Raw genomic sequence first — 72,089 nt, 5'->3', positions numbered from 1 at the left:
ATGTCCAAGCAATTCAATGGCACCAGTGTGTTAAGTAAACAATGCCCTACTAGTTAAACTTCCCCACTGTTTTTTCCTGTCCAATTGTGTATTTTTTCATGGACTCATAGAATCTCATTGATGTGCTTCATCCATGAATTCAGCTTTTTTCTTCAGAGTTGTCACTTTTTTTCAGACATAAAAAAATCTTTTCTCCTAAATAATTTGATCAAGTTGCCTTTTTTCCTAAAATGTTTTATGGTTTCACATACGTCTTGCGTTGGTGGCCTGGCCCCTTGAATTGTTTATGCCTGCAAGGTGGAAGCAAAGTTGAACGTTGGGATTTTGAAAAACGCAGCAAAAAGCGCAACAAAACCTGTGTTTTTGCTGCAGCTCTTTTTTTAATTGCCAATAGATAAGGTTTTGGCTGTAGAAAAAAGCAAACGCAAGAAAAAGCAACATGCAAACATAGCTACGCCATACATCTGCGTTTCGCTCTTGGTATACACCGTGAGTCACAAGCAGCCGGTCTCCTGACTTGAATTCAACAGCCTTCCCAGAATAAGAACTCCAGCCCCAAGCTATCTGCTTTCCCTACAGCTGGTTTACGAAAATTGAGATTGACCCCGTGTTGTTTTTTTTAAAAAAAATTAATATGTTTCATTTACAGTTGGCGGTGCTGACTACAACTGTCATTAGCGTCATCTGGTCTCTCTGATCGCAGGGAGACCAGACGAAGATGATGAAAGTTGGATTCAGCACCGGGAACCTGGGAACAGCGCTAACTATACTGCCTTTTACCTGATGCCGTTACATGTCACACTGATGGTACACACGGAAGGCACATGGATAGCACTGGTTGTGTTTTTTCCAGTACTGGTAATAACCGTACGTGTGAAGGGAGCCTAATAGCGATCAGTGTGCTGAAAGTGAACATCCCATAGGGGACTTAAAGCAATTTGTACATTTTTTTTTAATTAAATCGCAAAATACAAAAAACGAAAATATATTGTACCCAGAAATAAGAATTTTTATGTGAAAAAAATAAAATAAGTGCACATTTAGTATCGCCTCGTCTGGCATGAGCCTACATATAAAACTGTCGCACTAGCTAAAGGTGTTGTTCAGTCCAAATCAATAAATTTGCAGTCACTCTGTGTGACTGCAGACTTATGAATCCCCCAGCGCACACGCTGCGCTGTGGGCATTTGTTGGTTTCCTACCGGGGATCAGAGAGTATGTATAAGTTATACATCTACCAGCCAGTGAGCGCGGTCTCGCTCTCCGTACATTTGTGTGAAGCAAGGCCGCCCCCTCTAGTCAGACAGTACCAGTCAGTCAATGCAAGTGAATGGAGCGAGTTAGTGTCCACTGGTCAGGAGTATGTATAACTCATACATGGGAAAGCGTGAATCCCCAGTCACAGATCAGATGCCGGCAAATCTCCGCAGAGCACAGTGTATGCGCTGGGGGGATTCATAAGTCTGCCGACTTATTGATTTGAACAGGACAGCCCTGTTAATCACTTCAGTGAACACTGTAAAAACAAAGAAAAAAAGCGAGGCAAAAAACAATGCCTTCTCACCATAGTGCTGGATAACTGAAAAAGTCATCTTATCCTGCAAAAACAAGCCACCCTACAACTCCGTCAGTGGAAAAATAAAAAGCTATTGCTGTCAGAATACAGGGATGCAAAGACAATTCTTTTTCATGTAAAATAGTTTTTATTGTGTGAAAACACCAAAACATAAAAAAGATATAAATGTGATATTGCTGTGATCGTGCTGATATGAAGAATAAAGCTGTCTTATCACTTATATAAAAAAAGTAATGGCATAAAAATAAGAAATAAAACCAATTCTTTACCTACTATTGATTTTTTTTTGATCAGCCTCCAAAAGATCGCAGTAAGGCTTGGCTCATACTTATCCTGCATTCTATGATGAGCACTTACATCAAGTTTTCCAAGTCAATCTCTGAAGTACGTGATTCAGATGGAATTCTCAACAGAAGATTGTCTGTAATCAGGCAGAAAGAGACACTTTGGACACCATCGAGCCTGTGATCTGGTGGTGTTCGTCTTTTTAGGGGTGCGTAAAAGTGCAGTCCGCCACAGTTTTGTGCACTTGTAAAAAAGAGGACACCGCTGAACAGATGCCGGATGAAGTCTAACTCTTCTGCCTCATTATAGTGACTGGACCTGTCAGGTGTATGATCTGAATTACAAAATTTGGAGTTTTAGATGGAACCCCCATGTAAGTGCTTAGTGTAGAGCACAGGATATGTTATCCAAAATGTTCCAAATAAAACATTTAACTCAATCCGCTTAACAAGTAAGTCAACAAGCAAAGTCCCCACTCAGGTCCTTCATCTATTAATGGAAATATAGGGGGCTTATACGTTACTGGTAGCACAGAGGCTCTGGGAAAGCGCTATGGCTCCTCGCCCCCTAAAAGAAATTTAGCAAATTCTGCACTCCCAAATCCAAATGCCACTCTCAGTGTGCCTAAACCACATTTATCGTCCACATGTTTAGCATTTCTGTAGCGATGAGAGTTCGCCTTACGGGTGAATGTCTCCAGAAAAACTATTTGGGCCCTACAACGTACTGGGCAGTGCAGTGTATGGGCACTATAATAGCAGATTTGCAATTTTCACTCAGCAACATCCATTGCTGCTTGTTTCTGGAGAAAAGCAATGGAGTTAAACCATCACTACATCTGCAGATAAATTCCCAAAGGGGTAGAATTTCCAAATTGGCTTTTCTGCTTTTCTAGCACTTAGGGGCTCTGTATATGGAGTCCTCAAACTATTCTATTAAAATCTGTGCACCAGGATGCAAATAGCGCATAGTCCCTACCGAGTCTCACCAGGTGACTAAGCAGTACTGCACAGCCACATATTTCTATGTTCAGAAATTGTGTGACACATTTTAGTGCTATTTTTTACCTATTTACCTATGTGAAAATGTAAAATCTGGAGTTAAAACAATATTTTTGTGGTGAAAATGTAATTATCCTTCACCGCCCAATGGTATAAAATTCTGTAAAGCGCATGTGGATTCAACATACTCACTGCACCCTATATGAATTAATTGGGGGTGTAGTTTGTAAAATGAGGACAGTTATGTGGAGGTTCTGTTTTTCTGCCATCTCACGGGCTCTGGCAGTGTGATATGGCACTTTCAAACCATTCCAGTAAAAGCTGAAATCCTCTCAGAACTTTGCACTGTGCCTCAAAAGAAGTATCTTTGTACTCAGGAGATATTGCACAACACATTTTGGGGTCTATTTTCTCCGATTGTCTTTGTGAAAATAAAAATATTTTTAGCTAAAGCAAAATTTTTGAGAAAACAAAGCGTTCATTTTTTCCTTCCATGTTGCCTATTTCTTGGGAAGCACTTGAAGGGTTAATAAACTTTTGGAATGTGGATTTAAGGACTTTGAGGGGTGCAGTTTTTAGAATGTTTGGCTATTTTCTGTCATATAAGGACCCCAAAGTCACCAAATGTGGTCCCTAAAAAATATGGTTCTTTTTCTCAAAAGTATTTTGAGAAATTGCTGATCAACTTTTAGGCTATGTGTGCACCTTTTAGTATTTGCTTGCAGAAATTTCTGCTAGGTTTCTGCATCTCTCGGAAGCAAAAACGTGCGTTTTGCCACTTTTTTTGGTGTTTTTGGATGTGTTTTTGTTATTTTGTACAGCAATGAAGGCTTTTTTTTTTTGCTAAATAAAGATATTAAAAAAATTTTTGTGATGTAATTTCTTGGTTCAACACCTTTTTCATTCTGATGCAGTGTGGGCATCAGGGTAATGGAATGGTAATGTCAGCAGCTGTCAGTGACACCATGCCCTAGATTTAGTAATGAAAAGGTGTGAGCCCGACACCCTCATTACTAAGCCTATAAGTAAACACACAAACAGTCACCAACCTATGTAGGAGCGTTAACAGAACGAAAGTACATAGGCTGTAACCAGACAGCAACTGTTAATTAAAAAAAAAGGAAAAAACACTAGGGGCTCCCTCATAATTTTAATAACCAGTAGAGGGAAAGCTGAGGGCTGATGTTAATATTTTGGGAAAGAGCCAATTGCCATGAAGGTTCACATGCTGTTAATATCAGCCCACAGTTGTTTGCTAAGCCTTTAATGGCTAGTTTACAGGAGGACTTCAGAAAAAAATTGACATAGGATCTCCCTATAAAATCCTACCAGCAAAGGCTAGGCAGACAGCTGCGGGATGATATTAATAGCCCAGGAAGGGGCCATGGATATAGGCTCCCTCCCAGACTAAAAACATCAGCTCTCAGCTGCCCGAGAAAAGGCGCATCAATAAGGCCTCTTTCACACTTCAGTCTTTTGACGTTAGTTCCAATCCGTCAAAGTGTGAAAAAACAGATCCATTGCAGATTGGCAAAAAATTGATCCACCGTATCCGTTTTTTGGACGGATACGTCGCAGCATCCAGTGTATGAAATTTAAAGGAACAGAACTCTGGAAAAGGAGAGAGAGTGAGTGACGGATCTGCCGCCCATAGGCATCCATTATAGCAGGTGACTGACAGCGACTTATCCATCACCAGCCGTCTTTTCAACGCAGACAAAAAACGTTACTATGTCCGTTGTATCCAGACGACGGACGCTGAAATTTCGACGGATCCATCTAATAACGGATGCAACGGAAGGCCATCCGTTGCAATCTGTCCCTAATGCAAGTCAATGAGAAAAAAACGGATTCCGCTAAAAAAAGGATCCGTTTTTGCAAGCAGAGGGCGGATTTCGACTGACGTCAAAAGACTGAAGTGTGAAAGAGGCCTGAGATGCGTCAAACCTGGCTTTTAGCCTCGCTCTTCCTACTTGCCCTGTAGCAGTGTCAAGTGGGGTAATGGTTTGGGGGGGGGGGTGGTTGATGTCACATTTGTATTGTCCGACGATAAGCATTTACCACTGGTCACAGTATCTCTGCAAGGTCATGCTGACATCTGACAGCATGACCCTCAAGCCCTCTGATTGCCGATGAGAACCACCACAAGGGTGTTTCCACCTCTGTCACGCAAATGGCAGCGTGGGGCACACCATAAGAAGCCTGTAAAAATGCATACTAGGTAAATATGCAAACATTTTTATACCTGCGCAGAAAGAATTGACATGCTACATAAAAAAAAGCACTGGAAATATACAAAAGGAAATTTACTGATCATGTGCACAGCACTTCAAGATTGTCATTGAATTAGCTTGCAGAAGGATTCTTTACTGGTTTGGCCCATTTCCTAGCGGAAAATGCTGCAGAAACGCACCAAAAGCGAACCGTGTGCACATAACCTTAACCTTTCTAACGTCTTAACAAAAACATTGTTTAACCCCTTTCCTACAATGGACGTAATATTCCGTCCATGTGACCTGGGACCTAATTCCCATGGACGGAATATTATGTCTAGCGCAATCTTCTGCGCTCACGTGGGGGAGCGCAGCTGATCGCGGCCGGGTGTCAGCTGATTATCACAGCTGACACCCGGCACAAAGTGTCAGGGGTGGTCACGGACCTACCCCAACACGTTAACCCCTTGCACACCGCGATCAAACATGATCACGGTGTACCGGGGGTTAAAGGGAAGCATCAGCAGGGAGGGGGCTCCCTCCGTGCTTCCCTGAGCCCCCAACAGCAGCGCAATGTGCAGTGCTGCTGTGGGGGTCTCCTTCCCTGCAGGTCCCCGGATCCAGTATGGCGACGGGGACCTTCGGGGGCCTGCAGGGAGCTGGCTTCCTCGGTGTCTGCAAAGCACAGGCACGAGGAAGCCTTGTGCAGTGCCTGTGACAGATTGCTGATCTGTCACAGCAATCTGTGATGTGTCAGATCAGCGATCTGTCACAGGACAGTGATGTCCTCCCTGGGACAATGTAATAAAGTTAAAAAAAAAAAATGTGTAAAAATAATTAAAAAAAATAATCGCTAAATAAATTAAAAAAAAATAAAAAATCCTAATAAATTCATTTTTTGGAAATAAAAAAAAAACAATAAAAGTACACATATTTGGTATCACCGCGTCCGTAACGACCTGCCCTATAAAACTGTCCCATTAGTTAACCCCTTTAGCAAACCCCTTAAAAAATAAAAAACGAAGCAAAAAATGATTTATTATCATACCGCCGAACAAAAAGTGCAATAACGAGCGATCAAAAAGACGCATATAAATATCAATGGTACAGCTGAAAACGTCATCTTGTCCTGCAATAAACGAGCCGCCAAACCGCATCATCAGCAAAAAAATAAAAAAGTTATAGCTCGCAGAATAAAGCGATGCAAAAATAATTATTTTTTATATAAAATTGTTTTCATCGCATAAAAGCGCCAAAACATAAAAAAACGACATAAATGAGGTATCGCTGTAACCGTACTGACCCGAAGAATAAAACCGCTTTATCAATTTTACCGCACACGGAACGGTGTAAACGCACCCCCCAAAAGAAATTCATGAAACGCTGGTTTTTGTTCATTCTGCGTCCCAAAAATCGGAATAAAAAGCTATCAAAAAATGTCACGTGCCCGAAAATGATACCAATAAAAACGTCAACTCATCCCGCAAAAAATAAGACCTCACATGACTCGGTGGGTAAAAATATGGAAAAATTATAGCTCTCAAAATGTGGTGATGCAAAAACTATTTTTACAATAAAAAGCGTCTTTTAGCGTGTGACAGCTGCCAAATATAAAAACCGCCATAAATAGTAAATCAAACCCCCCGTTATCACCCCCTTAGTCAGGGAAAAGTAATAAAATTAAAAAAATGTATTTATTTCCATTTTCCCATTAGGGTTAGGGTTAGGGCTAGAGTTAGGGCTGACATTAGGGTTAAGGGTGTGTTGGAGTTAGGGTTGGAGTTTGAATTGGGGGGTTTCCACTGTTTGGGCACATCAGGTGCTCTCCAAACGCAACATGGCATCTGATCTCAATTCCAGCCAATTCTGCGTTGAAAAAGTCAAATGGTGCTCCTTCCCTTCCAAGCTCTGCCATGCACCCAAAAAGTGTTTTACCCCCACATATGGGGTATCAGCCTACTCAGGACAAATTACAAAACAACTTTTGGGGTCCAATTTCTCCTGTTACCCTTAGGAAAATAAAAAATTGGGGGCAAAAATGTCATTTTTGTAGAAAAAATGATTTTTTTATTTTCACGCCCGGGCGTTATAAACTTGGGGGGTTCAAAGTGCTCACCACACATCTAGATAAGTTCCGTGGGGGGTCTAGTTTCCAAAATGGGGTCACTTGTAGGGAGTTTCAATAGTTTAGGTACATCAGGGGCTCTCCAAACGCACATGATACCCGCAGACCATTCCATCAAAGTCTGCATTCCAAAACGTCACTACTTCCCTTCCGAGCCCTGACGTGTGCCCATACAGTAGTTTTCTCCCACATATGGGTATCAGTGTACTCAGGACAAATTGGACAACAACTTTTGGGGTCCAATTTCTCCTGGTACCCTTGGGAAAATAAAAAAATTGGGGACTAAAAGATGTTTGTGGAAAAAATATGATTTTTTTATTTTCACGTCTGGGCGTTATAAACTTCTGTGAAGCACTGGGGAGGTTCCAAGTTCTCACCACACATGTAGATAAGTTCCTTGGGGGGGGGGGGGTCTAGTTTCCAAAATGGTGTCATTTGTGGGGGGTTTCCACTGTTTTGGTACATCAGGGGCTCTCCAAACGTGACATGGTGTTCGATCTCAATTCCAGCCAAAAACGTCAAATGGCGCTGCTTCCCTTCCGAGCTCTGCCATGCGCCCAAATAGTCGTCTACACCTACATATGGGGTATCAGCGTACTGAGGACAAATTGCACAATAACTTTTAGGGTCTTGTTACCCTTGGAAAAATAAGAATTGAGGGTGAAAAGATCATTTTTGTGGAACAAATATGATTTTTTAATTGTACGGCTGTACGTTATAAACTTCTGTGAAGCCTTTGGGGGTTCAAAGTTCTCACCACACATCTAGATAAGTTCCTTGGGGGGTCTAGTTTCCAAAATGGTGTCATTTGTGGGGGGTTTCCAATGTTTTGGTACATCAGGGGCGTTCCAAACGCGACATGATGTCTGATCTCAATTCCAGCCAAAAAATTCAAATGGCGCTCCTTCCCTTCTGAGCTCTGCCATGCGCCACAATAGTCGTCTACACCCACATATGGGGTATCATCGTACTCAGGACAAATTGCACAATAACTTTTGCAGTCCAATTTCTCCTTTTACCCTTGGTAAAATAAAAAAAATTGAACCTGAAGTATTTTTTTGGTGAAAAAAAAGTTAAATGTTTATTTTTTTTTAAATAATCAAAAAATTCCTGTGAAGCACCTGAAGGGTTCATAAACTTCTTGAATGTGGTTTTGAGCACCTTAAGGGGTGCAGTTTTTAGAATGGTGTCACTTTTTGGTATTTTCTATTATATAGACCACTCAAAGTGGCTTCAAATGTGATGTGGTCCGTAAAAATAAAATGGTGTTGCAAAAATGAGAAATCGCTGGTCAACTTTTAACCCTTATAACTTCCTAACAAAAAAAAATTTTGGTTCCAAAATTGTGCTGATGTAAAGTAAACATGTGGGAAATGTTACTTATTAAGTTTTTTGTGTGCCGTGTCTGTGATTTAAGGGCATAAAAATTCAAAGTTTTCACCAAATTTCCATTTTTTTCACAAATAAACGCAAGATATGTGAATGAAGTTTTACCACTAACATGAAGTACAATATGTCACGAGAAAACAATGTCAGAATCATCGGGATCCATAGAAGCGTTCCAGAGTTATTACCTCATAAAGGGACAGTGGTCAAAATTGTAAAAATTGGCCCGGGAGTTAACGTGCAAACCACCCTTGGTAGTAAAGGGGTAAAGAATAATGCAATAATTATGAAAAGTAGACATGTGGGTAATGTTATGTATTATTTTGTGTGACATAGCTCTGGTTTGATGGCATAAGAATTATAAGTTTGAAAAAATTTTGAAAATTCCAAAAATGTCACCAAATTTATAGTATTTTCACAAATAAGTGCAAGTTGTACAAAACAAATATCACCACTATGATCAAGTACAATATGTCATGAAAATCAGAATCGGTGGGATCCCCTGAAGTATTCCAGAGTTATTACCACATAAAGTGACAGTGGTCAGAATTGTAAAATGCAGGGCTGTGGAGTCGGTAAGCCAAACCTGCGACTCCGACTCCTCAATTTCCCTTACACCGACTCCACATCTCCGACTCCCCCATATATTGCTTATATTTAAGTGAAAAATTTATTGTAGTACAATGTGAACATTAGACATTAAATCATTTTTATGATACAATAATCAAGATATTTAGATAGAACATAATATTTATTGGAATACAACTTTAGAACACAAAAAACTGTAATAAATTATAAATGTGTAATACACTATGTAATATCGATCATATACGGTATATATATATATATATATATATATATATATATATATATATATATATGTAATGTATGTGTATATATATATATATAACTATGTAATAAACTATAAGTGGCAAAAAACAGTTTTCAACAAAAACATACTAAATAACATCATGGGCATCATCTCTAACAATTTCCGGGTATAAAGGAATTGCCTCATGCACAGTCAGTTTTGATGAACGGTTGAATTTTTCTATTTCTTTGAGAACAAGTGAAACATTTTGTTGAAATATGGTAAATCTGCTGCTATAGGAGACAGAGTGAAATCTTTTTCCTTGCGGCAACGCTTTGTCTGCTCCATGTCATCCAAATACTTGTCAAAGTCAAACTCCTCATATGATGAGGATGAAGATATGGCAGCAGTAGCACTGTCAGGACCCGAGTCCTCTTGCGCCTGGCAGTCCTCCTGTAGGCCACTCTTCCTAACTGCTACCTCAGTCAGAGCTTCTTTTCCTTTAGTAAGCTGTTGATCATCAAGCAATATACGATGACTTGGGTCCACATAAACAGCTGCCAGAAAAATTTTATTTTCCAATAGCTGTGTCTCTCTCCGTTTCACTGAAGCAGAAATGCCATCTGCGATTAAACAGCAAAATAGCAAGTTCTTCCACTCCCTCATGAAAATGCCAGGAGTTAAATCCTCAGCTTGTAATTTTTTAGTCACCGATAAATGGGTGATTAAGCAATTCCTTCAATTCAGCCACCTGTGTCCATTGACCTTCACTTAGGGTTACCTGAGGGTTCGCCATATCTATAAGAAACGGTTTTAGTTGATCAACAATTGCCCTTTTCCAGCACGTCTCTTCAAGATGGAATCAATTTTAGGGGTTCTGGGGGCAATAACCAATTTCCTCACTTTTCCAATCAGATTTCCAGCATGTCCCTCTTGCAGACTATCTCTTATTGCCAGATGCAGCGTGTGCACAACACAGCGCATGTGATGAATAGGAAAGTGTTTTGAAGCAGCTTCAACAAGATCATCAATTTCTACAGTATAATTTTGCTGTTCTTCTGTTGTAATATCTGTTTGTTCCTCAGTTACATGAACAGCACTGTGGCCTTCCATCTCAAACATACTGAATCCTAAATGTTCCTCTAGCTCTGTTGATCATTACTCTCATTCATCAGTGTAATTGTACTTATGTTTGAAGCATTGTCCGCTACAATAGCAAGAACCTGTTCTTTTTTGAGTTTGTAATCTTGCAGAACTTTTTCCACTAAGGCCTGGAGAAACTGGCTGCTGTGATGAGCTTTAGTATCTTTTACTGCCAGCGTGTTGGTAACAATTTTTGTTGTCACAAACCTATTGAATATTGATGGCAAAATAGTTCACTCTGTGACGTGTGCAGGCATCCATTTTAAGAAACATGAAGCGTCTTTTGAGAGTCTTTTTAAGATCTTCCTTTTGTTTAAGGGCTTCTTCAATCACTAATTTTCTAATACTTTCTCTTTCCAGAGAAACACCAAGTTTGCGGCCATTTCTCCATTAAGAGCTGTAAAAGCTGGTCGTGCCAATAGTGATAATGGTACACCGTCCTTCACAACAAGCTGTATGAGCTGTCTGTTAGACATATCTGCTGTCATTGTTACAGTAACTTTGTCACTTACAAAATATCTTGTTAATGATGTTTGAGACGCTCTTTCCTCCTCCTTTGCCTGGCAGGAAGTGTTAGTCTGTGTGCTACCCAGCTTTCATTCTTTTTGGTACAGATAAGATATGGATAGACAGATATGGATAAATGGATAGAGCAGATTTCTAATCTGCTTTTCCTATTGAAAACATTATCTATGAGCTCAAAAACCTTTCAGGTGATGCGGTTTTTTAAAAATTTGATCTGCTTTTGCTACTGAAAAACGTATCCACAAAAAACGCAGGAAAAACGTTGAGTGTGAATGTAGCCTTAGATCAGTAATAGAACAGCCATTTATAGGACATTTCATAACTTTCCCAAATTCCTATGAAAAAATATTCAGCACGTTCTGTATTGAACTACTGTACCCAATTTATTATATATTTTAGGGGTCGGAGTCGGTCCATTTTATACCGACTCCGACTCCACCAAAATGAGCACCGACTCCACCAAAATGAGCACCATCTCCGAATCCACGACTCCGACTCCACAGCCCTGATAAAATGTGACCTGGTCACTAAGGTGACAACAGCCTCGTTGGTGAAGGGGTTAAGGATTTCAGGATAGGTGATAACACATTGGTCATAGGGGTCTGATAATTCCGCCCTTTTCAGTCAGGAGTGTGGTGCTGCTTGGATTGGCAGCCTTCTTTGTGTAAGTGTATTCAGAGAGCTGTCAGTGTCTGATTAGGACCACCCACTTGTCTGAACGGCTCCGAAGGTGCAGAGTAAAATAAATAAAACCCATGATATTTTATAGCTGTAAATCAATTTGCTCAGGGCTTCTTGCTGTACTTATAGGGTCTCATAGACGTCAGAGACCCTGAACTGATTTTTGCATGCATTTGCGTTTTTATGCGCATTCGTTCTCCAGTGTGTAGACATGTTTTTACTCTTAAAACGCATGTGCGCGCAAACGCGGGCGTACGCATGTCCATGCTCATGCCTGCGTTCCCATAGACTAATGCGTTTTTTTGACGCATTCCGTGCGCAAGCGAACGCATGCGTTTTTTTAACGCCGTTGGACGTACCCAAAAATGCAACAGGTTGCGTTTGCCGCGTCTAGATGCACACCTGAAAAAAACCTCATGCGCACGAAAACGCAGCCGAACGCATGCAAACGCAAGACCATGTGCCCACCATGCGAAAAGTAAGCAGAACATTTGCGGATGGTACTCACGGTCCGGACGAGAGGAGATTCTCCTCCGGGTTCTTGGTACCATATCCCTGTAAAAAATAGAATTTAAAATAAAAAATCGTCATATTCTCACCTTCCGATGTCCCTCGCAGCGTCAAAAGTCTTCAGCGATGCTGCCGGCAGGTCCCGTTCCCAGTGACGCATTGCGACAATGACCTTTGATAACGTCGCGGTCTTGCGATATTGTAGTGGTCTTGCGAGACCACGACGTCAAAGACTATAAGACGCACATTTTCTTCCACATTATAGTTCGAAAAATACTGTATATATAGAATACACTCACTGAGAATTATACCCAGTATACAGGACAAGAGAACTAGTACTGTATGGTTTACAGAATAATACAGATAATGAGAATTACATCCAGTATACAGTACAGGAGAAGTAGTACTGTGCAGTGTATATATACAGTATAATACATATACTGATAATTACACCTAGTATACAGTACAGAAGTAGTACCGAACAGTGTATATGTGCAGAATAATACAGATAATGAGGATTACACCCAGTATACAGGATAGGAGAAGTAGTACTGTGCAGTGTATATATACAGTATAATACATATACTGATAATTACACCTAGTATACAGTACAGAAGTAGTACCGAACAGTGTATATGTACAGAATAATACAGATACTGAGAATTACACCCAGTATATAGGACAAAAGTAATATTCTATAGTGTGTATATACAGAATAATACAGCTACTGAGAATTACACCCAGTATACAGGACAGGAGAAGTAGTACTGTGCAGTGTATATACAGTATAATACAGCTACTGACAATTACACTCTGCATACAGGACAGAAGTAGTACCGTGCAGTGTATATATACACAGACTAATACAGATACTGAGAATTACACCCAGTATACAGGATGACAGAAGTAATATTCTATAGTGTATATATACAGAATAATACATCTACTGAGAATTACACCCAGTATACAGGACAGGAGAAGTAGTACTGTGCAATGTATATATACAGTATAATACAGCTACTGACAATTACACACTGCATACAGGACAGAAGTAATACTGTGCAGTGTATATATACACAGACTAATACAGCTACTGAGAATTACACCCAGTATACAGGACAGGAGAAGTAGTACTGTGCAGTGTATATATAGTATAATACAGCTACTGACAATTACACTCTGCATACAGGACAGAAGTAATACAGTGCAGTGTATATATACACAGACTAATACAGCTACTGAGAATTACACCCAGTATACAGGACAGGAGAAGTAGTACTGTGTAGTGTATATATACAGTATAATACAGCTACTGAGAATTACACCCAGTATACAGGACAGGAGAAGTAGTACTGTGCAGTGTATATACAGTATAATACAGCTGCTGACAATTACATTCTGCATACAGGACAGAAGTAATACCGTGCAGTGTATATATACACATACTAATACAGATACTGAGAATTACACCCAGTATACAGGAAAGGAGAAGTAGTACTGTGCAGTGTATATATAGTATAATACAGCCACTGACAATTACACTCTGCATACAGGACAGAAGTAATACCGTGCAGTGTATATATACACAGACTAATACAGATACTGAGAATTACACCCAGTATACAGGAAAGGAGAAGTAGTACTGTGCAGTGTATATATAGTATAATACAGCCACTGACAATTACACACTGCATACAGGACAGAAGTAATACCGTGCAGTGTATATATACACAGACTAATACAGATACTGAGAATTACACCCAGTATACAGGAAAGGAGAAGTAGTACTGTGCAGTGTATATATAGTATAATACAGCCACTGACAATTACACACTGCATACAGGACAGAAGTAATACCGTGCAGTGTATATATACACAGACTAATACAGATACTGAAAATTACACCCAGTATACAGGATGACAGAAGTAATATTCTATAGTGTATATATACAGAATAATACAGATAATGAGGATTACACCCAGTATACAGGACAGGAGAAGTAGTACTGTGCAGTGTATATACAGTATAATACAGCTACTGACAATTACACTCTGCATACAGGACAGAAGTAGTACTGTGCAGTGTATATATACACAGACTAATACAGATACTGAGAATTACACCCAGTATACAGGATGACAGAAGTAATATTCTATAGTGTATATATACAGAATAATACAGATAATGAGAATTACACCCAGTATACAGAACAGGAGAAGTGGTACTGTGCAGTGTATATATAGTATAATAGAGCTACTGACAATTACACTCTGCATACAGGACAGAAGTAATACCGTGCAGTGTATATATACAGACTAATACAGATACTGAGAATTATACCCAGTATACAGGATGACAGAAGTAATATTCTATAGTGTGTATATATACAGAATAATACAGATAATGAGAATTACACCCAGTATACAGAACAGGAGAAGTAGTACTGTGCAGTGTATATATAGTATAATACAGCTACTGACAATTACACTCTGCATACAGGACAGAAGTAATACCGTGCAGTGTATATATACACAGACTAATACAGATACTGAGAATTACACCCAGTATACAGGATGACAGAAGTAATATTCTATAGTGTATATATACAGAATAATACAGATAATGAGAATTACACCCAGTATACAGAACAGGAGAAGTAGTACTGTGCAGTGTATATATAGTATAATACAGCTACTGACAATTACACTCTGCATACAGGACAGAAGTAATACCGTGCAGTGTATATATACAGTATAATACAGCTACTGAGAATTACACCCAGTATACAGGACAGGAGAAGTAGTACTGTGCAGTGTATATACAGTATAATACAGCTACTGACAATTACACTCTGCATACAGGACAGAAGTAGTACCGTGCAGTGTATATATACACAGACTAATACAGATACTGAGAATTACACCCAGTATACAGGATGACAGAAGTAATATTCTATAGTGTATATATACAGAATAATACATCTACTGAGAATTACACCCAGTATACAGGACAGGAGAAGTAGTACTGTGCAATGTATATATACAGTATAATACAGCTACTGACAATTACACACTGCATACAGGACAGAAGTAATACTGTGCAGTGTATATATACACAGACTAATACAGCTACTGAGAATTACACCCAGTATACAGGACAGGAGAAGTAGTACTGTGCAGTGTATATATATAGTATAATACAGCTACTGACAATTACACTCTGCATACAGGACAGAAGTAATACAGTGCAGTGTATATATACACAGACTAATACAGCTACTGAGAATTACACCCAGTATACAGGACAGGAGAAGTAGTACTGTGTAGTGTATATATACAGTATAATACAGCTACTGAGAATTACACCCAGTATACAGGACAGGAGAAGTAGTACTGTGCAGTGTATATACAGTATAATACAGCTGCTGACAATTACACTCTGCATACAGGACAGATGTAATACCGTGCAGTGTATATATACACATACTAATACAGATACTGAGAATTACACCCAGTATACAGGAAAGGAGAAGTAGTACTGTGCAGTGTATATATAGTATAATACAGCCACTGACAATTACACTCTGCATACAGGACAGAAGTAATACCGTGCAGTGTATATATACACAGACTAATACAGATACTGAGAATTACACCCAGTATACAGGAAAGGAGAAGTAGTACTGTGCAGTGTATATATAGTATAATACAGCCACTGACAATTACACACTGCATACAGGACAGAAGTAATACCGTGCAGTGTATATATACACAGACTAATACAGATACTGAGAATTACACCCAGTATACAGGAAAGGAGAAGTAGTACTGTGCAGTGTATATATAGTATAATACAGCCACTGACAATTACACACTGCATACAGGACAGAAGTAATACCGTGCAGTGTATATATACACAGACTAATACAGATACTGAAAATTACACCCAGTATACAGGATGACAGAAGTAATATTCTATAGTGTATATATACAGAATAATACAGATAATGAGGATTACACCCAGTATACAGGACAGGAGAAGTAGTACTGTGCAGTGTATATACAGTATAATACAGCTACTGACAATTACACTCTGCATACAGGACAGAAGTAGTACTGTGCAGTGTATATATACACAGACTAATACAGATACTGAGAATTACACCCAGTATACAGGATGACAGAAGTAATATTCTATAGTGTATATATACAGAATAATACAGATAATGAGAATTACACCCAGTATACAGAACAGGAGAAGTGGTACTGTGCAGTGTATATATAGTATAATACAGCTACTGACAATTACACTCTGCATACAGGACAGAAGTAATACCGTGCAGTGTATATATACAGACTAATACAGATACTGAGAATTATACCCAGTATACAGGATGACAGAAGTAATATTCTATAGTGTGTATATACAGAATAATACAGATAATGAGAATTACACCCAGTATACAGAACAGGAGAAGTAGTACTGTGCAGTGTATATATAGTATAATACAGCTACTGACAATTACACTCTGCATACAGGACAGAAGTAATACCGTGCAGTGTATATATACACAGACTAATACAGATACTGAGAATTACACCCAGTATACAGGATGACAGAAGTAATATTCTATAGTGTATATATACAGAATAATACAGATAATGAGAATTACACCCAGTATACAGAACAGGAGAAGTAGTACTGTGCAGTGTATATATAGTATAATACAGCTACTGACAATTACACTCTGCATACAGGACAGAAGTAATACCGTGCAGTGTATATATACACAGACTAATACAGGTACTGAGAATTACCCCCAGTATGCAGGACAGGAGAAGTAGTACTGTGCAGTGTATATATAGTATAATACAGCTACTGAGAATTACACCCAGTATACAGGACAGGAGAAGTAGTACCGTGCAGTGTATATATACAGTATAATACAGCTACTGACAATTACACTCTGCATACAGGACAGAAGTAATACCGTGCAGTGTATATACACAGACTAATACAGATACTGAGAATTACACCCAGTATACAGGATGACAGAAGTAATATTCTATAGTGTATATATACAGAATAATACAGCTACTGAGAGTTACACCCAGTATACAGGACAGGAGAAGTAGTACTGTGCAGTGTATATACAGTATAATACAGCTACTGACAATTACACTCTGCATACAGGACAGAAGTAGTACTGTGCAGTGTATATATACACAGACTAATACAGATACTGAGAATTACACCCAGTATACAGGATGACAGAAGTAATATTCTATAGTGTATATATACAGAATAATACAGATAATGAGAATTACACCCAGTATACAGAACAGGAGAAGTGGTACTGTGCAGTGTATATATAGTATAATACAGCTACTGACAATTACACTCTGCATACAGGACAGAAGTAATACCGTGCAGTGTATATATACAGACTAATACAGATACTGAGAATTATACCCAGTATACAGGATGACAGAAGTAATATTCTATAGTGTGTATATACAGAATAATACAGATAATGAGAATTACACCCAGTATACAGAACAGGAGAAGTAGTACTGTGCAGTGTATATATAGTATAATACAGCTACTGACAATTACACTCTGCATACAGGACAGAAGTAATACCGTGCAGTGTATATATACACAGACTAATACAGATACTGAGAATTACACCCAGTATACAGGACAGGATAAGTAATATTCTATAGTGTATATATACAGAATAATACAGATAATGAGGATTACACCCAGAATACAGGACAGTAGAAGTAGTACTGTGCAGTGTATATACAGTATAATACAGCTACTAACAATTACACTCTGCATACAGGACAGAAGTAATACCGTGCAGTGTATATATACACAGACTAATACAGATACTGAGAATTACACCCAGTATACAGGATGACAGAAGTAATATTCTATAGTGTGTATATACAGAATAATACAGCTACTGAGAATTACACCCAGTATACAGGACAGGAGAAGTAGTACTGTGCAATGTATATACAGTATAATACAGCTACTGACAATTACACACTGCATACAGGACAGAAGTAATACTGTGCAGTGTATATATACACAGACTAATACAGATACTGAGAATTACACTCAGTATACAGGATGACAGAAGTAATATTCTATAGTGTATATATACAGAATAATACAGCTACTGAGAATTACACCCAGTATGCAGGACAGGAGAAGTAGTACTGTGCAGTGTATATATAGTATAATACAGCTACTGAGAATTACACCCAGTATACAGGACAGGAGAAGTAGTACCGTTCAGTGTATATATACAGTATAATACAGCTACTGACAATTACACTCTGCATACAGGACAGAAGTAATACCGTGCAGTGTATATATACACAGACTAATACAGATACTGAGAATTACACCCAGTATACAGGACAGGTTAAGTAATATTCTATAGTGTATATATACAGAATAATACAGATAATGAGGATTACACCCAGAATACAGGACAGTAGAAGTAGTACTGTGCAGTGTATATACAGTATAATACAGCTACTAACAATTACACTCTGCATACAGGACAGAAGTAATACCGTGCAGTGTATATATACACAGACTAATACAGATACTGAGAATTACACCCAGTATACAGGATGACAGAAGTAATATTCTATAGTGTATATATACAGAATAATACAGCTACTGAGAATTACACCCAGTATACAGGACAGGAGAAGTAGTACTGTGCAGTGTATATACAGTATAATACAGCTACTGACAATTACACTCTGCATACAGGACAGAAGTAATACTGTGCAGTGTATATATACACAGACTAATACAGATACTGAGAATTACACCCAGTATACAGGACAGGAGAAGTAATATTCTATAGTGTATATATACAGAATAATACAGCTACTGAGAATTACACCCAGTATACAGGACAGGAGAAGTAGTACTGTGCAGTGTATATACAGTATAATACAGCTACTGACAATTACACTCTGCATACAGGACAGAAGTAATACCGTGCAGTGTATATATACACAGACTAATACAGATACTGAGAATTACACCCAGTATACAGGACAGGATAAGTAATATTCTATAGTGTATATATACAGAATAATACAGATAATGAGGATTACACCCAGTATACAGAACAGGAGAAGTAGTACTGTGCAGTGTATATACAGTATAATACAGCTACTAACAATTATACTCTGCATACAGGACAGAAGTAATACCGTGCAGTGTATATATACACAGACTAATACAGATACTGAGAATTACACCCAGTATACAGGATGACAGAAGTAATATTCTATAGTGTGTATATACAGAATAATACAGCTACTGAGAATTACACCCAGTATACAGGACAGGAGAAGTAGTACTGTGCAATGTATATACAGTATAATACAGCTACTGACAATTACACACTGCATACAGGACAGAAGTAATACTGTGCAGTGTATATATACACAGACTAATACAGATACTGAGAATTACACTCAGTATACAGGATGACAGAAGTAATATTCTATAGTGTATATATACAGAATAATACAGCTACTGAGAATTACACCCAGTATGCAGGACAGGAGAAGTAGTACTGTGCAGTGTATATATAGTATAATACAGCTACTGAGAATTACACCCAGTATACAGGACAGGATAAGTAGTACTGTGCAGTGTATATATAGTATAATACAGCTACTGACAATTACACTCTGCATACAGGACAGAAGTAATACCGTGCAGTGTATATATACACAGACTAATACAGATACTGAGAATTACACCCAGTATACAGGATGACAGAAGTAATATTCTATAGTGTGTATATACAGAATAATACAGATAATGAGGATTACACCCAGTATACAGGACAGGAGAAATAGTACTGTGCAATGTATATATACAGTATAATACAGCTACTGACAATTACACTCTGCATACAGGATAGAAGTAATACTGTGCAGTGTATATATACACAGACTAATACAGATACTGAGAATTACACCCAGTATACAGGACAGGATAAGTAATATTCTATAGTGTATATATACAGAATAATACAGCTACTGAGAATTACACCCAGTATACAGGACAGGAGAAGTAGTACTGTGCAATGTATATATACAGTATAATACAGCTACTGACAATTACACTCTGCATACAGGACAGAAGTAATACCGTGCAGTGTATATATACACAGACTAATACAGATACTGAAAATTACACCCAGTATACAGGATGACAGAAGTAATATTCTATAGTGTATATATACAGAATAATACATCTACTGAGAATTACACCCAGTATACAGGACAGGAGAAGTAGTACTGTGCAGTGTATATACAGTATAATACAGCTACTGACAATTACACTCTGCATACAGGACAGAAGTAATACCGTGCAGTGTATATATACACAGACTAATACAGATACTGAGAATTACACCCAGTATACAGGACAGGATAAGTAATATTCTATAGTGTATATATACAGAATAATACAGATAATGAGAATTACACTCTGCATACAGGACAGGAGAAGTAGTACTGTGCAATGTATATATACAGTATAATACAGCTACTGACAATTACACTCTGCATACAGGACAGAAGGAATACCGTGCAGTGTATATATACACAGACTAATACAGATACTGAAAATTACACCCAGTATACAGGATGACAGAAGTAATATTCTATAGTGTATATATACAGAATAATACATCTACTGAGAATTACACCCAGTATACAGGACAGGAGAAGTAGTACTGTGCAGTGTATATATACAGAATAATACAGCTACTGACAATTACACTCTGCATACAGGACAGAAGTAATACCGTGCAGTGTATATATACAGAATAATACAGATACTGAGAATTACACCCAGTATACAGGACAGGAGAAGTAATATTCTATAGTGTATATATACAGAATAATACAGCTACTGAGAACTACACCCAGTATACAGGACAGGAGAAGTAGTACTGTGCAGTGTATATATACAGAATAATACAGCTACTGACAATTACACTCTGCATACAGGACAGAAGTAATACCGTGAAGTGTATATACACAGACTAATACAGATACTGAGAATTACACCCAGTATACAGGATGACAGAAGTAATATTCTATAGTGTATATATACAGAATAATACAGATAATGAGGATTACACCCAGAATACAGGACAGTAGAAGTAGTACTGTGCAGTGTATATACAGTATAATACAGCTACTGACAATTACACTCTGCATACAGGACAGAAGTAATACTGTGCAGTGTATATATACAGAATAATACAGCTACTGAGAATTACACCCAGTATACATGACAGGAGAAGTAGTACTGTGCAGTGTATATACAGTATAATACAGCTACTGACAATTACACTCTGCATACAGGACAGAAGTAATACTGTGCAGTGTATATACACAGACTAATACAGATACTGAGAATTACACCCAGTATACAGGACAGGAGAAGTAATATTCTATAGTGTATATATACAGAATAATACAGCTACTGAGAATTACACCCAGTATACAGGACAGGAGAAGTAGTACTGTGCAGTGTGTATATACAGTATAATACAGCTACTGACAATTACACTCTGCATACAGGACAGAAGTAATACCGTGCAGTGTATATATACACAGACTAATACAGATACTGAGAATTACACCCAGTATACAGGACAGGATAAGTAATATTCTATAGTGTATATATACAGAATAATACAGATACTGAGAATTACACCCAGTATACAGGACAGAAGTGGTACTGTGCTGTGTATATATACAGAATAATACAGATACTGAGAATTACACCCAGTATACAGGACAGGAGAAGTGGTACTGTGCAGTGTATATATACAGAATAATACAGATACTGAGAATTACACCCAGTATACAGGATGACAGAAGTAATATTCTATAGTGTGTATATACAGAATAATACAGATAATGAGGATTACACCCAGTATACAGGACAGGAGAAATAGTACTGTGCAATGTATATATACAGTATAATACAGCTACTGACAATTACACTCTGCATACAGGATAGAAGTAATACTGTGCAGTGTATATATACACAGACTAATACAGATACTGAGAATTACACCCAGTATACAGGACAGGAGAAGTAGTACTGTGCAATGTATATATACAGTATAATACAGCTACTGACAATTACACTCTGCATACAGGACAGAAGTAGTACCGTGCAGTGTATATATACACAGACTAATACAGATACTGAAAATTACACCCAGTATACAGGATGACAGAAGTAATATTCTATAGTGTGTATATACAGAATAATACAGCTACTGAGAATTACACCCAGTATACAGGACAGGAGAAGTAGTACTGTGCAATGTATATATACAGTATAATACAGCTACTGACAATTACACTCTGCATACAGGACAGAAGTAATACTGTTCAGTGTATATATACACAGACTAATACAGATACTGAGAATTACACCCAGTATACAGGATGACAGAAGTAATATTCTATAGTGTATATATACAGAATAATACAGCTACTGAGAATTACACCCAGTATACAGGACAGGATAAGTAATATTCTATAGTGTATATATACAGAGTAATACAGATACTGAGAATTACACTCTGCATACAGTACAGGAGAAGTAGTACTGTGCAATGTATATATACAGTATAATACAGCTACTGACAATTACACTCTGCATACAGGACAGAAGGAATACCGTGCAGTGTATATATACACAGACTAATACAGATACTGAGAATTCCACCCAGTATACAGGATGACAGAAGTAATATTCTATAGTGTATATATACAGAATAATACATCTACTGAGAATTACACCCAGTATACAGGACAGGAGAAGTAGTACTGTGCAGTGTATATATACAGAATAATACAGCTACTGACAATTACACTCTGCATACAGGACAGAAGTAATACCGTGCAGTGTATATATACAGAATAATACAGATACTGAGAATTACACCCAGTATACAGGACAGGAGAAGTAATATTCTATAGTGTATATATACAGAATAATACAGCTACTGAGAACTACACCCAGTATACAGAACAGGAGAAGTAGTACTGTGCAATGTATATACAGTATAACACAGCTACTGACAATTACACTCTGCATACAGGACAGAAGTAATACCGTGCAGTGTATATATACACAGACTAATACAGATACTGAAAATTACACCCAGTATACAGGACAGGAGAAGTAGTACTGTGCAGTATGTATATAGTATAATACAGCTACTGACAATTACACTCTGCATACAGGACAGAAGTAATACCGTGCAGTGTATATATACACAGACTAATACAGATACTGAGAATTATACCCAGTATACAGGATAGGAGAAGTAGTACTGTGCAGTGTGTATATAGTATAATACAGCTACTGACAATTACACTCTGCATACAGGACAGAAGTAATACCGTGCAGTGTATATATACACAGACTAATACAGGTACTGAGAATTACACCCAGTATACAGGACAGGAGAAGTAGTACTGTGCAGTGTATATACAGTATAATACAGCTACTGACAATTACACTCTGCATACAGGACAGAAGTAATACCGTGCAGTGTATATATACACAGACTAATACAGATACTGAGAATTACACCCAGTATACAGGACAGGAGAAGTAGTACTGTGCAGTGTATATACAGTATAATACAGCTTCTGACAATTATACTCTGCATATAGGACAGAAGTAATACCGTGCAGTGTATATATACACAGACTAATACAGATACTGAGATTTCCACCCAGTATACAGGACAGGAGAAGTAGTACTGTGCAATGTATATATACAGTATAATACAGCTACTGACAATTATACTCTGCATACAGGACAGAAGTAATACCGTGCAGTGTATATATACACAGACTAATACAGATACTGAGAATTACACCCAGTATACAGGATGACAGAAGTAATATTCTATAGTGTATATATACAGAATAATACAGCTACTGAGAATTACACCCAGTATACAGGACAGGAGAAGTTGTACTGTGCAGTGTATATATAGTATAATACAGCTACTGACAATTACACTCTGCATACAGGACAGAAGGAATACCGTGCAGTGTATATATACACAGACTAATACAGATACTGAAAATTACACCCAGTATACAGGATGACAGAAGTAATATTCTATAGTGTATATATACACAGAATAATACAACTACTGAGAACTACACTCTGCATATAGAACAGGAGAAGTAGTACTGTGCAGTGTATATATTGTAGTGCGGTGGTGTTCACACCATGCTGAAATGAGGCAATGACCCAGTAAAGTTCAAATCAAAATGTCTTTAATGTCCAAAAACTCACAAATAAAAAGCAAACGGTATCCTCCGGCATCTGTTTGTATGAAAAAAGGTTTCCCTGAAGTCAGAGCTGATGAGGACCAGCTGTCCACACACCACTAACTTCATGGGCTGGAACGTTTTCTCCACGTGAGGGTTCCACCGTACTATAACCGACTTCTCAGCCTTTCACAGATTGGTTAGATGTGCCGATCTCCCAGAAAATTAACCGGCGGTAGTACCCAATGGTGCCGAGGAACACTCTCACCTGTTATGTACTCACAAGTCCGGGCCAGTTTTGAATAGCCTCAGTCTTGTTTATTTGGGGTTTGATAACCCCAGGGCCAATCAAGTACCCTAAATACCGAGCTTCTGTGAGTGCTATCGCGCATTTTCTTGGGTTAGCTGTTAACCCTGTGATTCTGAGTGAATCCAACACGGCTTGTACCTGAGGCAGGTTGGCATGCCAGTCGGTACTGAAGATGATCATATCATTTAACCCCTTCACGACCTTTGACGCCACGTAGGCGTCATGAAAAGTCGTGCCAGAACGACCCATGACGCCTATGTGGCGTCATGACTTTAAAGCCCCCCTGCGGGTCGGGTGACCTAGGTCACTGAAAGGTCACCCGACCCGCAGATACAGGGGGCTTTGTTTTTCGCCACAGGGGGCGTGGCTTCGCCCCCACGTGGCTACGATCGCTCTGATTGGCTGTTAAAAGTGAAACAGCCAATCAGAGCGATAGTAATATTTCATCAATGAAAATTGATGAAATATTACAATCCAGCCATGGCCGATGCTGCTGTAGCATCGGACATGGCTGGAGACACCGATTCCACCCCCCGCAACTGAATGACATCGGCGATCTGCCGCCGCTGTCATCATCTGCCCCCCTCCCATTCCCTCTGCTCCCCGCCAGATTTCGATAACCCCCTCACCCCCTCTCACCTCCCCCGGCACCTTCTAAGTCCCCCTGTCACTCCCGGTGTCCGGCGGGTCCGGTTCATGGGCGCCGCCATCTTAGAAAATGGCGGGCGCATGCGCAGTGCGCCCGCCCGAATCTGCCGGCTGCAGATTCCATTCTTTCATTTTGATCACTCTCACAGTGATCAAAATGAAAGAAAAAGTAAATAAACCCCCCGACTATCACCCCCATAGGTAGGCACAACTAATAAAATAAAGAAAATATTTTTATTTTTATTTTTCCATTAGGGTTAGGGTTGAAAAGAGGGTTAGGGTTGAAAAGAGGGTTACGGTTAGGGTTGAAAAGAGGGTTAGGGTTAGGGTTGGAAAGAGGGTTAGGGTTGGAAAGAGGGTTAGGGTTAGGATTGGAAAGAGGGTTAGGGTTGGAAAGAGGGTTAGGGTTAGGGTTGGAATTAGGGTTAGAATTATTGTTAGGGTTGGAATCAGGGTTAGCGTTGGAATTAGGGTTAGGCTTGTGGTTAGGGATGTGTTAGGGCTAGGGCTGTGATTAGGGGTGTGTTGGGGTTAGGGTTGGAGTTAGAATTGAGGGGTTTCCACTGTTTAGGCACATCAGGGGGTCGCCAAACGCGACATGGTGCAACCATTGATTCCAGCCAGTTTTGCGTTCAAAAAGTCAAACGGTACTCCCTCCCTTCCAAGCCCTGACGTGTGCCCAAACGGTGGTTTACCCCAACATATGAGGTATCAGCGTACTCAGGAAAAATTGCACAACAACTTTTGGAGACTAATTTCTCGTGTTACCCTTGGGAAAATAAAAAATTGGGGGCTAAAAAATTTTTGTGGAAAAAAATGATTTTTTCATTTTCACGTCTCTGCATTATAAACTTCTGTGAAGCACTTGGGGGTTCAAAGTGCTCACAACACATCTTACATACGTTCCTTGGAAGGTCTAGTTTCCAAAATGGGGTCACTTGTGGGGGGTTTCCACTGTTTAGGCACATCAGGGGCTCTGCAAACGTAATGACGACCGCAGACTATTCCATCAAAGTCTGCATTTCAAAACGTCACTACTTCCATTCCGAGCCTTGACGTGTGCCCAAACAATGGTTCCCCCCCCACATATGGGGTACCAGCGTACTCAGGATAAACTGGACAACAACTTTTGGGGTCCAATTTCTCCTGTTACCCTTGTGAAAATAAAAAATTGCGGGCTAAAAAATCATTTTTTGAGGAAAAAAAAGATTTTTTATTTTCATGGCTCTGCGTTACAATCTTCTGTGAAGCACTTCGGGGTTCAAGGTGCTCACCACACATCTAGATAAGTTCCTTGGGGGGGGTCTAGTTTCCAAAATGGGGTCACTTGTGGGGGGTTTCCACAGTTTAGGTACATCAAGGGCTCTGCAAATGTAACATGATGCCCGCAGACCATTCCATCAAAGTCTGCATACCAAAATGTCACTACTTCCCTTCCGAGCCCTGACGTGTGCCCATACAGTGGTCATTCCCCACATATGGGGTATCAGCGTACTCAGGACAAACTGGACAACAACTTTTGGGGTCCAATGTCTCCTGTTACCCTTGTGAAAAAATAATTGCGTGCTAAAATTCATTTTTTTTGAGGGAAAAAAAATGATTTTTTATTTTCACGGCTCTGCATTATAAACTTCTGTGAAGCACTTGGGGGTTCAAGGTGCTCACCACACAACTAGATAAGTTCCTTGGGGGGTCTAGTTTCCAAAATGGGGTCACTTGTGGGGGGTTTCTACTGTTTAGGCACACAGGGGCTCAGCAAATGTAACATGACGCCCGCAGACCATTCCATCAAAGTCAGCATTTCAAAATGTCACTACTTCCCTGCTGATCCCCAACGTGTGCCCAAACAGTGGTTCCCCCCTACATATGGGGTACCAGCGTACTCAGGACAAACTGGACAACAACTTTTGGGGTCCAATTTATCCTAGTACCCTTGTGAAAATAAAAAATTGCCAACTAAAAAATTTTTTTTTAGGAAAAAAAAAGATTTTTTATTTTCACTGCTCTGCATTATAAACTTCTGTGAATCACCTGGGGGTTCAAAGTGCTCACTATGCATCTAGATAAGTTCCTTAGGGGGTCTAGTTTCCAAAATGGGGTCATTTGTGGGGGAGCTCCAAAGTTTAGGCACACAGGGGCTCTCCAAACACGACATGGTGTCCGCTAACGATTGGAGCTAATTTTCATTTCAAAAAGTCAAATGGCGCTCATTCCCTTCTGCGCCCTGCCGTGCACCCAAACAGTGCCCCACCCCCCACATATGGTGTACCAGCATACTCAGGACACTCTGGACAACAACTTTTTTGGTTCAATTTCTCCTGTTACCCTTGTGAAAATAAAAAATAGCGTGCTAAAAAATCATTTTTGAGGAAAAAAAATGATTTTTTATTTTCACTGCTCTATGTTATAAACTTTTGTGAAGCACTTGGGGGTTCAAAGTGCTCACTACACATCTAGATAAGTTCCTTAAGGGGTCTAGTTTCCAAAATGGTGTCACTTGTGGGGGAGCTCCAATGTTTAGGCACACAGGGGATCTCCAAACGCGACATGGTGTCCGATAACGATTGGAGCTAATTTTCCATTCAAAAAGTCAAATGGCGCTCTTTCCCTTCCGGGCCCTGCCGTGCACCCAAACAGTGGTTTATGACCACATATGAGGTATCGGTGTACTCAGGAGAAATTGCCCAACAAATTTTAGGATCCATTTTATCCTGTTGCCCATGTGAAAATGAAAAAACTGAGGCTAAAAGATACTTTTTTTCACAAAAATTACTTTTTTTTTTCTACGGATCAATTTGAGAAGCACCTGGGGGTTCAAAGTGATCACTATGCATCTAGATAAGTTCCTTGGGGGGGTCTAGTTTCCAAAATGGGGTCACTTGTGGGGGAGCTCCAGTGTTTATGCACACAGCGACTCTCCAAACGCGACATGGCAAGCGCTAAATATTCCAGCATATTTTCCATTCAAAAAGTCAAATGGCACTCCTTCCCTTCTGAGCCCTGCCGTGCGCTCAAACAGTGGTTTTTGACCACATATGAGGTATCGGTGTACTCAGGGGAAATTGCCCAACAAATTTTAGGATCCATTTTATCCTGTTGCCCATGTGAAAATGAAAAAATTGATGCTGAAAGAAAATTTTTGTTGGAAAAATTAAAATGTCCTTTTTTTCCTTCCATGTTGCTTTAGTTCCTGTGAAACACCTAAAGGGTTAATAATCTTCTTGAATGTAGTTTTGAGTAGCTTGAGGGGTGCAGTTTTTAGAATGGTGTCACTTTTGGTTATTTTCTGCCATATAGACCCCTCAAAGTGACTTCAAATGTGAGGTGGTCCCTAAAAAAAAATGGTTTTGTAAATTTTGTTGTAAAAATGAGAAATCACTGGTCAACTTTTAACCCTTATAACTTCCTAACAAAAAAATATTTTGCTTCCAAAATTGTGCTGATGTAAAGTAGACATGTGGGAAATGTTATTTAGTAACTATTTTGTGTCACATAACTCTCTAGTTTAACAGAATAAAAATTCAAAATTTGAAAATTGCGAAATTTTCACCAAATTTCTGATTTTTTTCACAAATAAACGCAAAAATTATCGATCTAAATTTACCACTAACATGAAGCCCAATATGTCACGAAAAAACAATCTCAGAATCGCTAAGATGCGTTGAAGCATTCCAGAGTTATTACCTCATAAAGGGACACTGGTCAGAATTGCAAAAAATGGCCAGGTCATTAAGGTCAAAATAGGCTGGGTCATGAAGGGGTTAAATATGCTGATGCGTACTTCTGATGAGGCTCTAACACTATGTCCATCAGCCAGTGAAATGTAACCGGAGCCCCATGTAATCCAAAAGGCAAGATGACAGTGATAGAGACCCCCTGGTGTTATAAAGGCGGTCTTTTCTCTTGTGTAGTCTGTCAGTGGCACCTGCCAGTACCCCTTGGTAAGATCGAGTGTGGTGAAGTATTGGGCCTCCCCCATTCTGTCAATTAGCTGATCCACCCGGGGCATTGGATAAAGGTCAAATTTTGACATCTTATTCAATTTCATACAGGAAAGATGTATATCTTTGTACCGTGTTAGCCAGTAGATAGAAAAATATTCAGGATTGAGAGTCCTCAGTAGGCACCCTCACTGAGCAGGTATCTGGATGGGTAGAGGGTATTCTTAAACCACTGGTGAAGGATACATCCAGCTACATTCAGGACACAACTGACCTATTGAATAAACTAGCAGCAATAGGTCCTCTACCAGAAGGAACCATCCTGGCCACCATGGATGTGGAATCTTTGTACTCTAATATCCCACACCAAGATGGTTTACATGCCTGCAAATTCTTCATGGAAAACACAGGGACTGATGCTGATGCCGTGGTGAAACTTATAAAATTCATCCTCACCCACAATTACTTTGAATTTGACAACAGGATCTATCTACAGGAGACTGGCACAGCTATGGGAAGTAAAATGGCTCCACAGTATGCAAATCTTTTCATGGCCAAGCTTGAAAGCGATTTTTTGTCCTCATGCCCCATCAGGCCCCTGGCCTACTACCGCTTCATTGATGATATTTTAATCATCTGGACGGAGTCTGAGCAACAGCTAAAGACGTTCCACGAACAGTTTAATCAATTTCATCCCACCATCAATTTAACACTCAACTACTCCAGTACCGAGATTAATTTTTTGGACACCATCATTAAGCTAAAAAACAATGAAATAGAGACATCCCTGTATCAGAAGCCAATCGACCGTCCAACATACCTTAAATGGGACAGTTTCCATCCAAAACACATAAAGAACTCTATTATCTATAGCCAAGCCATCAGATACAATCGTATATGTTCCAACCCCATGGATAGAGACAAACACCTTGGTCGCCTCAAAAAAACCTTTTTGAATCAGGGTTACCATCCAAGAACAATTGAAAACCAAATTACAAGAGCCACCAGATTGTCAAGGAATCACCTGCTACATTACAAAGCTAAAGAAGAAAATAACCGAGTGCCTCTAGTAGTCACCTACAACCCAAATCTGGAGGTGCTAAGGGGAGCTGCACGGAAATTACAACCTTTACTACAAAAAGATGCCCGATTAAAATCAATTTTTCCAGACCCCCCACTGCTGTGTTTTAGGCAGCCCCCAAATTTAAGAAGCATCATTGTCAGAAGCTCCCTGTCCTCTCCAACAGCTGCAGGAACCTTTCCTTGCAACCAGAAAAAATGTAAAACCTGTCCATTTATAATGACCACGGACAAGATAAAGATCCCCAACTCACATCAGGACTACAAGATCCCAGGTACTTTCACCTGCATTACATCTAATGTGGTGTACTTAATTATTTGTACTAAATGTCCAACTGGGGGTCTGTATGTGGGGGAGACAGGGCAAAAGCTTAGAACAAGGATGAATGCTCATCGTCACACAATAAGAGAAAAAAGAATGGATCTACCTGTGGCAAAACATTTCTGTATCCCTGATCACAGCAGCATGGATATGAAATTACTGGTATTGAAAGGTAACTTCACATCTCAGATAGAGAGACGAGTTTGGGAGTACAAATTTATGACGAACTTTGACACTCTCAGTGCTGGAATGAATGTGTCGCATGGATTTATGTCTTTTTACATCAATTAAGGAATTTCCTTTTAAAACCTTGCAGGGCAACACAGAACTAGACCCCAATCAGAGGACCATAAAACATCCAGACTCCTTATCTATGAACTGGTCCAATGTTTATATTTATGTTTCTCCCTCTCCCATATTGATAGTTCTGCTTCACGTCACTTGTCTTATCTATTGCATTTTTTCTAGGCTGTATTGTGCATAAATATGTGACTTCAGATTTTGTATTAGTCTAGCCTGATGAAGAGACCTGAGTAGTCTCGAAAGCTTGCAATGTATTACCATCTTTTCAGTTAGCCATTAAAAGGTATCAACTACTGAGGACTCTCAATCCTGAATATTTTTTTATTCAATTTCAGGAAGTCAATACAAAATCGTAATGACCCGTCTGGCTTCAGAATTAGTACAATGGGGCTAGCCCACTCACTCTAGGATTCCTCTATGACTCCTAACAGGAGCATTTGCTTTACTTCGGCTGCAATGGTTTGCCTCCGGGCTTCTGGCACTTGCTACGGTTTTCATCCGTACCCTTACCTGAGACTCAGTGAAAATGTCATGTCTGATTCCAGAGGTCCGGCCGGGCAGTTCTGTGAATATGTCTATGTCGCTGCACCAAAAACCGAGCCTCACGGTACTGCTGTTTTGTGAGAGCGTTATTTATCTTAACCTATGCCCCGGCCCCGTCCTTGCCTGGAGACAGAAGGTTCCCTGATCGTACAACCGGATTCGCTTTCGTAACCAAACACTCCCGGTCTTTCCGGACTCTTAGCAGTTCACATGATGCAGTTGTTCCGGTGTTCTGGTTTTCTCTTTCCGGGCTGGTACACTCTGTAATCCATTTCCCCCACCTTTTTCCTGTACCTCATATGGCCCTTGCCACTTGGCAATGAGTTTACTCTCTGTGTACTTCCAGCTCGGGGATTGACGGGGTCTGCTCGACTTCTCCTGCCAATTACTCTCGGGGAATCATATTGGGGTTACACTCTGTCCGTAGGTTGGCGACTCCTACGGCAGGTGTCCCTGACTCGGGATGTTTGTGTTCCACGCCCGTTATCACATTTACCCTAGGAGTGTGTTAGCACCACGCCGGATCCCTGCTCTGACAGGCAGGGTCTCCGGCGTGTCTATTTATTCACCGCAGTCGGTTCCTGTCAGCACCGCAAACAGGAGAACGTTCTCACGCTCGCGATGCCCTCAGACAGGGAATAGCAGTTCACAGGAGGACACTGAATACACGGTGCTCAGTTTCTCCGCTGGATGACAGGCTGCATGGTCGCATCATGCAGCCTGTCATCTAGATATAGCAGAACTGGACCTTGTCATGGAATTAATGGATTAAAAGCAATCTCTGCGGAAAGGTGAGGAATATTGTTGTTTGTGTTTTTTACCTCTTTTGCAGAAGACAAAGGCATCGGGGACTGAGCGAGGTCGTAAGTATGTTTTAATTAAGAATATTAAAAGAGACTGTGCCATTCTTTCAATTAAATGACTTTTTTCTGGGTGTCTGTTTTCTTACAATGCGACCATGGAGTTAGTAATTGGAGTGTCTTATTGACGCCTCTCCATTACTAACATCAGGGGTTGATGTCACCTGATAATACAAAGGTTGACAATCCCCCCCCCCACTTGGCACCACTACAGGGCAAGTGGGAAGAGCAAGGCTAAGTGGCAGAATTGGCGCATCTTAGTATACAGCTGTGAGCTGATATTAATAGCCTGGGAAGCTCCATGGTTATTACCCCCTTCCAAGGCTATAAAAATTGCCCCCCCCCCCGCTGTCGGTTTTCTCTCTGTTGATTACGAAAAGTGAATATAAAAAACACCGAATAAAAAACAATTCCACAATACTGGTAAATAACAGGTATACTCCCGTAATACTAATTGGAGACAACAAAAATTAGGAGCAAAAGAACCTCAATTGAATAATATATAATATTTTATTAATTCAATCATAAAATTGCCCCAAGGAAGCACACACAAAACGCGCTTTGGGGCTGCGTTTTCTGACGACACAGTGGACCTATTAGCTCAGGGGTGGGGAATCTTTTTTTCTGCCAAGGGCCATTTGGATATGTATACCATCCTTCGGGGGCCGTAAAAACTCTGCCTACAAATGATAACCTGACTCTGGCAATGATGTCAGGACGTAATCTTTCATTGCATGCACTTCAGTGTTCATTAGTGAACACTGCATGTGTGTGTGCTAACAGCAAGAAGAAATTCAGTTTGTAGCAATCAAAATACAGCTCCCTGCCCAAGAATGCGGCCTCTGAGAATCTGCCCGGGGGCCTGATAAAAGGTCATCGAGGGCCGTAAATGGTTCCCCATCCCTGTGTTAGGGTATCGTATGACCTATTTCCTTTTTTTTTTTTTTTTTTTTTACTTGGCACTAATCTATTAACTCTTGATGTTCTCTGGACAACAGGTGCAGGGTTTGATACATATGATAGTGCACAGGTTGCTACAAGTATACAGTACAGACCAAAAGTTTGGACACACCTGATTCAAAGAGTTTTCTTTATTTTCATGACAATGAAAATTGTAGATTCACTCTGAAGGCATCAAAACTATGAATTAACACATGTGGAATTATATAATTAACAAAAAAGTGTGAAACAACTGAAAATATGTCTTATATTCTAGGTTCTTCAAAGAAGCCACCTTTTGCCCTGTCAGGTTTAATAAGTGGGATTTCTTGCCTTATAAATGGGGTTGGGACCATCAGTTGTGTTGTGCAGAAGTCTGGTGGATACACAGCTGATAGTCCTACTGAATAGACTGTTAGAATTTGTATTATTGCAAGAAAAAAGCAAAAAGAAGCTAAGTAAAGAAAAACGAGTGGCCATCATTACTTTAAGAAACGAATGTCAGTCAGTCCGAAAAATTGGGAAAACTTTGAAAGTGTCCCCAAGTGCCGTGGCAAATGCCATCAAGCGCTACAAAGAAACTAGCTCACATGAGGACCTCCCCAGGAAAGGAAGACCAAGAGTCACCTCTGCTGCGGAGGATAAGTTCATCTGAGTCACCAGCTTCAGAAATCACAGGTTAACAGCAGCTCAGATTAAAGACCAGGTCAATGCCACACAGTTCTAGCAGCAGACACATCTCTACAACAACTGTTAGGAGGAGACTTTGTGCAGCAGGCCTTCATGGTAAAATAGCTGCTAGGAAACCACTGCTAAGGACAGGCAACAAGCAAAAGAGACTTGTTTGGGCTAAAGAACACAAGGAATGGACATTAGACCAGTGGAAATCTTTGCTTTGGTCTGAGGAGTCCAAATTTGAGATCTTTGGTTCCAATGACCATGTCTTTGTGCGACGCAGAAAAGGTGAATGAATGGACTCTACATGCCTGGTTCCCACCATGAAGCATGGAGGAGGAGATGTGATGGTATGGGGGTGCTTTGCTGGTGACACTGTTGGGGATTTACTCAAAATTGAAGGCATACTGAACCAGCATGGCTACCACAGCATCTTGCAGCGGCATGCTATTCCATCCGGTTTGCGTTTATTTGGACCATCATATATTTTTCAACAGGACAATGACCCCAAACACACCTCCAGGCTGTGTAAGGGCTATTTGAACAAGGAAGAGAGTGATGGGGTGCTACGCCAGATGACCTGGCCTCCACAGTCACCAGACCTGAACCCAATCGAGATGGTTTGGGGTGAGCTGGACCGCAGAGTGAAGGCAAAAGGGCCAACAAGTGCTAAGCATCTCTGGGAACTCCTTCAAGACTGTTGGAAGACCATTTCCGGTGACTACCTCTTGAAGCTCATCAAGAGAATGCCAAGAGTGTGAAAAGCCTTAATCAAAGCAAAGGGTGGCTACTTTGAAGAACCTAGAATATAAGACATATTTTCAGTTGTTTCACACTTTTTTGTTAATTATATAATTCCACATGTGTTAATTCATAGTTTTGATGCCTTCAGAGTGAATCTACAATTTTCATTGTCATGAAAATAAAGAAAACTCTTTGAATGAGAAGGTGTATCCAAACTTTTGGTCTGTACTGTATATATAATATAATAATAATTATAATATATGTGTGTTTTGAAGAATATTTCCTTTGAAAACTATGTGTAAATGACATAGAGAATTGCTCTATGTAAAAGCTCATTTTAATATTGCATTGCAATCGGATAGCAGTCGCACTGCACTCGGATGTAAAGCGGATGCTAGGTGTGAGAAATTGGATTGTACTCGCATGACACTCATTACACTCCTGCAACTCTCGGCAGGGAAATTTGGACCGATTTTTCTATAAGTTAAGTGTGACGCCATATCTACAGACACAGTCCTTACACTGCAGAACGTTAAGCTTTTATTACTGTATTAGAAGCATCGGGCCTTAAGACTCGCCTAGGTTTTGGAATAGAAAAATAGGAAAAAAATTGAGCAATAAATGTGGTCATGTCACACTGTTAAGGGGGGTGATTTTCTGACATTGTTACAGGGGTAATATCCTCCAAATCTGTACTAATATCCCCTATTCTGGTATGTATATATCCCCAATCTAGATATATATGGTCCCCTATCTTCATATATATGATCTCCCCCTCCAAGTTTACATGGCCCTATCATCCCCATCCTGGTATACATGGCCCCCTCATCCCCATTCTAGTATTTGTGGCCCCCTCATCCCCATCCTGGTATATGTGGTCCCCATCACACTGCACACATAAAAAAAAATAAACCATTCTACTTACCTTCCCTCCGCTTCCTTAGAGGAAAGAAGTGCATCTTATTGTCCGAAAAAAATAACGGTTTATTTACTTTTTCATGTTATCCCACAATTATTTAATATTTAATGGAACTTTTTTTAATTTAAAAAAAGTGGTGCTTCTATGGGGGCTAAATTTTCTCCATCAATAGCGAACCTTAGTCATGGCCTGGTCGGAAGAAAGTTATATTTATGATACAAACAATCCCTTTATCCCTTTTGTAAGTCGACCAGATATTATACGAGCGGCGTCTTCCTGACACGCCTTATCCCCAACTCACACCTATGCTAAGGTGTATGCAGTAGTGCTTGCTATGTTTTAAGAGAAACAATAAAGCTTTCTGGATTGCATGCATACCTTTCCTGCTAGTATAACTGACGTCTGGCAGAGATGTGATCTTGTGGGTCCAACACTGATAAAGGGGGTTTCCACCAAGTGTGAGCTGCTGTAGCTTTTTCTTAAACTGTGAAACATTGCCATGTACAGTATAATAGAATACTTCATAAATATTAATAAGCCAATACAATTAGCCAACTCAATGCTTTTCTCCTTCATCAGAATGTGCATCAGGAGTATCATTAATAAAAGATATATAATTTCTTGTGTACAGTATGTGTAGAATTGGTTTGGAATTAATATATTCAATAGTCACCTATTCCTTAGCTCGCTCAGAGTGTGGTTGTATTTGTTTCTGTGTGATAACAGTCACAGAATTCTGCACATTTGTTTCATTAGGAGATGTTTGCCAATTTCATTTGCTGCACCTGTATTCCGCTACCATTTTTCTGCATTCATATCTGGATGGAAAATCTGCGGGATTTCTGCTATGTGTGAACAGTCCCTTGTACTGAACCTTGTCCCATAAAACTATATTAAGCTGTTCAGCGTATCCTGCTCATAGATTGCAGAGCATTTTCATGGTGCCTTGTGATTAAGATTTATTTAGAATGTCGCTTGCTGTACACTGACGTTACATAATTACCAGTAATTGTGTATTAGTCTCAATTTCCCAATTTTTCATGATAATGCTTCTTTAAGTGATGTTTCTGTGCTCAGTCCAACAGGGAAAAGCCCCCGCTTAGGCGGAGCCCAAGACTGGCTGGGAAAACTAAGCCCAGTTATGTCTATGACAACCTTTATCCGGAACTGAAATATATTCGGAGAGACGTTCCTTATAAAAAAGTGACAGGTAAGGTTTATGTCTATGTGTTTTGTTTTACATGTTTATACATATATTTTCCTGTTGCAATTGTGTCCACTTTTTAGCTGAGAGCAGAACTAAATGAGTATAGGTTTACCATCTTTCTATCCACTTAGTGCGACCCTGCCAGTGTCAGAACTTAATAGTCGCATGTCAGTATAAGGCCACGTTCACACTTTCAGTAGTTGGTCAGTATTTTACATGAGTATTTGTGTGCCAAGACCATGAGTGGGTGAAATATGCAGAAGTGATAACGTGTTTCTATTTTCTACCTTTCCTTTGAAAAGAGACCTGGCTTACAAGTACTGATGTGAAATAGGGATTGTTTTTTTTAAGTATTTTTGTGTTTGTTTTTTTATTTTTGATTACTGTGTTAATAATGGGGCTGTCTGTGTCTGTTAGACACCGCTCCATTACTAACTCAAGGGCTTGATGCCAGCTGTGGTTGACATCAACTACCATTACCCCAATTGCTACTGCACCAGGGCAATCGGGAAAGAGCCGGGCAAACCACTAGAATTGGTGCATCTAGCGTGATGCACCACTTCTGGTGCCGCTGTGAGTTGGTATAACCATGGATGTTCCCAGCCTGATGATATTCGCCCACAGCTGTCTGCTTTACCTTTGCTGGTTGCTAAATATAGGGGTTCATTATTAGGTTAAACAAGGTTAAACAATTTTTAGTGCCACATGAAAGGCATTAATGGGTGCACATTTATAATATGTAGGGTGCTTGTGAAATTATATATCCTGTAATATTATATATCTACAGGTTATATATCTATTCTACAGGTGCTTCTCACAAAATTAGAATATCATCAAAAAGTTAATTTATTTCAGTTCTTCAATACAAAAATTAAAACTCTTACATAGAGTCAATACAAACAGTGATCTATTTCAAGTGTTTATTTCTGTTAATGTTGATGATTGTCTTACAGTCAATGAAAACCCAAAAATCATTATCTCAGTAAAGCAGAATAATTAACAAAAAATACCTCCAAAGGCTTCCTAAGCGATTAAAAATGTCCCTTAGTCTCTTTCAGTAGCTCCACAATCATGGGGAAGACTGTTTCCTTGACAGATGTCCAGAAGGCCGTCATTGACACATTCCACAAGGAAAGAAAATTTTGCACTTCATTTGGAAATCAAGGTCCCAGAGTCTGGAGGAAGAGTGGAGATGCCACAATCCAAGCTGGTTGAGGTCTAGTGTGAAGTCTCCACAATCAGTAATGGTTAGGGGAGCCATGTCATCTGCTGGTGCAGGTCCACTGTGTTTTATCTAGACCAAATAATAACATTGTATTAGTAATAGTATTTTGTATATTATCAAGACCAAAGTCAGCGCAGCCGTCTACCAGGAAATTTTAGAGCACTTCATGCTTCCCTCTGCTGACAAGTTTTTTGGAGATGGAAATGTCATTCTCCAGCAGGACTTGGCCCCTCTCCACACTGACAAAAGTATTAATACCAGGTTTACAAACAATTGTAAACTCGCCTGACCTTAACCCCATAGAGAATCTATGGAGAACGGCAACCTGAGCTTCCATGACACCTCAGCAGTGCCACAGTCTGATTGCCTCCATGCCATGCCGCATTGATGCAGTAATTGATGCACAAGGAGCTCGACCAAGTATTGAGTGCATTTACTGAACATACATCTCAGTAGTCCAACATTTTGGATTTTAAAATGGTTTTTCAAGTTGGTGTTATAAAGTATTCTCATTTACTGAGATAATGACTTTTGGGTTTTCATTGGCTGTAAGCCATAATCATCAACATTAACAGAATTAAACACTTTAAATAGATCACTCTGTTTATAATGACTCTATATAATAAATGAGTTTCACTTTTTGTATTGAAGAACTGAAATAAATTATATGGTGATATTCTAATTTTGTGAGATGCACCTGTATCTATCTGTTCTATTTATCTATCCTATTTGATTATCTATTTTGAAGGTTCTGTCTGTCAGTTTACTGTACTTGACTGATAAAATTTTGTGGTTCCTCTGAAAAGTTTGTGTAAAAATCGGATAACATTCGCATTGGTCAGTGTGCCATCCAATTTTTGTCTTGACCGATTGACTTACTTTGGCAACTCTCATCCAATATATGTGGCCATACGCAGTATGCTGTCATATTATGTGGTAATAACTCTGGAAATCTTTAAAAAAAATCCCAGTTATTCTGAGATAGTTTTTATATTGTACTTTATGTTAGTGGTAAATTTAGATAAAAATGTTTTGTGTTTATTTGTGAAAATATCAGAATTTTGCCAAAGATTTGTGAAATTCGTAATTTTCCAATTTTCAAATCAGTCATGCTGTACAAAATAGCTGATAAATAACATTTTTCTATCGCTTCATTGGGGAACACAGGTAACCATGGATGCAAGCTGCTGTCGCTAGGAGGCTGACACTATGCAAATAAAGCAAAAACTGGCTCCTCCTTCGTAGCATACACTCACTGACAGGCAGGAAGTACCCCAGTTTAAGCTTAGTGTCTGTAGGAGGCAGACTTGGATCTAAGCCCAGATCTGCAGTGTTTCTTCTTTCACAGGTTTCTGTGAATTTATTAATCTTTTTTCCTTTGTTTTTCAGATACAGCTCGTCGGGTAACAGGGTGCAGATTTCTCACCCTGTTTTCCCACATTTAAACGACCGAGAGAGCAGTGTGGTATCACCCACATCGCCCACTCTTGGACCCGCTGGCAGGCCTTTGTCCCCTGTCCCCCTTTTGGGGTGTTTCAGGGTGAATCTTGGTGGCCAGTCCTTGCCTTACCCCTCCTCACCCCTCTCCTCGGAAAGGGCTGAGAGGAAGACGGTGGTCACCGGTGGTGGCCTTCCCCCTTCTGGTAAGGGGTTGACGCCGTCTTCTACACCATCCGGAGACGGTGCGGGAAGGAGGATCTTCATTTCCAGGACCCTCTCACTTCCGAGGGCTCCTGATGCAATCCTCATCTATCCTCTACCAAAAGGAGCCGGATTCAAACAGGTGGTAAATCAGCGGGCCCCTTCTCCCCTCCCCTGCAGCAGTTCCTGCCAGCAGCAGCTCCCCCCGTTTAACGGTATATAGGTCCTCGCTGTAGATACATCACTTTCCTCCCGGGTCCACAGATTACATTTTCTCGCCTTTTTTCTCATAGTGTGCGGCCCCGGCATTTTGCATGCTTTCTTCTTTCTTTTGGTCATTTTACGTCAGGAGCACGCCCCCTGCTTGGCATGTTTAGTTTGCCCTAGCCATCTTCTATGCTGAACACGCCCGTGGCGTGCCATTTTATTATCTCGCCTTTTTATCACCGCCGGGCACGCCCTCCTATCTGCGTGTCACCCCCAGCGCCGGCAATTGGGCCGTTTGCAGGTCGCATACGCCTCCTCCACTTATCAGCCTATCAGGCTGCGTTTTCGTATTTCGCGCTCTATTCTGCCACGAGTGGAGGTGACGCTGAGTCAGATAATCCTGGCTAGGTCCAGCACACGCCTCCCAGCGCAGCTTCGGCCGGATCACGCCCACCGCTCTGCAGTGTGGCGTTGTGCCTGTCTTTCCCTGGTTCCCCAGGTACGGTCACTACTGGCGCCCCCGCTGTGTCAGCCATTAGGAGGGGCATCGTCGGCCGGCATATTAGCCTGAGATAGCGCGGCTTATCTGGTTCCTTCTGATATTTCAGCCCCCGGCTTTGGGCCTTCTCTCCCTGTCTCCACGTAGCCACGCCCTCTTACAGCCTTAGGCCATTCAGTGTCCCTCAGCCAATCAGTGCGCGCCCTGAGCATTACCAGGCCAATCGGCGTGCGCCTTACGCTTAGCCACGCCCCCTCCCAATGGCCGCGTTTGTTTTTGACTAATCAGTGAGTGTTCCTCTTTAGCCCTCTCTCCCTGTCACCCGAGACACGACCCCAGTATGGCGTCAATGCCTGCAAGTTTGGGTTCATGCACTATCTGTAGATTTGTGCACTGTCTGTCACCATCTGCTGCAGGACCAGGGGGAACAGCAGGTGGTGTGTCTCTGTCTGTATCAGCGGACGAAGATTCGTGCATCCCCAACGGGCTCAGCAGGCACCCATCTCTATCCGGCACCGGATCTAGGAGACACTGCAGCCTGAGCAGCGACAGCGCCATCTCGGGTTCAGGTAAGACCAGCCCAGCCTAGTTGTTTTTTCTACCTCATAGGGACTTATCTATCCCCGGCATCAGTCTTCGTCTCTCCCTTTGGGCGCCATTTGTATAAAAAGCAGTGGCCTTCAGATCAGTCTGCATTGTTTATGCCCGTACTGCAGCTCTTCCACAGTGTCTGCCCTATAGCAGTCCCCTAATGCCCAGGACGAGAGCACCCCCCCCTCCGGAGTGGGCTGCTGCCATGTCTCGGTCGATATCCGACCTCACAGAGGTTTCATAGTCCATGATTCAGGTTTTGGAACGCCTTTTGCATCAGTCTACTGCCACCAGTGCTCGGAACACCTTTTATGGTGGTTCGCACGCACCTGTCCGCCGCGATGTTCACAAGGACATATCTGATACAGAACAAGGGTAGCGAGACCAGGTACCTCGGCAATTGCACAGGAGAACGGGACTCTACTCGCTCCAAAGTGGGCTATTGCCATGTCCCAACCGGTCTCGAACCGGACACAAGATTCAATTTCTGGGATGAAAGCACTCATAAGACATAAGTCACACAGATAAGTGCGATGCAAAGTGTCCAAGCAGCCTTTTAATGACGCCCATTGTTTTAGCAGGCGGGCCGCTCAGCACCGTACATATGCATCACACAGAAAAAACCAAGCCAACATGAAAGGCTCTAGCTGCATTCTGCAAAAATGATACATAGATAAATAGATATGGGGTATTAGTTACTATTTTGGCCAAAGTAGATAAGCGCACAACCCTTGACGTTGGGTTGTGAGCTTATCTACTTTGGCCAAAATAGTAACTAATACCCCATATCTATTTATCATTTTTGCAGGATGCAGCTAGAGCCTTTCATGTTGGCTTGTTTTTTTCTGTGTGATGCATATGTACGGTGCTGAGCGGCCGCCTGCTAATACTATGGGCGTCATTAATAGGCTGCTCGGACACTTTGCATCACACTTATCTGTGTGACTTATGTCTTAGGCTTCTTTCACACATCCGGCTTTGTGTCTCCGGCCCCGTGCGGCAAAAAACCGTAGGAGCGGATCCGGGATGTGCTGGAGACACCGGATGCCTGCATGGCCGGATACGGTGGCGCCCACATTTAAAAGATCAGTGCGTGACTCACAGTCTCCACGCATGCGCTGTGAGAAAAACCGGTCCGGCGCTGTCAAAAAACGTTGCAGTGAACGTTTTTTGCAGACGCCGGACAGCTACTTCTTGCCATATCCGGCAAAAACCGGATGCACCGCATACCCATCCGGCACGATGCGGCGACAATACAACTCTATGGGACAAAACCGGATCCGGTTGTTTCAAATTTCGCCGCATCGTGCCGGATTCAAAAAGCCGGATGTGTGAAAGCAGCCTTATGCAAGCCTTATTTGTGTGCATTTTTTCCACTAGGCAGCCAGACCATGATGGGTTACTGGCTGTTCTCATCAGTGGAATGCACCTGTGCTGCCCCAGCCTTTATCAATGGGGCTCTGCTGCATCCTGCCAGTGCATCAGTCAAGGTTTTTGGTGAGTTACCTTTCAAATGTGAGTTTTGATGAAAGCACTCCCCTCCCTCCGGAGTGGGCTGTTGCCATGTCTCAGTCGGTCTCGGACCTGACTAGAAATTTCACAGTCCCTGGTACAGGTCCTGAAATGTATGCCGCATCTGTCTGCTGCCACCAGTGCTCCGAACACCTCCCATGGTGATTCGCATGCACCCGACCACGACCTTCACAGGGACGGATCAGGAGAAAGATCTAGGAAGCGGACTTTGTCTAGCTCCTCATCCAGTTCACCGGGCCCCTCTGTGGCATCCAGAATGCCCCTCTCTACCCGCTCCCCCTCCTCGGAGGCGGACGTCGGGTCGGATGTAGCTTCTCAGTCAGAGTCTGACTCGGAGGTGGATCAGACTTCTAAGACGCTGGACATGGTAGATAGCCTTATTTCGGCTATTGTTCAAACCCTCAAAGTAAAAGTGAAGCATGTGGCTGCTCAGGACATCTCCTTTTCATTCAGACGGGTGAAACGTCCCTCCAGCATTTTCCCAAAGAGTTTGCGGCTACTACCTCTAGACACTGGGAACATCTCGGCAAACGCTTCCCGGGACGAAAACGTCTGCACATTCTAGACCACATTTAGTTCAGAGCTTGTCAGCATATGGCCCAATCCCCCTAAGGTGGATCCGCCTTTTTTCATGCTTAGCCTCTCAAACAGTGTATTGTAAGGGTTCCAATGGATTGTAATGAATAAGAAAATGCTCACACAAGAATTAAATTTACTAAATTGATTTACTTAATAAATGATAAGATTAAATAATAAACAATACAAAACTATAAATACAATATGCATTAATCAGAAACAAGCATTATTCATACGTTACATTATTCAGATAGACGTCGACCACTCATCCTCCAGGAGACAAAAAAAAGAGAGCGAGCACATGTGTCCTGGTTCTTTTAATGTCCAGCTAAAAGGTGTGTCCAGCCCCACCATGTGGGGAATGACGTCACAAGTCTATCCTTGGATGCCAGTGAGACGACACCCTGATGCCAAATAGATGAGATTTCACCAGGTGACAATCCATGGGGAAAGTTAACACACCCAATCTAATTAGTGTATTTGCCTTGAATATCAATGGTCCTTTGTTGCTGGATAAACAAATGACCAGTAATTTACATTCCTTTATCTTAAGTAAGTTTCAGTGACCGTTTGCTTACCTCCCTGGAGGTAAGGATACAGTATATATTATATTTAACTGATTGAAACCATATAAAAATAACTCATAGTATACATTCCACCCCTTTGTTTCAATCACTTTAATTAATTAACCTGCCACTAAACTATACCATTTATCATTATTTGCATTGCTCCTATACTGTATATATTTATTTATTTGCTACCAATAGAAAACCGTTTTGGTAAAAAACAACATCCTGGGCTTAAAACGGAAAAAATCAAAACAAAAACAACATTTGATATTTCAGCACCTGCTGGTCCAGCGTCTGCAGAAATCTTCTTTCTTGACCGCAATTTTTAAATGGGTCTCTGTTGCAGGGAAGCACGGGAGTATTATGCCCTCATCACTTTGGGGTGACTTCACTACTTTCCCTGGTTAGCAAAAGAACAGACTCTAAAGAGCAATCTGTCCCTGCCCTTCATGACATTAACTCCTCGGTGCAGGTGTCCAATGACTGAGCATAAGAGTCTTTTCATCTTCTATTGCTGCAGCTGTTCAGGGCCTCACTTTATATGCCATTTGGTTTCCGGCATCAGCTGGCAGTCATGAGGATTCACCCTGGTGACGGTTCAGCATCATCTGGGCTCAGTCTCAGCGCTCAATTGGACATCTTCAGTCTACACACAAGACACAGCCTCCACTGAGAGAAAGTGAAATTCACAATCATACTTGATAGTTCCAAAGTCTTGGCAGAGCTAACTCGGGCCAAAGCAACAGTCCAAAATAGCTCAGTCCATGATATATTCACAGTCCAAAATAGAATAACTTGTTCAATATAACTCAGTCCTGGTGGCTTGTTTTCCACCCCTTGATCAAATGAATCAAACTAAATTACTGTAGGTTTGTTGGTCCAAATTAATTGTGCCCAGAATGACCTTTGAAATTTTCTACTGTAGCAAATATTTGTACTCTAGATAATAACTACTACATAAAATATATCATATGTGTATGGACTTATACACTGAAATAAATCATAATATCAAAATATCAGATACCAGTTATCAAACACATCAAATTCATGTCAATCACATTTGCATAATAACGATGATCATAATTACCAGTACAATCATGTTCATGGAGATCACAAAATAATGTTACTACTAATCAGAATCCGTACAATTACATGTTAAGGAAAACAGAATCCAAACCAATTTGCTATTAACCCAATTCTAGCAAAGTATTATTTTTACATAATAATATACACATTACATCAACACACACTCTGGCTTCACCTAATGCATTCATTCCATAAGCAGGAGAGATTCTCATTTACATATAGACAAACACACACTTTGGGTACCCACACATTTGCATTGCATGACTCAGGTGTAGGTGAACAAAACTATATCAAGAACAAAAGGCTGACATTAACAAACTACTGTAGAATTCATTGAAATCATTTAACATATATGTTCTTCAAAACCCAATTTGCATCGGAGCTCCCAAACAATAAAAAATGTTAAAACTCAAAAAATAAGTCTATTAGGTAGATGGACTCCTTTTTCACTACTGCAGAAATGAACTATTTTACTGTGCACTGTATGTACATGTTAATTAAATGGCCAAGGTTTCTTCTTTTACTCCTGCAAACAAAAGGTTAATTACACCCCCCCCCCAATCCAACATGTAGTGGACTGAAAAGAGGAAAAACAATTCCTTTAAAAACCAAGAATGCTAAACACAGTACCAGGGGCTGGTCGCTGGTCACTGTCACACACAGCAATCTCGCTGGTAAGATCGCTATAACGTCACAGTTCTAGTGACTCAGCAGCGATCTCGCTAGCGATCTCGCTTAGTGTGACAGGGCCTTTAAATTCATTGTCTGTAATGTCACTCCCTCCTTTCCTTGTATGTTTCTCTCTCATGGCTCCAAATACAGAATCATTTTATATCTGCTGTGGTGTTTTGCCTTTTAAAACATCAAGGTGTATTACAAACCCTCAGGTGAGGAATGCACATTTATGCATCACCAAGACCAAACCCAATTCATCATATATCAGCCAGTGTATACGTCACAGTATGCTCGCAGGAGTATTTCTCTTCATATATCAGCCAGTGCATACGTCACAGTATGCTCGCAGGAGTATTTCTCTTCATATATCAGCCAGCGCATACTTCATAGTATGCTCACAGGAATATTTCTCTAAGAAACTCTAGAACGAAAACAAACATCATTAGACATCAAAAAATGTCATAACTGTTCAAACAACAATTTTCAGGGCTGTTCCACAACTTTTATCTAAAATCTGCATTTAAAATTAGTCCATGAGGGAATCTTGGCAGGGGGTGTAGTATGCCATGGTATTGGAAGAGTGCAAGGGGCGGTTACAGTGGGGGCTTTGCATGCCTCCGTCAGGTGTCCCACCTCTATCTTTCCAACCCCCTATCTCATTTGTCGCCACCCTCTTGGGTCTGGCGAGTTGCAATTTACCTTTTCTCTCAGATCTTGCCATCTTCTCAACAGGTCACTTGTAGAGATCCCATCTATCTCCTGGCATAGAACTCCACTAGCTATCAGGTCACAAAACAACTCTTTCCTGCTCTTTCTAATTTGAGTATCATCCTCTTTTCTCATTTCTTAATCTACTCTCTCTACTGTACTATTTTTTTATACTTTTGCTCTCTCTAGAGCAGATAGCTGGGAGATTAAATTGCATGCTGTGTAGACATTAGTGGAATTTTCCATAAGTGCACTGAACAGAGTGAACAATGGGGCTTTGTATGACGCTGGGGCACCTTCTATGAACTTATTCTTGATCAATACTGTCAATATTGCAGCATCTGGTCCCTTCCAATCCTCAACAACAGCAAAATGATCATTCAGATCATACGCAAATTATCTATCTCCTCCTGTAAGCTTTGAGACACTTGCACACAAATCCATCCAACGGCTGCTGCAGCTTTCAGATCAAATTTGCCAGCCACATCCTGGGGATTAGGCAAGCGCTGTCCCTCCATATATTTGTTACATTCCTGTGCCATTGGGGTCCACTTTCCTGGTAACACCCATTCTGGCAAAGATCTGACACTGCTGTTCTCAACTGCTCTCCTACTCTTAACAAACTTATTCAATTTTGAAAACATTGTTATTCAAAACAATCCCACTTCTGATACCAATTTGTATTATAAGGGTTCCAATGGATTGTGATGAATAAGAAAATGCTCACACAAGAATTGAATTTACTAAATTGATTTACTTAATAAATGATAAGATTAAATAATAAACAATATAAAACTATAAATACAATATGCATTAATCAGGAACAAGCATTATTCATACGTTACATTATTCAGATAGACGTCGACCGCTCATCCTCCAGGAGACAAAAAAAGAGAGCGAGCACATGTGTCCTGGTTCTTTTAATGTCCAGCTAAAAGGTGTGTCCAGCCCCACCATGTGGGCAATGATGTCACAAGTCTATCCTTGGATGCCAGTGAGACAACACCCTGATGCCAAATAGATGAGATTTCAAAAGGTGACAATCCATGGGGAAAGTTAACACACCCAATCTAATTAGGGTATTTGCCTTGAATATCAATGGTCCTTTGTTGCTGGATAAACAAATGACTAGTAATTTACATTCCTTTATCTTAAGTAAGTTTCAGTGACCTTTTGCTTACCTCGCTGGAGGTAAGGATACAGTATATATTATATTAAACTGATTGAAACCATATAAAAATAACTCATAGTATACAGACAGTTCTGTCTAGTCCTTATGCGGCGTCTCTCAAGGATGCTACGGACCGACAGATTGTGGCCTTAACTTTATCGGCCTTAGAAGCGTCATGCACTTCTCGCTGACCTAGTTTAGCCTCTACTTGAGTGCTGAAAGCCATATCTCCCTGGGCCAAGATACTTCGCCGGGGCATTATGGCGGCGGTTCCGTCAGAGGAGCTAGGAGATCTAGCTCTTTGGGACCAAGCTGGTCCAGATCACTTCTGATGCCACCAGAAATAAAAGTACACAAGAGAGGGGTGGGGTCTCTCAAACCATGCATAAGCAAGGAAAAAAGGGACTCTCTTGTGTGACATGCACATAAAGAGCTGTCTTACACCACGTGCCCATACTAGGAAGCGCCTGTCTGAATCCTGTTCATTTAGACACTGTTCATATGTTCAGGTTTTAAATACATTAGATAGGGACTGCTCCTTTAAGGGTTACCTTGACGAGGTGGAGTAGCTTGGTATACATTTTTTTGCAAAAAAAGTATCGACTAAATACCCTGTATTTGTTGCCATCTTTTTACCAGCACTTGCTGACTACTGTCATTTTTGTTACTGCAGGGTATTTCTGCACATTTATCATTCTGTGTTTTCTTTTTGTGGTTCACGTTTCTGTTTGTGTACAGCATCGGAGGTTCCTTCGGTTTGCGATACAGGAGCACCATTTCTCGTTCACGGCACTCCAGTTTAGCTTGGCGTCCGCTACCAGGGTCTTCTCGAACGTCATGGCGGCGGTCAGGGAAACTGTTCCTTATACCCAGTTTCACACCCGCCCTCTTCAGTTGGCCCTCCGGTCTATCTGGGATAAGAGAATTGTTTCCCTGGACTGTTTCCCTGGATCGGCCAGTGACTTTACCTCTCAGTGAGAAGCGGTCCCTCTGTTGGTGGACACTCTCTGTCTCTGCCCTGCGCAGGAGGTCATTCCTCCAGCTCCGTTAGCAGATGATCAACATCGATGCCAGTCTTCAGGGTTGGGGAGCGGTCTTCTTTAATCTCACAGTGCAGAGTCGCTGGAACTTTCAGGAGACCCTCCTACCCATCAATCTCATGGAGATTAGGGCAATTCTTCTTGCCCTCCTCCGCTGGCAGTCTCTCCTTGCAGGCAAGCCAGTCCGCAGTCAGTCAGACTATGTCTCAGCCGTGGCTTCCATAAATCACTGAGGCGGGACTCACAACACACAGATCAGGGTAGAGGTAGCAGTGATCCTGCGTTGGGCGGAAGGCCATGTCCCTGCCATATCAGCCGTCCACGTTGCAGGGGTAGTCTACTGGAAAGTCCTTTTTTTTATCATCGGGGGTTCGAGTCAGGCGAGTAATCTTTCTACACCGCCGTCTTCGGCTACATTTGTCAGAGGTGGGGCATTCTGGATGCCCACCTAATGACTTCTCTAATGAACCAAAGGGTTCCCCAGTACGTTACCAGGTCCCAGGATCCGACGGCAGTTGTTTGCGACGCACTTGTGATTCCGTGGTCCCAGTGTCCCAGTTTCAGATGCCTTTTCTGTCCCCCTGCCTCTTTCTTTAATCACAAGAGTAAAAAATAAATAAATAAAAAAATAAAATTAAAAAGACCACAGTCAGAAGGGTTTCCAGTAGTTTTGACAACTACAAGCTGATAAGTCAGACCTGGTACCCGGAGCTGGCGTACATGCTCATGGACCCCTCCTGGGGCTTTCCAGACCATCCGGATCTTCTTCCGCAAGGCCCCTCTTCCGCCAGAGTTCACAGTCGTTTCAGTTTAACGCCATGGCCTTGAAGCCTACTTCTGAGAGGGACTGGATTTTTTTCTCCATCAGGTCATTCTGACCATGCTTTGAGCGAGAAAACCTGCATCCTCAAGTTTCTACAGCAGTTACTGTAGATCTGATTCAGGTGGCGTAAGTGCAACTATTTGGTTCCGTTAGCCTTATTGGCTACCAAGAAGAGAAATCGGGGGAGTTTTGAGCTGGCAGCATTATCCTGCTATCCTCCATTCCCTTTCATTCCACATTAGTGCAGACATTGTCCTTTCTTCTCTAGGTCCCGCTTGCATCTCTCCGGTCCGTACTCTGGATAACTCTTGGGGCAGTTTCTCGCTAGGCCGCGGCTTTAGGCTATGTGCCCACGTAGCGTTTTATTCCGGACACTAAAAACCGGACTCCTTCCCAGAAATCATGCTTTTTTTTTCCGCGCGATTTCACCGCGATTATGTTCGCGATTTTTCCGCGATTTTCGCGTGCGATATTCAAGCACTTTCCAAGCGATTTGAAGCATCGCTTGGAAAGTGATTGACAGGTTGTGCACACTCGTCAAACAGTGTTTGACAAGTGTGAGCAGCTTTTTACTATTGAGGCTGCCTATGCGGCATCAATAGTAAAAGATAGAATGTTAAAATGCTAAAAAAAAAATAAAAAAATCGGGGTATATTTACCTTCCGACGTCCCGCGCTGCCATCCCGGGCCTCAGCGTTCCCAGCGTTGCCTTGCGAGACCTGTGATAACGTTGGTCTCGCGTTGCTATAGCGATCTCGCGAGACCATGTCATCATAGTGTCGGGGTCGTAAACGACAATGAATCCTCATTCACCAGTCATTCCAAATCATTGTGCGAGCGCAAAACATCTGGTACCGATTAAGAATGACTCAGACACGCAGCTGATTCAGTCTTAGCTAATGTCCTGCATCCACACCTGTCAGGAGCAGTACAACAACTGGCTTTATTTACAAATACACAATACTATATTGAGTGTTAGGGGAAGGCGTGCATTAGGCGGGGTTTATGCAGTATACATCTAGTGTCCAGTCTCTCTCTGATTCGTCAAAACGTCTCCCGATGGTTACTTCTTCTTCACATTCCTGAGTTATCTTTTTTAGGAGAAATGAAACTTAACTTAACTCTTTAGACACTGAATTTAAGTGAAAGTGAACACTGGCAGCCATCTTTAATACAGTTACATTTGCATTAGCAAGCAATTAGGAAAAACTTATTGTTTCACAGTATAAAAATATAAAAGTTATATAAGAAAATATATTTTCACCTTGACAATCCCCCCTAAACACTAAGTTTTTCCCTTAATGAAAGATCCTTCGAGACTGTCCATGTGATGGGAAAAGGGGAGGTGGATTTCTTCATCCAGACACCTCAGAAGCTCTCCCCTAGCGAGAGGCCTCCAGGCAGCTGAACCCTTCACTAACCTCACATGGAGTTCTCCCGCTGTCCCTAAACTAAGTCTATTAACATCATCTGAGAATGGGGGGTTTTGTCTACTCTCTTGAGGGGAATATACTTAGGGATCTCCCCTAGATCAGTACCATCGTACTCTGGTGGGTCTACTTCTTGATTGAGGAAGGTGCCAGTCGGAGTTGCTTTGGCAATAACCTTTTTATACAAGGGAATAACACAACAAAGAGTTATCGATCCAATTACAAGGAGGGCAATCAGTACTATACAAGCTTGTTGAAGGAATCCCTTGAGTCCACCCAACCAGCCGGAAAAGAAAGATGTGTCTACTCCAGCATTAGTTTTCAATTCTGCTGCTAACCCAGTTATCTTTTTAAGGGCTATCATGGTTTTTCCATTCACTCCAGAGTTCTGAGGGATATAGGTACAACACTCCTCTCCCACCATCCCACAAACTCCTCCTTTCTCAGCTAATATCATATCAAGGGCTAGTCGATTTTGGAGTGTCATTCTAGTGTTAGGGCCCAATTCTTCAACTATACCTTGGAAGGCATCTTGACTGAAATTGACAAACCTTTGTTCACTGTAATATATGTAATTGATCCATTCAACATTTTTATTAATCTGCACCTGTGGGATTATAGAAGCAAAGCCAGCATAGATCTGGTTCTGGGCTTTAAATTGGTCAGGCACCCCCCTTGGCACTCCAATAGCATCAATATATACTAGTGGATCTTCTTCATAACTCATATGGAGCTGATCGAGGCTTCTCCTTTTCCTGGTAGGTTCATCAGGTATCTTTGGATCCCAGGGTAGAATCTTGAACTGCATAGCTAGTTTAACAAGGGTGCATTGGCCTGTCCAGGCATTTGGCAACCTAGGACGGAGCTTACCATCTCCACATAACCAATAAATGTCATACATATATTGTGTATGTTTGATTAACAAGTCAGTATCTAGAGAACTATTCTCTTTGCAGAAACCTGTCTCGAAGATCCCTACTGGTGTACCTGTGGTGTCGTGGGAATTATAGCAGGTGTAATTGTCAGCTAATACAGTTACTTCTCCTGGGACCTTTAGTTTGGGTTCCTTATGAATTAGTGGGACGTAATCTGGGCAATCAGTGGGCTTCAAACCTTTCAACAAATTCATGACACAGGCAGTGGTGTTGTCATCAGGGAAAAGCAATGCATGTGTGTATAGGTGTGTATTCGCAGCAGCGCAAGCAATACATCCTACAGAGATATTCTGGACTTTTACATTGTACCTCACCCATTCTAACCACAAATTTTTCCTTGGGGCTGTTTGTGTTTCTATGGAGAAAACCTCTTGCCAACTGAGACCTGGAATGGGGATCACTTCATTAACTACATTTTGCAAACGCTCACCTGGGCCTATTTTAGGTGTACTGGTAACGGGGGCCTTGGTTGGTCTGAAGCTAATATCCTGAAGCCGTATATGGCCTAAATACGCATAAGGTCCAGCACTAAATACATAATTATAATGCCTTCCTAGTACGAACGTCTGCAGATCAGCAGATTGAGGGCTTTCAAGATTTAGGAGAAGGGGGTGACAGCTTCTACCCCATTTACAGCCCCTAAATGGTTGCAGAAGGGCTGTTAGATGCATTCTCTCACGAAGACTCCTACCCGTCCCATCCTTGGGGAACATGGCTTCGCTAGGTTTATATCCCCAATCACTCCCCGTACTCCAGGCAGCATCTGTCCAATAATGACAATTATTGTTGTCTTGTCTGGTAACACACATATAGAACTGGATGATCCCCTCTACCACCCGTTCAGTCTCAAGGCACTTGACTACATCACAGAAATCAAATCGCCAGATATTCACCGGGGCTGTCAGGTTTACCCAGAGAATAAAGGGACCAGAATTCTTATTTACAATAGGGGCCGAAGAGGTAGGGGCGAGGATGGCCCCCAGTCCCAAGGTCAAAAACAACAGCAACATTTCCCTTCAGTCACTACTGTGACTAAACACTGGTTCGGTCTCTTTTACAGTGTGAAGCGTGAATCCAGGTGCTCTTTCCTTCAAGTTTTACTGCAGTGGGGGTGACCAGGATCACCGTGTGGGGTCCTTCAAATCTCGGCTGGAGACAATCTCTGCGCACAAACTTTTTCACATACACCAGGTCTCCTGGCACAAAGTCATGGACCACGTCACCTGTGGATTCTGGAAGAGAAGCAGAAACTGTAGAGTGGGTGTTAGACAGTTCCTTAGACAATGCAATCACAAATTGTACAACTTTATCATTTGTCTCAGACAACTCTTGTGGCCTAATGTCTCCTATTTTAGGTGGAGCACCAAAAAGAATCTCAAAGGGAGTCAGGCCGTGTTTTCCCTGTGGGGTGTGTCTGATATGGTATAGGACCACGGGGAGCAAATCTGGCCATGGGAGTGGGTAGTCCTGGCTCATTTTAAGCAACTGGGTCTTAATTGTGGAGTTCATTCTCTCAACTTTGGCTGAACTGGAGGGGTGATAGGGGGTGTGCAGACCCAAATCTGTCCCTAACATGTGCCACAATTCCTCGTAGACATTGGCAGTGAAGGCTGGGCCTTGATCTGATTCAACAACTTCGGGAATTCCAAATCTGCACGAAATTTCAGTGATGAGCTTCTTAGCTGTAGTTTTGGCAGTCATGTTGGTCACTGAGTAGGCTTCGGGCCATCCTGAGAACATATCCACAGCCACTAGGACGTACTCATACTTTCCTGACTTGGGCATCTGAATATGATCAACCTGGATTCTCTGCCAAGGGTAGTCTGGTTTGGCAAGATGCTGAAGTGGAACCTTGGCGGTGGCTGTTGGGTTACAGATGGCACAGACTGGGCAGGCTCTTGAGTAGGCTGTGACAGTGGTAGAGATTCCTGGGGCCCAGTAGAGCTTCTTGATACAGGCCAGAGCTTGGTTCTTTCCTCGATGAGTTGATCCATGAGCCCATGCTGCAACGGCTGGATACATTCTTTTGGGTAGACAGGGTTTCCCATCCACCTTATAGAGTCTAGGAAATTGGTATTGTCCAGCAGAACTACGATTCCCATGAATGGCTCCTGCAGCTTCCCACTGCTTCTTTTCTTCTTTAGAGGTCAACTTTTGTTCTTCCCACAATCTCTCTTCAGGTGGTCGGGTTGGCTTCCAGACAGATCCGGTGGCAGGGTATTCCATTTCCATGTCTTCTATCAACTCCCTCTTCTTTCTTCGGGCTTCGGACTTCTCAAAGTCTCGTTCTTCTTCGGCTTGGGTAGCTTCTTTGGTTGCCTGTTCTCTTGTTTGTGCTCTGGTAAGCACAGGCATCACAGGTGTATCAGTGCCTTCCCAACAGGGTTTTTCTGGTGCTGTTTCTTCTTCTTCCCACTTTGCTGAGACATTCTTTATGGCAGCAGCTTTGGCAGCTTGATCTGCTAAATGGTTTCCTCTAGTCTCCTTCGAATTGACTTTCCCGTGAGCTTTGACCTTGATCACCGCAATTTGTACAGGTAGCTCCAATGCCTTCATCAGGGCTTTAATCCTTAGTGCATGTTTAACAGGGGTTCCTGTAGCCGTAATGAACCCTCGGGACTTCCACAGGAATCCAAAATCGTGACAGATTCCATAGCCGTATCTTGAGTCAGTGTAGACATTGGCCGTCTTCCCTTCTGCTAGATAACATGCTTGTTGTAGGGCCACAAGTTCGGCTTCTTGTTCCAGTGCTTTTATACAGTCATGCGGGTCATCAGGTGACCTCCCGTCTGGTAAGTCCTTATACCCGTCAGGGAACTCCCCCCTAGAATGTGGAAGCAAAGTGGCTGGGTTGATGGTAGTACATTTCTGGAAGGTGATGTTGGAGGGCAGAAGTAGAGAGCACTGAAGTCTGAGATGTCTTTGGCTCGTTAGATGCTTAGGAGATGTTTGTTGGAGGACAGCAGAGAGATCATGTCCAGCTTGAATGACCAAGTCATGACCAAGTGCTATGTCAGCAGACTTATCCAGAAGAACATGGGCTGCATGCACAGCCTTGAGACCGGAAGGAGCAGTTCTGGCAACAGGGTCTAGCCTGGCTGAGTAGTAGGCCAGAGGACGGAAACGATCAGCATGTTTCTGTGCCAGCACACCAGAGGCATGTCCTTCAGATTCTGAAACAAAGAGATGAAACGGCTGAGTGTAGTCAGGGAGACCCAGAGCAGGGGCGCTGACAACAGCTTCCTTGAGAGCCAGGAAACAGTCCTTTTGCTGAGCATAGATATACGGATTTTCAGCATGATCCCAGTCCGGTCCTCCAGTCTTGAGGCAATCATACAAAGGTTGCATGAGTCTTGAAGCATCCGGAATCCACTGTCTGCAGTAGGTAATGAGTCCTAAGAAAGACTGCATAGCAGAGTATGTCTTTGGATAAGGGATATCCTCGATTGCATGTTTTCTATCCTCGGTGAGGTGTCTCGAGCCTTGAGAGATGCAGTGTCCGAGGAAGACGACTTTCTCTTTGCACCACTGGACCTTGGCCTTTGAGACTTTGCAGTTGGCAGAATGAAGAAAAAGGAGCAAGGACTCAGAAGCAGCAAACAGATTCTCTTCAGTTCCACAGAGGAGTAGGTCATCAACATACTGGAGAAGCATGACATGAAGATTCTGTAACACCCACGGATCCAGGGTCATCTTCATAGCATGAGTGAACTGGTTAGGGGAGTTCTGGGCACCCTGTGGTGTCCTGGTCCAGGTCAGCTGAGATCCTTGAAACGTGAAGGCAAATAAAAACTGTGAGTCTTCATGAAGCGGGACACTGAAGAAAGCATTAGCCAGGTCAATAACGGTGAAGAGTGTTGCTGAAGTAGGCACTTGAGAAAGCAAGGTGTTTGGGTTGGGTACCACAGGAGTTTCCAAGATGGTGGCTGAATTGACTGCTCTGAGGTCCTGTACAAGTCTGTACTTCGGAGGGTCTCCAGGAGCTGTCTTCTTCTTCACTGGAAACAGGGGTGTGTTACAGGGTGAAACACATCTGATTAGCACTCCAGAATGTAAGAGGGAGGTAATCTGAACTCCAAGGCTCCGCTCTTGGGCAGCCTTAAGCGGATACTGAGGTAGTCTGGGGTATGGGTGCCCAGGTTTGAGGTGGACTTTTACTGGAGGCACTTTGAGCAGACCCACATCCTCAGGTCCAGTTGACCACAGAGTGGTAGGTAGATTGGGCAAATCCGGGGAAGGTGTCGTTTGCAGAGTCATCATCATCAGAGGGAAAGCCTTAAGGACACAACGATCTTCAGTGCCTTGTTGTGAGGCAGGATCTTGTAATTGCAATTCCATCCCTTGATCACCGAAGATGATGGTAGCGTGAAGCCTTTGAAGGAGGTCAGCTCCTAGAAGGTTGACGGGGCAGGTTTCAGACACCAGAAATTTGGCAAAGACACCAGAGAATGGGCCAGCTGGGACGGGAACAGTGAGTGGTGATGAGGTTTGTTGACCTTCAACTCCAATACATGTGAGGAAATCTGAAGACAGGGAGATTGTAGGAGGCAGCTGAGATGAAGAGATAACAGAGGTGGCCGTCCCAGTGTCCACTAAGAACTTGAGAGGTTGATTATCCACTTCCAGGGTCACTGTACCACAAGACGAGGAAGTACAGGTGGCGGGAAAAGTGAGCACCGGTTGGCCTGAACTTCATGAGTGTGGAGGAGGAAGAGGTCTCTGAGGGTGCCCCCTGCGAGGACAACTTCTTCTCATATGACCAGGGCTGGCACACTCCCAACACAGAGGTCTCCCTTGGTCATCACGAACTGGTCTGTCCCTGTAGTTTTGGCCCTGGGACCCTCTCGGCCTCAAGCGTGGTGATCCATACCGATCCTGAGCCTGATACACCATAACAGGTACTTCTGAGGCTTCTGCCATATACATGGCTGGTTTCTTCTTGCCTTTGTCCTTCTGTGCTTCCTTCTCTGCTTCCTTTTCTGCTTCTTTTTCTTCCCTTTGAAGCATTTTCTGATAACTCTTCACAACAGTGAGGGCCTGTTTTAGGGGACCATCAGGTAATTCGGGACGAAGCTTCATGACCTTATCCTTCAGTGGATCTTCCAGACCATCAATAAAAGCGCGGACCAACAAGGCTGCCTGCGTCTTCACATGAGTTGAATAACCCAAGTCTTCAAACTGCATAGTTAGTCTGGCAGCGTATTTCTCCACAGCTTCACCAGATTCTTGTTGTATATCCTGTATTGATCCTGCTTCGTCACAGAGACGATCCTGGGCCCACTTTGTGAGTTGAGCGATAAACTCCTTTCCAGACTTGAACTTGTTGAGAGGTCCTGCTTTAGTGGGGTCCAATTCCTTCATGATGGTGGGGAGAAAATATTCGGAGGCTTTGATTGAGGTGATGCCTGATAGATCAGATCATGTAGCCCCGTAGATGCTCCTAGTCTGTTCCAGTTTCCTTACATACTGCATGGGAAATTTGTCCGGGTCAGGTAACTTGTTAACAATAGCATCAATTTGTACCGGAGTGAAGGGTTTGTATTTCAGCTTCAGCCCTTCTTCTTCTTCGTCATGTGTCACTGCCTCATCCTTCGGGGCAGTTGGGGGTGCTGTGGGTATTACCTCATCCAGGGGCTTTATACCTGTGTGCATCAATGGTATCATGTATTCAGCTACCAAGGGCATGATGCCCTCTAATCCGGATTCATGGTAACAGACGATCCTAACTTCTTGTAAATCGAGATCTGGGGTTGATTGGAGACAATTCTTGATGACTTCAACGTGTTCCTTCATACAGGGGCCCAGTGGGTATCCAAAGAGTCCTGAAGAGATCAATGGTATAGCCAAAGTTCTACGAGGAAGTGTATCTCTCCCTAGCCGTCCTGCAAAGATAAGCACTGTCTGTAAGGCGGTCTGCAATATTGTACGGCAATGCTCGGGTGTCCTGTAATCATATATAGGGCCTGCAGTGTGTAACACTATATCACAGGGCAAATTCCCTCCCTGGGTGGGCATAGCGTCTCCTGGATGCAAGGGGCCATAATTGGTAAGGTAGGCCTGACACTCTTGGGTTATGGCTGGGCCTCCCTTTTTAGCTATCTGTTGGGCCAAACCACCTCTATGCGACAGGGTAGAGTTAGCTGGGTTCACTATGGCTCCTACCTGGTGGGTAACTATGTCCCCATACCCCACTGAGAAAAGAACCTGGGAGCCCTGAGGTGTGATGTAATAGCGTGAATGACAGGGGAACCAGATTTCAGGGTCATGGGGCAACCTAGAGGATTTGTTGAGAGGGGTAGGTAGTGGGCTCCTTCCGGGCCGGGGGGATTCGAACGGACCTAATAGCAGTGGCGGGGCAGGGGGAATTGTAGCAACCTGATCCCTCATCATCTCCGATAGCTTGGCGCCTCATACGCATTACGGACCGGAAAGCCGTACTGCCGGTCAGGGCATCAAGAGTGAAGGGACCTTGACCAGGTGTATTTACAAATATCACAGTGGGTTGCATCGGGAGACTAGGCCCAGAGGCCGGAACAGAAACAGGAACATTAGAGGTGGGAACAGCATTGGTCGGTGCCGGAGGTTTCTCAGGAAGTGGTGGTCCCTGATAGTACTCGCCGGAAAGTGTTACCAGCGGACATAGTGGCTGAGGAGGAATTCCGGGTGCACCAAGATGGCTGCCGGTGGAGGCGTGGCATACCCCACTTCCGTCCATGGTCTGGGCGGAACCCCAAGGACGGCCCGCCCCACACACACGGCAGGTTTCCACCCAGGTTGGATTCTGCACGCCACAAACAGGACACACCCACGCTTCTGGAGAGCTCGTCTTGTCGCCATTATAGGGCGGTGGTTGGGACTGCATTTTCATCATCAATGGCACGGCGGCCATTTTACAATCTATAAGATCACAGTTCAAAGGCATTTTATAACCAAACACAGGTTCCGCATTGTCTGATCCTCCTTCCCCATCAATCTCTTTCCATCCTTCATTCTTCAAGCCTCGCGCAACTCGCAGATGAGCTTGTGCTTGTTCTAACAATCCTTTATCTTTCAACATGCCTCGTTTGTTCTCTGAGATTATGCCACATAGCCGGCTGTAATCTCCCTGACGAGGGCAATCCTACATGCTTATACAATCTCTCAACATTCTTGACTGCCTTCTTGCCTTCCCGTGACGCTACTATTGCCTTGACCTCCACAGCATCCTCATCTAACTTGTGGGGCACAGACTTCTTCTGCTTTAAGATACGCAGCATGACTCTTACAGAATACTATGGTTCTCTGCAGAAAAACCACTGGTAGCGATATCAACACTGATGTTCCACAGTACGGAGCCTCACGTTCGACGTACTAGGAAAAGAGCCTCGCGCTCAATATTTCCTTTCCCTAACCTTGAACAGCAGTGATTAACAGATTATCCTGCCACGATATTCCAACAGTCGGGAGGCGGTCTCCTAGTGAGAGCCCTCCACAGAAATACAGGTGGTCCCTTCTCGGGACGTCTTAATTACCTAGCTGGTACAATATCACAGAGGCTGCGTCTCCTATCCCTTCCTCTAGGTTGCCCCACAATCTGCAACTAGCTCAATTTATCACTCCACTTCACTACTAGACAATAGTCACGGGTAGGGTGGTTGAATGGAGTACAATGACCGGTGGAGGAGGTGTGGTGTACACGAGGACGCGCAGAATGCGACGTCTCTCAGTTGCTGGTTCAGAGCGTGGCACAGGATCGCACTCAGTCTCACCACTCGACCGGTCACCCCTCAGACCCAAGGAGACCACAGACAAACCAATAACGGCTGAGACACTAGCAAGTGTGACACATACAGTGTATATGATCTCACTTACCGTGTTTTGGAGGGTGATCAGTCCTCGAGGTCAGCCACTACAGGTATCATCCACAGACATCCAGGCATGGGTCCAGAGGAGCCTCGGATCACTGTCCACGCCCCACGTTGGGCTCCAAATTGTCGGGGTCGTAAACGACAATGAATCCTCATTCACCAGTCATTCCAAATCATTGTGCGAGCGCAAAACATCTGGTACCGATTAAGAATGACTCAGACACGCAGCTGATTCAGTCTTAGCTAATGTCCTGCATCCACACCTGTCAGGAGCAGTACAACAACTGGCTTTATTTACAAATACACAATACTATATTGAGTGTTAGGGGAAGGCGTGCATTAGGCGGGGTTTATGCAGTATACATCTAGTGTCCAGTCTCTCTCTGATTCGTCAAAACGTCTCCCGATGGTTACTTCTTCTTCACATTCCTGAGTTATCTTTTTTAGGAGAAATGAAACTTAACTTAACTCTTTAGACACTGAATTTAAGTGAAAGTGAACACTGGCAGCCATCTTTAATACAGTTACATTTGCATTAGCAAGCAATTAGGAAAAACTTATTGTTTCACAGTATAAAAATATAAAAGTTATATAAGAAAATATATTTTCACCTTGACAATAGGACCTTGCCGCAAGGCATTACTGGGAACGCTGAGGCCGGGAATGCAGCGTGTGACGCCGGAAGGTAAATATACCCCGATTTTTTTATTTTTTATTCTTTTTTTTTACAGGGGTATGGTTCCCAGGGCCTGGCGGACAGTCTCCTCTCCTCCACACCGTGGGTACCAACCGCACATGAGATGCTTAACTTCGCGCATGGTGGGCATAGCCACATGCGGGAAGTAAGCGATTCTCATGCATTCCTATGGGTGCGGAATCGCGGCAATTCTTTGCGATTCCGCACAAAAGAATGACCACGTTGCGATTTTTTTCTGCGATGCGATTCCGCCGTGGAAAAAAAGCGCAGCATTAGCACAGCATGTGCGGAATGCCATAGGAATGCATGGGGGGTGTTCTGTACACGATTTTTAAACGTTTTCGCGGCAAAAACACTTAAAAATCGCTACTTGAACACACAGCCTTAGAGGTTGCAGGGCAGCGACCTAGTCATCTTTGCACATTCTTGCAAAGTTTTACAAAGTTCATACTTATGTCTTGTCCGATGCAGGCCTAGGAAGGAAGTGTGCTGCAGGCGGCGGTTACGCACCAGCTGGGCTCAGTCCTTTTCTTCTCTGCATTCTTTCTGTTCCCACCCATGGGGACTGCTTTAGGACGTCCCATGGTTACCTGTGTTCCCCAATGAAGCGATAGAAGGATTTTTGGTACTCACCGTAAAATCTTTCTTGGAGCCTTCATTGGGGGACACAACATCCTCCCTATTTATTTGTACTGGTTTTGGGCCTACGTGCCATGGTCGTTGAGCCGGTACATATGTGGAGTTTGTTGGTTGCCTACTGCTTTAACACTTAACTGAGGTACTTCCTACCTGTCAGTGAGTGTATGCTACGAAGGAGGAGCCAGTTTTTGCTTTATTTGCATAGTGTCAGCCTCCTAGCAAAAGCAGCATACACCCATGGTTACCTGTGTCCCCCAATGAAGGCTCCAAGAAAGAGATTTTACGGTGAGTACCAAAAATCCTTCTTTCTCATATGTCTTCATTACAGCTGCATCATTTTTAAGCAATTTCTTCCTTAGGAAATTAGAAGGGTTAAACGTTGATCAGCAATTTTTCATTTTTCCAACAAAATTTACAAAAACTTTTTTGTATTGACCACATCATTTTTGAAGTGACTTTGATGGGTTTGTATGACAGAAATACCCAAAACTGACACCATATTAAAAATTGCACCCCTCAAAGTCCTCAAAACATTCATGTACTGTATTAACCCTTCACAGGAATTAACCCCCCCCCCCCCCCCAAGAGTGGTTTGCACGTTAATGACCGGGCCAATTTTTACAATTCTGACCACTGTCCCTTTATGAGGACATAACTCTGGAAAGCTTCTATGGATCCTGGTGATTCTGACATTGTTTTTCTCGTGACATATTGTACTTCATGTTAGTAGTACAATTTCATTCATATAACTTATGTTTATTTGTGAAAAAAATTGAAATTTGGCAAAAATTTTGAAAATTTTGCAATTTTCCAGCTTTGAATTTTTATGCCCTTAAATCACAGAGATATGTCACACAAAAAAGTTAAAGGGAATCTGTCACCCCATTTTTCGAGTATCAGCTGCCGGCACCGCCATCAGGGGCTTATCTCCAGCATTCTGTAATGCTGTAGATAAGCCCCCGATGTAACCTGAAAGATAAGAAAAATGAGTTATATTATACTCACCCAGGGGCGGTCCGGGTCCGGCGCCTCCCATTTTCTAACGCCGGACCTCTCCTGGCGCCTGCACACTGCAGCACTTTGTTACAAACCAGACAGGCCCAAATGCATCTGCACTAATCCAGGGTGCAGCGGACCCAAGTAAAATGGCAGCTGCACAGGTGCATAAATACCAAATGAAACAGCCAGCATACAATCAGGGATTGGCCGTGTCGTACACCAGTGCAGAAAAAATAATCCGCATGTGGCAGTGTTCACACAGGGAATGCAGGGCTTCTGGCTAACAACCTCTTAGTAACACTATATAGGGGGGCTGCCCAGTGCCAACTAGAATGCATCCCGTGTGAACAGAGGCCACAAGTTTTCAGAACCATTTGGGCCCAACTGCACCCTGGAAAAAATATAAAAAGTGCACAAAAAACATATCAATATATGTAAGGTATTGGTTGATATTAAGGCCTTAACACGAAAGCTGACAAACTGCGTCAAAGTTCCTTACACTTGTAAGTCCCTACTCTAGCATGAAAACCTCAGAAAGAGGAAAAAATCCTCCAAAAAACAGGGCAGAGTAGTGCGCCTGCGCAGGAGCCACGACCGGCAGCAAAGAAGAGGACGTCACTGTTAGAAGATGGGAGGCGCTGGACCGGACCGCAACACCCATCGGACCAATACCAGACACGGACTGCCCCTGGGTGAGTATAATATAACTCATTTTTCTTCTCTTTCAGGTTACATCGGGGGCTTATCTACAGCATTACAAAATGCTGTAGATAAGCCCCTGATGGCGGTGCCGGTAGCTGATACTCGAAAAATAGGGTGACAGGTTCCGTTTAACAAGTAACATTTCCCACATGTTTACTTTACATAAGCACAATTTTGGAACCAACATTTTTTTTTGTTAGGAAGTTATAAGGGTTAAGTTGACCAGCGATTTATCATTTTTACAACACCGTTTTTTTTTTTTTTAGGGACCACAACACATTTCAAGTCACTTTGAGGGGGTCTATATGATAGAAAATACCCAAAAGTGACTCCATTCTAAAAACTGCACCCCTGTCGTTACTCAAAACCACATTCAAGAAGTTTTTTAACGCTTCAGGTCCTTCACAGAAATTTTTTAAATGTTTAAAGAAAAAAATAAATAAAAATGAAAATTTACTTTTTTTTCACAAAAAAATTACTTCAGGTCCAATTTGTGTTATTTTTCCAAGGGTAACAGTAGGAATTGGACTGCAAACGTTATTGTGCAGTTTGTCCTGAGTACGCTGATGCCTGATATGTGGGGGGAACCACTGTTTGAGCGCATGGCAGAGCTCGGAAGGGAACGAGTGCCTCTTGACTTTTTCAACGCAAAATTGGTTGGAATTGAGATCGGAAGCCATGTCACTATTGGAGAGCCCCTGATGTACCTAATCAATGGAAATTTCCCACAAGTGACCCTATTTTGGAAACTAGACCCCCAAAGAAACTTATCTATATGTGTGATGAGAACTTTGAACCTCCAAGGGCTTCACAGTTTATAACGTACAGCCGTACAATTACATAATCATATTTTTTCCACAAAATTGATCCTTTCACCACCAATTTTTGTTTTCCCAAAGGAAACAGGACCCCAAAAGTTATTGTGTAATTTGTCCTGAGTATGCTGATACCCCATATGTGGGGGTAAATCACTGTTTGGGCACATGGCAGAGCTCGGAAGGGAATGAGCGCCGTTTGACTTTTTCAACGCAGAATTGGCTTGACGCCATATCGCATTTGGAGAGCCCATGATGTGCCTAAACAGTGGAAATCACCCACAGATGACACTATTTTGGAAACTAGACCCCCCCCAAGGAACCTATCTAGATGTGTGGTGAACCCCCAAGTGCTTCACAGAAGTTTATAACGCCTGGGTGTGAAAATAAAAGAAATCATATTTTTTCCACAAACATGATCTTTTAGTCCCCAATTTTTTTTTTTATTTTCCCAAGGGTAACAGGAGAAATTTGACCCCAAAAGTTGTCCAATTTGCCCTGAGTACGTTAATACCCCATATGTGGGAGAAAACTGCTGTATGGGCACACATTGGGGCTCGGAAGGGAAGTGGTGACGTTTTGTAATGTAGACTTTGATGGAATGGTCTGCGGGTGTCATGTCACGTTTGGAGAGCTCCTGATGTGCTTAAACAGTGGAAACCCCACACAAGTGACCCCATTTTGGAAACGACCCCCCAGGGAACCTATCTAGATATGTGGTGAGCACTTTAAATCCCCAAGTGCTTCACAGAAGTTTATAACGTAGAGACATAAAAAATAATTTTTTTCCACAAAAATCATATTTTTGCTCCCAATTTTTTTATTTTCCCAATGTTAACAGGAGAAATTGAACCCCAAAAGTTGTTGTGCAATTTGTCCTTAGTAGGCTGATACCCCATATATGGGGGTAAACCACTGTTTGGGCGCATGCTTGGAAGCACCATTTGACTTTTTCAACGCAGAATTGGCTGGAATTGAGATCAGACCCCATGTTGCATTTGGAGAGCCCCTAATGTGCCTAAATAGTGGAAACCCCCAATTCTAACTCCAACCCTAACCCCAACACACCCCTAACCCTAATCTCAGCCTTAGCCCTAACCCTAAGCCTAATGGGTAAATGGAAATAAATACATATTTTTTTTATTTTTCCCTAATTAAGGGGGTGATAACGGGGGCTTTGATTTACTATTTTTAGCGGGTTTTTATGTTTGGCAGCTGTCGCACGCTGAAAGATGCTTTTTATTGTAAAAATAGTTTTTGCATCACCACATTTTGAGAGCTATAATTTTTCCATTTTTTGACCCACCGAGTCATGTGAGGTCTTAATTTTTGCGGGACGAGTTGACCTTTTTCATTGGTAACATTTTCAGGCACGTGACTTTTTTGATCGCTTTTTATTCCGATTTTTGGGACGCAGAATGAACAAAAAACCAGCCGGTACTGATGGTGGTGCATCTGCTGGTTCTGGCAAAAGCGCAATAGCAGCTAAGGCAGGAGGTGCTGAGGCTGCGTCATCGTCTCCCACAAGAAGGCCTGTAAGGTTCCCTTTTCTTGGAGTAGGAAAACCGCTTTTCAGGAACAGGTTTTGGCGTACATTGCCGAAACAGCCACCAGCTCCATTGCCTCCTCTTCTGCACGTTCCAAACCTGCAAGCATGGAGTCGTCAGTGCAGGGTTCTGGTCAGGAAAAACACCTTTCCTTGTGTCCTTCACCCCCACCAAAAGTGAAGGATGCGGCAGCCGACATTTCAGATTACTCTATGGAGCTCTTTTCACATACCATGCCTGGGTTATCCAGTCAAATCCTGAATTCCCCAGTCCAAGATGAATCTGACATGGAGTGCACTGATGGACAGCCACTGCTAGATGATTCTGCTGATACATTGACCCACAGCACTACATTGCCCTCGCAGTTTACTGAGCCAGAATCTGACCCTGATGAAACTCAGGTGCCCCTTCCCGCATACTATGCCACCTTACACGGTGACACAGGTGAAGGTACAGAGGAAGGTGCAGATGACATTGAAGAGGAGGTGATGGATGACCCAGTTCTTGACCCGGATTGGCATCCATTGGGGGAAGAGGGTTGCGCTGGCAGTAGTTCAGATAAGGAGAAGGATCCGCAGCAGGCATTGACATCGCAGCAGCGGTTATCTGGCAGGCCCGTAGCTGTCCAAAAACGTGGACCAAAAACAAAAAGAGTTGCAGGACAGCTTGGCCAGACGGTCAACTTAGCACAGCGTGCAAGGCCAGAAAATGTATGCCATAGTAGGAAGAGTGCAGTGTGGCACTTCTTTGTCCAAAATTCTACTGATGAGGCAAAGGTTACCTGTAAGAAGTGCGGAAGGACCTTTAGCCGAGGTAAAAAACTCAGAAATTTGAATACCAGTTGCAAGCTTAGACATTTAAACAACATGCACTTTCAAGCGTGGACAGACTACAAAACCTCAGGTAGCACATGTGCACTTGCTCCGACTGAAGGTAGCCAGTAACGCTACATCGCTTCTCCCACTGTAATACCACCGCCACCGTTAAGTACATCACTAGCACTAAATGTTGAGGTGTCATCGCAAGGCCAAAGCACTCAGGGAATCACAATGGTTTTGCAACACAACACAGAATCTAGGCCATCCCATCACCAACCCCCTCTCACTCCGTCCGGTCCACCGCTAGTTCCCCCATATGCAGCTCTCCAGTCCAGCTCACCCTATGTCAGCACCGCTCCCCTTTCCGCCGCTCCTGCTGCCATACTCACCACCTCCACTTCTGGTCCGACTCGCTCCTCTGACGCGTCCTGGACGCGCGCCCCCGCTCTCCTCGCTTTCCGGCGGGCGGCGTCCCGACGCTCTCCTCCACTTCCCTCGGCCGCGCGCACTGTGCCTCTGCGCACGCGCCGGGGGGTTAAGCCGCGCGCCTCTGCCGTCAGCCACCCGCCTGGTGTGACCTGACCCGGACCAGCCTCCTGACCTATCAGAGCTCACCACCAGGTATTTCAGGCCGCCCTCCCTCAGTGGAGGCGCCTGACTATTGAGTTACCTCTCTTATGTCTAGGCCGCTCTCTCTGCTAGTTTCCTGCAAGCTTGCGCGCTGGTTAACCCCTTGTGTCTTGTACCTCTTCTGCCTGATAATCCCTGTGTCTCCCGCCTGTGTCTCCTGTGTTCCCTCTGAGACTCCTGCCTGTGCCTCCTGGTAACCTCTGTGTCTCCTTCCCTTTTCAGTTTGCCTCTACCTGGTTCCCGCCATCCTCTTCCGTCCTTCTCCACCTCCCTCAGCTTCTGGACCCTGGTCTCCCTGGTTTCTCTCTGGATCTGCCTCTGCTCCTCATCATCTGCTCACTCTCCTGAGCCGACCCCTGGTCCTGGCTGCCGTGGCACTTGAAGTTCCCGAGTCTGTTCCCTAACGGTCCCTGTATAGGGGTCGGTCCACTTGGTGCGCTCGCTCGGGGAGGGCTCGGCGTCACGGCCCAGAGGGTCCACTCTCGCCACCGTCATCCGCAGCGTAACAGTATAGTCAGGCCATGGACCCCGCTGGGGCCGCTGCCCAAAAGGAGTTGGTTTTCCTAAGGGAGAACCAGACCCGTATTATGTCTTTCATGAAGACCACGGATTCCCGCTTGTCGGCCTTGCAGGCCGCTGACCCTGGTAACGCCTCCCAACTGGCCAGCCTCCAGCAGGAGCTGGTTCAACAACGGGACACCCAGTCCCATATTCTTTCATATATGGCTTCGGTCGACGATCGGCTGCTTTCTCTTCAGGCGGCTGCTGGGCGCGAATCGTCCCGCAGCTCTGATCCCGGACCCTCACCGCCTCCCAGGCTTGGTAGACCGCCTCGGTATGGCGGCGACCCGAAGTTGTGCAGAGGCTTCTTAAATCAGTGCAGGTTGCACTTCGAACTCCTGCCCCAACAGTACCCCACTGACCGGGCCAAGGTTGCCTTCATTGTCTCCCATTTGGAGGGAGAGGCACTCTTCCTGGGTAAACCCCCTGTGGGAGCGGGACGATCCCGTAGTTTCCAGCCTCCAGACCTTCACTGACACTTTCCGTAAGGTCTTTGACGAGCCCGGACCGTTGGCTTCCGCCACCGAGTCTCTTTTGCCTCACCCAGGGCACTCTTACGGTCGGACAATACGCCATCCGGTTCCGTACCTTGGCCTTTGAGGTGGGGTGGAATAACGAGGCTTTGGTTGGGGCCTTCTGGCGTGGTCTCTCTGGCAAAATTAAAGATGAGCTGGCAGGGCGAGATACCCCGACCACCTTGGAAGATCTAATATCCTTGGCCACACGAATTGACCTCTGGTTCCAGGAACGCGCTAGGGAGACTGCTAGGGATAGGAGACCGCTTAGACCATCTGCTTCTTTTCACAGGCCGTCCAGCCCACGTCCTCCTGGGGCATCCTCCAGTCCGGCGCCAGAGCCGATGCAGGTGGATCGGGTCAAGTTGGCAGAACAGCGCCGTAAGGAGAGACTGATGGAGGGTTTGTGCCTGTATTGTGGCAGCGCGTCTCACTTCCTACTCTCCTGTCCTGAGAGACCGGGAAACTCCTCCACCTAGGGCAGGTAAGAGAGGCCGATCTAGGTGTGTCTCACTCCTCTCATCCCCTTACCCTTTCGGTTCAGCTGGTTTTGGGCCAGAGACGTGGTTCGGAGGTGGCCTATGTGGACTCGGGCGCGGCAGGGAATTTCATTAGGTTGAAGGAGGTGAAGAAGTACCAGATTCCCGTGGTTTCCCTGAAGACTCCACGTGTCATCGCCTCAGTAGATGGAAGACCCCTACGAGAATCTGTGTCCCTGGTTACGGAGGAGGTGTGCGTGCAAATCGGGGCCTTGCACCAGGAGTGGATCGCTTTCTACGTTCTTCCCAACCTTTCCCATGCTGTGCTGCTAGGTCTTCCATGGCTTAGGACACATGAACCTGTCTTGGACTGGTGTTCCGGTGAGGTCCTCCGCTGGGGGCATCCTTGCCAAGAGAGGTGCCTGGGGTCTGTCCGCCCGGCAAATCCCCCTCCAGCCTCCTCGGGTACTGAGGCTCTACCAGCCGCATACTGGGCATTCTCCGACGTGTTCGATAAGAAGGAGGCAGAGGTTCTTCCCCCGCATCGCCCGTATGACTGCCCTATTGACCTGCGGCCCGGGACCACCCCACCTCGAGGGCGAATTTATCCCTTGTCTCCAGCAGAGACTACGGCCATGTCCGAGTATATTCGTGAGAATTTAGCTCGAGGTTTCATACGGAAGTCTTCCTCCCCGGCCGGAGCCGGGTTTTTCTTTGTAAAGAAGAAAGACGGTTCTCTCCGTCCTTGTATTGATTTAACGGGGTCTGAACGACATTACTGTGAAGAATAAATATCCTTTGCCTCTCATTCCAGAACTCTTTGATCGGCTGCGGGGAGCCTGCATCTTCTCGAAGTTGGATTTACGCGGAGCTTACAACCTCATCCGCATTCGCCCTGGTGACGAATGGAAGACCGCCTTTAACACCCGGGACGGGCATTACGAATACCTGGTTATGCCCTTCGGTCTCTGCAACGCTCCCGCGGTCTTTCAGGAGTTCGTCAATGATATCTTCCGAGATTTGTTATACTCCTGCGTGGTGGTGTATCTGGACGACATCCTTATTTTTTCCCCGGATCTGGCGTCCCATAGGAGGAGTGTTCGTCTGGTCCTACAACGTCTGCGGGAGAATCTCCTCTATGCGAAGCTTGAGAAGTGTCTCTTTGAGCGGTCTTCCTTGCCTTTCTTGGGCTACATTGTTTCTGATTCTGGGCTGGAGATGGACCCTGAGAAACTGTCGGCTATTCTTCAATGGCCCCGCCCAGTGGGGGTCAAGGCGATTCAAAGGTTCCTCGGCTTCGCCAACTATTATCGTCAGTTTGTGCCACATTTTTCGTCTATCATCAAACCCATCTCGAGTCTCACTCGCAAGAGCGTCAACTCCTCGTCCTGGCCCCCGGAGGCTGAAGAGGCCTTTTTCTGTTTGAAGCAAGCCTTCGCGACTGCACCTATCCTACACCGACCCGAGGCGAATAAGCCATTCATCCTGGAGGTAGAGCCTCTTCCACCGGAGCAGGTGCAGTGCTCTCACAGAGGTCCCCGTCCGGCCGACTGATTACCTGCGGGTTCTTTTCAAAGGCCTTCTTGCCGGCAGAGTGTAACTACGCCATCGGGGATCGCGAGCTGTTGGCCATAAAATTGGCACTGGAGGAGTGGCGTTACCTTCTTGAAGGGTCGGTCCATCCGTTTACCATCTTTACCGACCACAAAAACCTTGCATATCTTCAGTCAGCCCAGAGACTTAACCCTCGGCAAGCCAGATGGTCTCTCTTTTTTGGACAGTTCGATTTTGAATTGCGTTTCCGTCCCGGGACAAAGAACATCAAGGCGGACGCATTGTCCCGGTCTCTACAGTCTCCTGATCTGGTGGAGGAACCAACTCACATTATCGATCCCGCCAGGATCATCACTGTGGCTCCTGTGAGATTGATTACCCCTCCTCCCGGCAAGACCTACGTTCCTGACTCTGAAAGAAAAAAGGTACTGCATTGGGGACATTCCTCTAAAATTTCTGGACATGTCGGAGTCAAAAAGACGTTGGAGCTCATCGCTCGTTTTTATTGGTGGCCCTCACTCCGCCAGGATGTGACTGACTTCACGGCCTCCTGTCCCTCTTGCGCCAAGGTCAAGATTCCTAGGCGGCCACCCGCCGGTCTCCTGCTTCCTCTCCCGATTCCCTCGGTTCCATGGCAACATATAGCTTTGGATTTCATCACGGATCTGCCTAACTCTTCCGGATCTACGACTATCCTGGTGGCGGTCGACCGCTTCTCCAAGATGGCCCATTTTGTTCCTCTTCCAGCGCTGCCCTCCGCTCCAGAGTTGGCGAAGATTTTTATCCAGCACATCTTCCGCCTCCACGGCTTTCCACGGCATATTGTTTCTGATCGAGGTGTACAGTTCACCTCTCGATTTTGGAGAGCCCTGTGTAAACTTCTGGAGGTAAAACTGGACTTTTCATCCGCGTACCATCCCCAGTCCAATGGTCAAGTTGAACGCGTCAATCAGGTGCTAGCGTCCTACTTACGGCAGTTCTCCAACGCTCATCAAGACAACTGGGTCCATCTACTCCCCTGCGCAGAATTCTCCTACAATAACCATCCCAGCGAGTCATCAGCCAAGTCTCCATTCTTCGTGGTGTTTGGCACGCACCCTGGTGTCCCTCTACCTATATCCGGTTCCTCCGGTGTGCCTGCAGCCGATTCCCTGACCCAAGAGTTCTCTAGGATCTGGACCGAGACTAAGGAGGCTCTCAGGAGGTCTGGGGAGCGCATGAAGAGGCACGCTGACAAAAAACGCTTGGATGCTCCAACTTACCTCCCAGGTCAGCAAGTTTGGCTTTCGGTCAAGTACATTAAGCTAAAGCTCCCTTCTTACAAGCTGGGACCGCGCTACATTGGGCCTTTCAAGATTCTCAAACGTCTTAACAACGTGTCTTACAAACGGGAGTTGCCTGCGTCGCTTCGGGTCCCCAACTCCTTCCACGTCTCTCTCCTTAAACCAGTTGTCTTGAATCGGTTTCACCCGACCCCGAACCTTTCTCCTCTTCCTGTCACGTCTGATGATGTCTTTGAAGTAAAAGACATTCTGGCCTCGAAAAAGGTTAGGGGTAAAACCTTTTTTCTGATCGATTGGAAGGGTTTTGGTCCCGAGGAGAGATCTTGGGAGCCGCAGGAGAACATCAATGCTCCACGCATTCTTAAGAGGTTTTTAGCCAGACGCAGTGGAGCGGAGGGTAAGAGAGGAGGTACTGTCAGCACCGCTCCCCGTTCCGCCGCTCCCGCTTTCGCTGCCATACTCACCACCTCCGCTTCTGGTCCGACTCGCTCCTCTGACGCGTCCTGGACGCGCGCCCCCGCTCTCCTCGCTTTCCGGCGGGCGGCGTCCCGACGCTCTCCTCCACTTACCTCGGCTGCGCGCACTATGCCTCTGCGCACGCGCCGGGGGGTTAAGCCACGCGCCTCTGCCATCAGCCACCCGCCTGGCGTGACCTGACCCGGACCAGCCTCCTGACCTATCAGAGCTCACCACCAGGTATTTCAGGCCGCCCTCCCTCAGTGGAGGCGCCTGACTATTGAGTTACCTCTCTTATGTCTAGGCCGCGCTCTCTGCTAGTTTCCTGCAAGCTTGCGCGCTGGTTAACCCCTTGTGTCTTGTACCTCTTCTGCCTGATAATCCCTGTGTCTCCCGCCTGTGTCTCCTGTGTTCCCTCTGAGACTCCTGCCTGTGCCTCCTGGTAACCTCTGTGTCTCCTTCCCTTTTCAGTTTGCCTCTACCTGGTTCCCGCCATCCTCTTCCGTCCTTCTCCACCTCCCTCAGGTTCTGGACCCTGGTCTCCCTGGTTTCTCTCCGGATCTGCCTCTGCTCCTCATCATCTGCTCACTCTCCTGAGCCGACCCCTGGTCCTGGCTGCCGTGGCGCTTGAAGTTCCCGAGTCTGTTCCCTAACGGTCCCTGTATAGGGGTCGGTCCACTTGGTGCGCTCGCTCGGGGAGGGCTCGGCGT

The sequence above is a fragment of the Dendrobates tinctorius genome, unplaced genomic scaffold, assembly GCF_039654945.1.
Source record: "Dendrobates tinctorius isolate UK_male_01 unplaced genomic scaffold, ASM3965494v1 ptg000276l, whole genome shotgun sequence".
In the NCBI taxonomy this organism is placed as follows: domain Eukaryota; kingdom Metazoa; phylum Chordata; class Amphibia; order Anura; family Dendrobatidae; genus Dendrobates; species Dendrobates tinctorius.
The sequence above is the reverse complement of the archived record's forward strand: the minus strand, read 5'-3'. Positions refer to the sequence as shown.